Raw genomic sequence first — 72,089 nt, 5'->3', positions numbered from 1 at the left:
GCCTCTGGAGGACAATTTCACTCAAATCACCGCACTCCAGTCCCTCAGCTGTTCCTGCCTCCAAGCCTTCCCTGAACCATCATCGGCTCAACTACTGTGAAACTGTAAGCCCATTAAACAGCTTCTTTTATAAGTTCCCTTGGTGATAGGGATTTACCATAGCAATGGAAAAATAACTAAGACAGATGGTGAGTGCTGCTGAATCTCACCGCGAGATCTGCGGCTTTTTTTTTTTTTAACTTTTATTTGAAAACGACGTAAGTTTTTAGACAAGTGATTTTAGTATAGGAATTTGGTTTTGCTTTTATACAGAATATAAAGATTTCCCTCATTAACTGTTCATGTGAAGGGGATACAGGGCCAGAAGGAAGACACGTTCTGCACGCAAAGTTCACCTCGTATGTGTGGCACTGGAGGCAAATGGTGTCGTGCTCCTGCACGTAAATTAGGACCAAGTGGTGACAACACACATTTGGGGTGGAGGGGACAGCCTAGTTAATCATATTCAAGAAGCAGATGTGACACAGAAACTGCAAATAAGACCAGATCGCCAACTTTAGTCAGGACACTGCAGGGTCTACAGGACTTGTGACGCTATAGTGTGCACATGGACACAGCAGGGAAAAGCTACTTAGAGGCTGGAGCGAGGGAGCTTTCACTAAAGCAAATTAACTTCTTGTCAACTGCCAAAACAAAATAAAAGAAAAGAGGGCATTGAGTGTTAGTATGCCCAGGCGTGTTACTCCCGTGTCCGTGCAGCATGCTAAGTTCATTACAACTTCTTTATTGGTGCAGATGAGTCATTAATGGTCTCGGTTTTTTTGCCTCTTCCTGCCAAACTCAGGCATGTCTTGCTTTAGATGGAGTGTGGCTTTTATCTATTATTTCATCCTGTAAAAACATGTGAAGACCTGTTTATCAACTGTTCTGTGGCTTTTAATAGCCTGCCGGCTTGATGGAACGTCAGTGCTCTGACCCTACTCAAGACCTGTTGAATCAGGACACATGGTGTGACCCAGAAATCCTTCTTTATCACGGTGAACAGGTGCTGGTGGTGCAGCTTAAGATGCACTAGCCTGACGTGAAATGCACATCAACTAGAAAACCAACAACCTGCAAAGAGCTGAAAACCTAGGGCGGGAGTTGAGGAAATAGACCAGAGCCCAGAAATTTGACAGACTAATGAAAGCGCATGCCCAGAATCATACGAGGAAGTGATTAACATCCTTTAAATCACAGTGCCTCCCCTATCTCCAGGAGAATCCACTCCAGTCATGAAAATAAGACAAATGGCATAAAGATAAGAAAAGACTCGGCAAACGCTCTATGAGAGCAACATAATAAATAATTTACTGGGAACATTGCCCGGGCATGAAAGAGGAAGTTTAGAATTTGGAAAATAGATAGTGAATTCTGGGACATAAATATGGAAAGGAAATACATGGATGGGTTGGTAGGAGTGCCTTTTTTTTTTTTTTTTTTAACACAAATATGGGATAACAATTACAGGTTCTTTCTCTGGACAGTCTCAGAATGCTGATCAAAGATTTGACACAGCTGCAAACTACAAGCAAATAAAGCTGTGTGGAGATTTATATTATAGCTAAGGAACACTTTTTGTGAATTTGGATTGTAGGATAGAAGATAAAAGTTTGCTGAGAGAGAGAGAGAGAGAGAGAGAGAGAGAGAGATACACATTTGAAAAATGCCAAACAAGTGTGCTACAGGTGTTGCTCAATGGAACACATGAATCTGGCTGGGTACAAGTTAAAGTGTTTTAAAGAAAACATGTACAGGGAAGAGGAGAGCCCTGTCTACAAAGACGTTCCCATGGAAATCATGAAGAGAAGGAAATATGGAAGATGTAGGGACATCCACTGCGTCCGCACCCAGCTCATGGTGCATGAAACCAGCCAGGCCAGGCCTGCGTTAGAAAAGTAGAAAACAAGCTTTGTTCAAGGAGTTAAAAATAGAATAATATTTCCAATACTTAAAAAACACCCGGATCCTTTCCATTTCTTGAGATAGCCTATATACGGCTAACTTGCATGTGACTTTGAAGCTGCCCTTGCCTCCTCATCTTCCTCATCCTTCTTTGCTTCCTTTTTCTTACTCACCATGCCTTGAATGTTAACAAGGTAGAAGCTAGTGAATTCAAGCAGGGAAACTAGACATTATTAATTTAGAATTAGTGTTTTCTCAAGTCGACTTACATATGGACCACAACAGTTGATAATTCTCACCAGCAGTGTATAAAGATCCTCTTTTCCTGCACCCTTGGCAACATTTGCCGTGTGTGTGTGTGTGTGTGTGTGTGTGTGTGTGTGTGTGTGTGTGTGTGTGTGGTTTTGTTGTTGTTGTTTTTGTTTTTTTTTGTTTTATGCTAGCCCTTCTGCCTGGTATGAGACTGAATCTTAAAAGAGTTTTAATTAGCATTTTTCTGATGGTTAAGGATAGTGAACATTTTTTCAAGCAATTACTAGCCAATTACATTTCTTTTGAGATTTTCACTAAAATGTTTATTGATTCAGTGAATTTTTAAAGTTTAAAATTTGCAGTTCTCAGAATAGTCCAGATGGGGCTGGAGAGATGCCTTAGAGGCTAAGAGCACTGGCTGCTCTTCCAGAGGTCCTGAGTTCAATTCCCAGCCACCAGATGATGGCACACAACGATCTATAATGAGATCTGATGCCCCCTTCTGGTGTGCAGGCATATATGAAGGAATACTGTATACATAATAAATACATCTTTAAAACACTAAAAGCCTAGATGTGAATTCTCTGTCTCATGGACACTTGACATCTTTATATCCTCTACCTTCCATTTTTGCTGATATCCAACACATTTCCCACTCCTTGTGCACTCGCGTGCGTGCGCGCCCCCGCGCGCGCGCGCACACACACACACACACACACACACACACACACACAGTCCAGCAGTTGTGTGATTGCTGGAGACTGGAGACAACTAAGGTGACTGTACATCTGGTTCCTCTCATAATGACCACCTAGGACTAGCATCCCATTGGAAAAGTAGAGAAGGAAAGGCCACAGGTATAATGTTCCTTTTTGTTTACCAAACAGAGAAATAGAAGCTTCTTGAAATTGTAGCTAAGAGGTGGGATCACTAGGAAGCACATAATGAAATCAGCAAAAACCTAGCTGTGAAAATCAACCTGCTGATTGATTGTTTTGGAGGCTGAGACTCTCATAAGTAAGACTGGATATAATCTATCTACGACATAAAACTGACAGATGACATGTAAGAATCACAGTCAGCTATGAGACAAGCTTATCACATTTCAAATGGGTGGTTACTTTTCTCCAAGACAGGTGAAGTCAGGCTAACTGGGATAGGGGTGTACTTAAGACCTGTGGCTATGGTGCTTTCAGAGACATTATGAAGTTTCACATTTGAAAGAAAAACATTACTAGTCTAAGAGCATGAAGGTGGGTGCTACAGACTAACCACTTTTAAGTGTGTTCATGTCTTTATAAACGAGACTCTTATAATATAGAATTTTTAGAAATTTTGACTTTAAAAGACTTATCTTACTATAGAAAGACAATAGACAGTATTTTCCCATAGTTTAGCCTTTTTCTAAACATTATTTTATTTTACCTGGGTGCATAATTTATAAAATTTGTATGATACTTCTCTTACTAAATATTATAACATGAGGAAATTTTCGTTGTTCCAATAATTAGCATACTTAAAGCCAATATATACATCCTTAGAGTGATAGACCCACAAGTTATTTGAATTTTATTTTTATTGGTCAATATCATTTCCTCCTTTCCCTTCTATTCTATATAATAAAACAATGACATCTTTGTATATAAAATCTTTCCATATGTAAGATGATTTTCTTTGGATAAATTCCCAGACTAGAATTATCTGTCTCAGACTTGGAAATTTGAAAGACCCTTTCTTCATATTGTCAGATTATTTCCCAACGAATCTATAACTTTTTTTTTTCTTCTGGGAGTAATTCACTCTCTCCAATATCATGTATTTTAACATTTTCATCTTTGTCAATTTGATAAGCAAAATTTTGTAACCTGATTTGTTCTGATGTTTCTCTATCAATGTACTAATGAGAATTATTTTTATCACATTTGTATTTTCTTAAATGTATATTTATTGAATAATTTATTTTTTAATTTTCAATTCAGACATCTACATTCATTTACAAATACACGAGGAAGAGTTTTTTGAGAATTAAATGAAATAAAATAAATTCTGAACACATAAAACATTTATTTGTTATAAGAGAACCAAGTGTTAAATGTAGAATAACTTACAGGTTCAAATATTCACCTTTGGACACCAACATCAATCAGAATTATGTTTGAAAAAATAATAATGTCAAAATAAACAATCAGCCATTTATTTTACTAAATATTATCCAGCAATAACATAACATTACATATATGAAAATTAGACCATCACATTCAACTAGAAGAAATATGCTCACTGAGAAACATCCTAAACACCCCTCCCATCATTCTCAACTATTTACTGGCCATTAGAGTGAACACATCTGCCCGTTCATTGCTTAGTGAACATTAACAGGAAGAAAGCAAGTTTAGTGATCTTTGTAGACTTTCAAACTTCCTTTGCCTGAAGAAAGGCAACTGATAAAGTATAAAAAGGCCAGTACAACCCTTGGATATGAATAATGGTTGGAAACCTCTTTTCTCAAAGTTCACTCAGTTAAGGAAATACTTGGTCTTGGTCAAGAGGGCAGTTGATCTCCTGGGCTATTGACAAAGACCATAAATGTATGCTCATTATTCTTGTTCTGTCAACAGCCTATCTGTCAACAGTTCTATTTGACTGATCATAGACCAATCATGGAAAAATACAAGGTAAGTGACTCCTTTCCCTAAAGTTCAGAGACCCAAAGTGTCTCAGAAATTGAATTATTTGCAATTTACTGTTTTTTCTATACTTCTAGAACATGTAAGAGTTGATACTATACATATAAATTTGTATTTGGTGTTTCTGTGTATGCTTAATAGAGTATCATGTTATGCTCGCCATGGCATGCTCTCAGCAACATACACTGGGGAATCAGATCTTTTAGAGGAATGCAAATTAAAACAACAAATCATGTCCAACTTTAGGGTCCTTGTTTCTGAAATCTATTCGTGTTTCACTACTTTCCGCCTATTAATTTGCATCAATAGTATAGTTTTGCTTAGAAATGGGAGAGCTGTGCCTTCAAAGAGAAAACAATTATTTCATTAAAGAAAAAGAAAAAAGAAAAAAGAAAAAAAAACCCACAAGGCAGAACTCTGTTAACATTAAGAGACACTCAACATTGGAATATTTATTTATGGTTAACCTAACAGTTCTATCTCATTTTTCTGTATGTCAAATAGCAGATATATTTATAATTCAACCACTGGCCCAAGTCTTGTTAGGCCAGTTCTCTGTCCAAGTCACCTGTTCAAAACTTTCTGTTCTCTCCAGGTGATGGTGGTGCAAGCCTTTAATCCCAGCCCTCGGCAGGCAAAGACAGGCAGATCGCTGTGAGTTCGAGCCCGGCCTGGTCTACAAAGTGAGTCCAGGACAGCCAAGGCTAACACAGAGAAACCCTGTCTCAAAAATATAAAACAAAACACAACACCAACAATAACAACAACAAACAAACAAAAACCCTACAAAGCTTTCTGTTCTCTGAAAGCTCATGCCCTAAAAAGGAAAGGTTCTTCTCAAACAGAAAGCTGTCTTAGGGTATTTATAAGCTCTGAAGACAATTTTCTGTGGTCACAATCAAAGTGTGACTGTTACCAAGGTAGAGGCCAGAGATGCACCCTACACTGCACACAACAGCCCAGAATAAAATATCTTGACTTAGGCTTGAGTAGTAAATAATTAAAACTGGAAGGCAGAAAGGACTAAAATCACAGAGCTGATCACCACCACCTTCAGTCACAAGACTAACCATTATTGCTTTGCCAGAGTCTGGACCAGGCTTATTAAGCCTCAATTCTTTCCCCCCCAGGTAATTTTTATACACCCCTGATAGATACATATACATTTAAGCACATATATAAACCAAGCATAAATCATAAAATTATTTTAAAACAATTCTTTGGTATATGTATAAATTTACCACATGTTAAAGACAAAAGCAATTTGGTTGAACATATGAATCTATTTCAACTAATTCGTCTAAGGCCACTTCTTACTCGCCTCTCATCACATTGATTTAAAACATGCATTGCTACATGTCCACAGGCACTGTTTTGATTCTCTTATCCCATAACTTCTATTGCCAAAAGTATATTATAATTTTAGTTTGGATAAAAATTCCTGGTGACAATTATGTAAGACAATGCAGAAGAAGTTAAATAAGGCTTATTAAGGGTAAACTATCTGGCCAAAAAGCATCACAAATATTGAATTGTGTTAAATAGGCCTTGGTGTAAAAGAAAATCATCTAGTATAGTATTATAGTTCTAATGTGCTTTGTTTAGATTGATTTTTAAAATTAGGGAATAAGGGATTATTTAGCATCTTTCATAGATGTCTATGTTAACTGAAGCCAGTATTAACATTCTAGGGTATCACGGGTCTATTGATTTGTGTCTGCACCCACAAACTCAGGACACTTATCCAACTATTCATTAAAAAATTCTGAACACTATTATCAAAGGAAAAAGACACGTGTTGGCAGAGGACACATCACCACCTGCCACCAGCCCAGCAACAATACAGCGTTTGTGTCCCCATGCCAAGGCAGAGAAGCAGTTCCCATGGGACATCAACTACATAATCTACTGTGGGTGCAAGCTGCTCCCTGGACTGAGAGTGGATATCTTCCCTACCCCCCCCCCTTTTTTTCAATAACCGTCTGTTCAAATCATGTGGCATCTTTTTATCTCACTGGAGACTAGATGTTACTAAGAGACCCCCAAATGAGATGTGTCCTTTCCCTAATGAGCCCAACTGTTTATTAGACTGTCCTTGTTACTTCATTCATATTCCCCAAAGTTGTGGATTTGGGGATAACCAACTTTCATTTTCTTTCAACAAACCTATATGGGGACTGGGTATCTGTATTAGACACTGATCTATTGGTATGAAGAGACGCCACAAAGGAAAGCATATAACTGGGGCCTTTGTTTACATTTTCAGAGGATTAGTTCACAGTAACTGTGGCGGGAAGCGGGCAGGCAGAGTGCTGGAGTAGTAGCTGGGGGCTCTACATTCTTATTCGCCGGCAAAAAACAGAGTTCAAGCCTGGCATGGGCTTTTGAACGCCCACCTCCAGTGATGCCTCCTCCAACAAGGACACGCCTTCTAATCCTTCCTAATTGATTCCAACTTGAGAGCAAGCAGTTAAGCACATGAGCCTGTGGGAGCTACACTCAGTCAAACCACCACGCTCCCCATGGCCAGTGCACCATCAGTTAGAGATGATTCTTATTTACATTGGTAACACCCCACTTTCGTCTTACAGCCCTAGAGAACACTTCGCAATTAAGTCAATAAAACAACTCCCTGCACATAAAGACAGTTCTCAGAGTCCACAAACAAGTTAACCAGAGCTCAAAACTAAATAACATTTCTAACTGATAAGTCAATTGCCCTCCATTCATCATATTTTTCTCCCGACCCAGTCTGGAATGACCAAAAATGATATGCTCTGTCTTTTTCTTAGAAGTTTTGGCTTTATTCTGGGATTTTTATCTTTGGCTCATCGAAGAGACATTATTTCTCATCATCATAGAACTTATCTAGTGACTTTTACCTTTACTGAAATTTGCTGACTACTTGGCAATCACCGCTATTCTACAAAAATGTTACTGCAGAGTGTCATTCATGGAGAAGAGAAATCGATAAAGATCTTTTGAATTTTTTTTGTTGTGTATATGCACTCATATATTAAGAAGACAACCTTATGGAGTTGGTTCTCTCCTTCCACTCACTAAGGCTGGTTGACAGGCTTGTATGGCAAGCACCTACATGTTCTAAGCCATCTTGCAGCCCAGAAATATCATACCTAGAAACTCAGGTGAGGTAGGAACATCACAGATGTCTTCATATTTCTGAAAACATATTAGGCAGGATACAGACATTATCTTTTTCCTACAAAGGTAATACCAGGAGAAAAATAGAAAAATACTTCAGGAAGGAAGAATGGTACTTGAAACTCTTTATTGTTGTCATGATATAATGGAAGGCATACAGGATTTAATATAACATGCACATTAATTAGAATAGGTGATACATAAATAATAGCTATTTGGTATTGGATGGCACACTTACTTCATATTTCTCTTGTAAAACTGAAGAGTGTGGTAGAAGGTTTTGTGTGGCTTAAATGAGATAAGCGGTTAACGCAAGTGTGTAACTAGCAAGCAACAAAATCTCAGTATTGTAGTTTTCTGTCCCGCATGCTTCTGTTTGGGTCTATTGAAATATCTCTCTGAACTTCTGACTGAGTTGTTGGCAATCGCCTGAATCTGATCACAGCCCCAGGCCTGCAAAATACCAGTGTTTGAGATGGGAAGACACTTGCGGAATTCTGCAGCTGTGTGAACAAGAGTCTCTAACTCTACCGGGGGTAAGGCTATGTGGGTTGTGTTGTGTAGGAATGTCACCCACAGGCCACTTTCCTCTGTGTACTCATACCTTGTACACATGCTCGCACTGTCCACCTTGCCAAGCAGCTGCTTCTCCACCTGACTCAAAGCTCCATTTCTAAAAGCTCACCTTCCATGTTAATATCCTTCTCTGTCTTCAGCTTCCAGTTATCCATTTAATTACCCCCAAAATAATTGTGTGATGGTTTAACCCTTATAGAAATAAGCTTCACATGTGGACTGAAAATGTATAGAGAAAATATCTTTATAAAAGCAAATATGCTATATTTTTGTTAGGTATAGATGACTGTAAAACTTAAACATGACTTTTCAAGGTATCATCTGCTAATTACAAACTCATGTTTATTGGTTCTCTCTCTCTTCTCTCTCTCTCTCTCTGATACCAATCACATGAATGGCCATAGCTAATATAACTTCCCAGTGATTACACCCTTCACCTCTGTCAGACATGCTACAATGACCTCATCTCACCATTCAGGGACCCAAGGAAGATAACCTCTCAGACATGCTATGATGATCTCATCACACCAATCAGGAGGAAGACTTGTTTCACTGATGAGGAGACAGAAACCTAAAGCGATTACATAACTTGCTCCAGATGGTAATCCTTAGGTCTATAATAAAAGCACATCCCATGTAAATAAACAATGGACACTTGACAATGAAATAGTAATCAACAGGAAAAAAAACTATCAGTGAAAGACTGGATGACTTTCAGCTACCTTTCAATGTATTCAAGAATTCTCCAGGTTTCTATAATGAATAGTATCAGGCTTATTTTCACACCGCTGAAAACACTTCTCTGACTTATAAAGTCTTTGCAGTAAAATTATTATTTCCATGTATCTGGAGTCTAGTCATGGAAACAAGCGAGTGGTGTCCAGCTGAGATGAAAAGCTTTCCATACCTACATACTTCCTATGACGTTATGGAAAAAGTGATACTAAATTTTATTACCAGGCCAGACATCTATTTGTTCTGTAGGATTTCGTTATATATTGGCTTGGAGACACAGGGTTAAATGACATAATTCCTGGTTGTTCTTTGGGTTGGCTACTTATAACAGAAACTACAAATCATTCTGACTGAGAGAAGCCAGAAGCTTATCACTTTCTCACACTGAAAAGCTGGATGAAGAAAGGTCAAGGCTGTGAAGGAGCCTTCACAGTCATTTGGCAGCTTAACCAAGTTCCCTTTCCCCCTACCTTTCCCATGAGGCTTTTTTTTTTTTTTTTTTTTTTTTTTTTTTTTTTTTTGTAGAGCTACTGTGACAAATGCCACAAAAGTGCTGGGTTGAAGCAACAGTGATTTATTTTTCATACTTCAAAAGACTAGAAATCTGCCATCAGTTTCACTGGACCTGAGGTATGGACACTACCCTTCCCCAGAGCTTCTGGAGGGAAACTGGCTTCATAACCCTTGTAATTGTGATGCTATGAGCCATGTTTACCATGTGTACACAGTCTCTATTGCTGCCTTGCTTTTTTCTCTCTGGGCTAAGGCTCCCTCTTATAAGAACACATGTAGCTATATTTAGGATCTTCTGTGGTTTGGATGTCCTTTCCAAACTCATGGCGAAATTTAAATGTCATTGAGACAGCACCAAGACCAGGAAATGATGTAAGAAAACAGTTCAGTTACAGAGGCACCACCCTCATGAAGGGGTAACATTCATTATCTTGAAAGGTTACTTATGTTAGAGTGGGCATATGCTTAGAATCTTTGCCTTCTAGCACGGACTGATTTCTCATGAAAAACCTAGCCAGTTCCCATAGAATTTACATGAACTTCTACTGTTATAACTTACCTACTGTGGTATTCTATTATAGTAGTAGAAAATAGGCAAGGATAGGCCCTTTGAATAGTGCAATATAATCCCTTTTCTTTTTTTTTTTAAGATTTATTTATTTTATTTATGAGTGCTTTATCTGCAGAAGAGGGTATCAGATTACATTACAGATGGTTGTGAGCCACCATGTGGTTGCTGGGAATTGAACTCAGGACCCCTGGAAGAGCAGGTGGTGCTCTTAACCACTGAGCCATCTTGCCAGCCCCTAATCCCTTTTCTTAATATGCTTTATTTAATCCCACCTACAAAGTCCCTGTGTTTCATAAAACATGACACTCACAAGTTCCAAGACTAGCACATGAATATTGGGGGAGGATGGACACAGAAAGGCTATTTTCAGTCTACTGTAATGGATAAGTTAGCCAGTATAAACCCTGTTTACCGTCCACCAGTCAGAGGTCAGTTGCATGGCCATATTTAGTTGAGAGTTATGCTAGGAACTAAAGTCTTTGCTTTTATTTATCATAATCTCAGGTTTGCTTAGAAGAAAGAGAGAGAAGGCATTTTAGGGCCACTAGCAATATCTGTTTACAGTCTATTATTTTGGCTACATAATTTATGTTCTTTCATAAACCCCCACTTCTCTGTTCTGCCTCAAAAAGCAAGATAGCTAAAACATAAAGTCTCAGATTTTTTAGTTGTTGGGTCATCACCTCTAATTCATATGATGCTTTGTGTTCAGTTATTTGTCCCCCAACACCAAAGAGCAAGATGATGCAAAACATAGCTTCCCATTTGGCAAAATCGAAGTGGACAATGGGACTGCCTTGAAAGCTGAGCCTTGTTGGACGGGAATAGCAACAACCCCCTTATCCTGGGCAGAGAGAGAACGCTTAGGTTCCCCAACCTTGGAGTGCTTCCAAAGATCCTTCCTGTTCCTTCTCCTTCACAGAGCCTTGGAAGCATTTCAGGCCATGCTATGTGCTTTTTAGACCTGCCTAATCCAAATAGCCTGCCTTTTGCTAGCAATGATTTGAAGTCATCAGGATGATTTGTGTATTCAATAGAATTGAGTTTTGTAGAAACATGTCCCTTCAAAGACCTGGTGGGCTTTCCCTTTCTTTGTTTCTCAGCAGTCCTATGTCTATGTGACCAGAGACACAAGTCTTGTAGAACCACATGTTTTAAAACTGGGGTCTTTTAGTGTCCCCTCCAGCAGGACCAGTAATTATGGGTCGCGAGGGGAGCCATACCTGAGAGATGGGACGGGAAAGAAAGAGGGGAGACCAAGTAGCGTTCCTATCAAGGTCCGTTTATTGAATCCAAAACAGAAGCTTATATGGGGTAGAGGCAGGAACTAAGCAGTGGAGGTGGGGGGGGGGGGTGGGCACGAGAATGTCTCCAGATAATACCATCAGGGGAACATCCTGTGGTTTTTCTCGGAGCAATTTCTATCTTAGCTAACTATTCCTCAGAAAGTCCCGAGCTAACCTGCTAAAAAACATCTGCAGGGGGTGAAGGGAGGAAGTTATGCAGAGGCTGAAAGAAGGAAGTTATGCAGAGGCTGAAAGGAGGAAGTTAGCTTTGGAACGGGGCATCAGTATCTTTCCATAGCCAGTAGATTCTTTTAGCCTTGAATGACCCCGGGCTGGCTCCGAACATTTTAGTTTCACCTCTGGGCTCTGCCTTCTCCCCTCCTTCTTGCTTTATATCGGCCTTCTCTACGCCAGTTGAAGCATACAGCTGGCATGGGAATACAGTCTTCTCATCCTTACCACAGCTGGCTCATGAGTTACAGCAAACAACACTAATACTACAGGTATTTGGGATAGGTGCTTATCATCCATGAGTTCTGACCCTTTGCATTTTAAAAATGTTTATTTAATTTATTCAGATTACAACTCAATTGTTATCCTATCACTTGTATCCTCCCATTCCTCCCTCCCTCCCATTTTCACCCCATTCCCCTCCTTTAGGTCTATAACCGAGAGGGACCTCCTCCCCTTCTTTATGGCCATAGGCTATCAAGTCTCATCTTGGTAGCCTGCTTATTCTTTGTTTGAGGGCCACCAGGCTTCCCTACCAAGGGGAGGTCATCAAATATGGGGCACCCGAGTTCATGTCAGAATTAGTCCCCGCTCTCCACATAACTGCGGTGAATGTCCTGTCCATTGGGTAAATCAGGGTAGGGGTTCGATGTTTTCCACTTGTATTGTCCTTAGTTAGTGCAATAGTTTGAGCAAACCTCCTTGTGCCCTGATCCACCCGTTATGACATTCTTCTTGTAGGTTTCTAAGTGCATTCTTACTTACAGTTGCTTCTCTTGAGATGAAGTTCCTTGAGACCCAAACTACTTACTCATTAGGAGTACAGACTTTTAGAACCAGACTGTCCAGCTCAAGCCAGGCATGCCATGGACTAGCTGTGTAATTGACAGCTTCCTTCACTGTTCTGCTCTCCAATCCAAGTGGAATTAAAATAGTATTTACTTCGTTGATTTGTCTTAGAACTGAGATTCTTTAAACACACAAAATACTAGGTGCACGGTACATTCTGTGCACTGTGTAGGTGGGAATCGGCAGTATACAACGTAATTGCTCTAAGATTGCCAACTTTTGTTGCAAGCACACTCAGGTACCAACTTAACTGCCTGAATTTATTCCTTTTGTAGGTTCATCATCTAAAATACCAAGTAACCAACATAAGACAATATACTGCCTCATTCCTGAAACTTCGTAATCAGTAGTCAGAGTATGTATTTTGCTATGACATCACGGTAACAGTGTAACCAGACATTTTATCACAGCACACCAAGGAGCTTTACATCTGGGCCTTATATAACCCAAATCATCAGGACCAATGCTTTAGGGTTTGTCGCAGCCCCGTTTCTAGGCATCAAATTCCTTATTCACAGAGCTCTGTTTTGTCTCCTCAAAATGCATACCCTATGTACCTAAATTATAGACACAATGAAGGTAGTTATGGAACAGCATACTGATCATCCAGCCAGCCCGAGACATGGACTGCCTGTGTGTTCCTGTGCTACCATCAGCAAAACGCTTTTTTACTCACACAGTCTAGGGGGCTAGGCAGCCACCATACTTACCTCTGAGCTGCAGAAAGGAGGGAGGAGAAACAGTGTGTGCGCTGGAAGCTCAGTACACATGTGTAGAACTTGTAGCAAGACCACACCTTGCAAGGGGGTTTGGGAAATGTGGTCTTGAGCTGGTGGCACTGAGCCAAACCCCAAATCAAACTCTCTGTTATCATAGAAGAAAATGAAAACAAGCCCTACAGAGACAACCAGAAGCCTTTGGTGCATTCACTGAAAATGATTCTTTCTCTAATGGAACACAATGTCTGTTAAAAATAATGCAGCGTATGTAACCTATTCAATCTCTACCTCTTTCCCTACCGCAAGAAAAAGTAAAACCAGTGGGTCCATATGCATTCAATAAAGACTAAAATAAAACCCAATAGCATAGATCAAATGACAACTCTGTCTCAGCATAGCTCACAGTTTTTCCTTAAGATATAATTATATTTCCTAAAATTGGAATCAATTTGCATGAGCAGTTTTTTTTAATAAAGGCCAAAATAGTTGCATATTTGTGTAACATGCGGTTGACACAGACTCACTATTTTCCTAGAGATACCTATTTTTAACCCTTCCATGCTTCTTCAACTTGTATATAGGAAAGCAGCTCTTTAAACACTAAATATCTAGTTTGAAGTAAATCCATTTTTTATTATTTTTGAACATGTAGAAAAAGTATGAAAACTGAATATCTGTTTTTCTTTCCATTTATTAGTTTTTCTTTGTAAGGCAGAGAAGGAGCTGAAGAAACAAAACCTCAATAAATCAGGGCTTTACAGATGTCACAAAATTTTAAACTTGAAAGTTCTATAAAGTGTTTAAGAAGGAAAAAAAAGCAATATATAAATGGCTTGCTTTGTTTCTTCATAAAACAACTTTGCTTCCTTTGCGCCTAAGTTTTTTGGGAATTTGGGAGGGCGGGTTGGTTGCTTTTGTTTGTTTTGTTTTGGGTGATGTTCAGCATTTTGTGTCCTGATAGGAATTTTAATGAATGAAAAACAAAAGCACTGGTACCAAGCTGAGCCCAGCAGATGAATTGGGTAGGCGTGTGTATTCACTTTACCAACTGCGGACAAGTTCCTTGAGCAACTATGGGCCAAGTGTCAGTCAACCAGACATATCATCCGAGAGGTAAGTTTTTAAAAGATACTAGACACTTTTCAAATGTATTTCTTTACAAGACTAGAAATAAAGATAACTCCGCAGACAAATGTTTTACATAGTCCCTTGGGGACACAGTAGAGATGGGAGCAAGGCCAGGCCAAGCCGGACAAGGCAGCTCCTCTGGGTAGTGCCTCCCAGATATGTCAGTTGTGATCAAGAGCTTTGCTGCAGCTATGAGGAACTAGCCATGTACTTTTGCAGTCATCCCAGTTCATAAATACAGCACCTCATCTATTTTTCCCTTTATTTGCAGCATATTAATGTGGGCAAGATGCATTTGGAGCCTTTCAATATATATTTGACCCACAGTGGGGGGTTCCTGTTGGTCAGATAGCGCCCTATTTATTTTGTATGACTACTAATTATTTCTGTCCCTACATCCTTCTGCTTAACCACGTCCTGGAAGGACCCAGCCTTATTTGCTGGCACTTCTTGTCGAACTCTCGGTGCTTCCTCCGTCAAAGATGACTTCATTACACCTGGAAATCTCCAAGGCTTAAAACTAGGGTGAGCCCCTTCCCACCACTGCTCAGCTTCACCACCATGCTGCTACCTCTCTCTATGTAGCCCCACGGGTTCCCATCCACCCTAGCAGCATATGACTTGGCCAGAAACAATCTAGTCCAATAAATGAATGTCAAAATAATTTTAAGCAAGGGAAGTCAGGCCCACATGAAACAGTGGTATTAGCAGTAAACACATAGGTTGGCTGAGGTGTCCTCGGTGATGCAGTTGACACTCTTGACTCAGTGCGGGTGTTTTGTTTATACTTATAACCACGGTTACTCTTTAATCCAAGCTTTGTTTTCAGTGTATTATTCGCTGCCAGCTAGCCAAAGCTTGAAGGAAATGTCTACTAAATGGCTGTGTAAATTAATTATAGGAAGTTATACAAGACATGACTTCATTCTATGAAAAAAAAAATCAATAGTATGTGGGAATACTACAGTCACAATATTACACATGGTTACATGTTTTTAATAATTCAAAGAGATACATGATATATTCCGTGAGATGTTAACAGCGTTTATCTTTGAGTGGAAATGGCCATGCTGCTCGATGTATGTTCTTCTTTTTTCCTGCAGTAATTTCTTGCTCATTGTTCAAAATAAGAAAAACAGGAAAAGGTAACACATTTTAACGAGTGGGTGCTCAGTGTGTGCTGTTTTCTGTAGCAGGTTTAAATTTTAATCCTCGATAACTCTGTGAGGTGGATAGCAGATGACATTTTATTGACATATAAATGGCAGAAACTTAGAGACATATAGTAGTGGCCAAGAGCTATCGAGTGTACCTTGATTTGAACATACACACAGGGTGGGCCCTGAAGGAATTGTTCGGTGTTCCCACTGCTGCTGCTGAATATTTAGGCAGTGATTCTAACATTACAAGCAACGCAAGCAAGAAACAATCACTATGCAAACAAGCAAAAAAATAAAAATAAAAGATAAACAAACCAAAGGAAAATAAAAATCAAAGAGACTTTTTAACAATCAGTAGTGTTTAAACCATCTAGGGGACTATATTTAAATTTTTATTTTTATTTTTTTAATGGCAGGCTTCTGAAATTCTATTTCAGAGTAACTCCCCATCCGGCCCCCCGGAGCTATCTCAATGTTAAAAATGAGTGAATATAGTTGCTCATTTCTTTCAATAATAGAGGGTTATGTTGCCCAGCATTTTCTAAAGTTTGTGACATGATTGCTTTAGTGACAAATGATTTTGCTGTCCTTTGGATATACTCTGCTCTTCCTTCGGATTCCAGGCACTTGGGCTACTACACTATGCACAGCAAACAACAGCTGGCATCTTGACATTGCCTATGCTCTGGAACTGTTTCCACCACATAGTACAGTTCTCACTAATTTCCAAGACTCGCTGCCTCTTTTCTCTTACCAGGTGCCACTACTACCCTGGAGATGATTTAAAGCCAACTTCACTGTTTTTTTTTTATGGTAAGAGGCTGAGAAGCCAAATGTGGCAGGAGCCCTGGCCAATGCAAAAAAAAAAAAAAAGTATGGAGAATGGGTGTGCATAGCAGACTGCTTCCGGCTGGGAAGGAAAACACATTGCTACTCCTCTGCAGTAGGTACCTAAGCAATCTGAAGAACCCGAGGACTTCAGAGGCTGTGGGGTCTGTATTTCTATGCTACTGTACATACTGGCTTTGCTAGATCCAAGTTGGGACAGCATATTCGGCGATGCTCTGCGTTTCTTGGTTTTAGAATGTTCCAGAAACTCCTTACTTATGACAGAATAGCAGATGATGCACCAAACCAGTGATCGGGCTCCAGCTCTCTGTGAGAATGAGCAAGGTCACTGTATAGCAGTAGTGGCCCATATTTGCTAAAGACAGAGAATGGGAGAATCTAGATTTTACAGAAATGTCAAGAGACCTTTAAAAATATAACCGGAAGACATTATGTTTGATGGGCTAGGACAGAGTGTTAAAAAAGAACAACAGATTTGTTGATAGATTTTTTTCTCATGTAATACCCCCTGAATATGGTTCTTCCCCCTATGCCTCCCAGTTCCTTCTCACCTGCCCTATCATCCAGATATTTCCCCTTTCTGTCTATCATCTGAAAAAACAAAACAAAACAACAACAACAAAAGACTTCTAAGGAATAATAATAAAATAAAATACAATGAAACAAAACATAACACACCAGAAAAGGACAAAACAAACAGAAGGAAAAAAACCTCAAAGAGAAAACACAAGAAGCAGGCACTTGTCTGCACACACAAGAATTTCATAAAAACACTTAACTGGAAGTCATGATACATCCTTAAAAGACCTGCAGATAAAAAATATATATATATTTTTAATATAATATATTGTACATAAGTATAATATAAAATATTATATTTAACATAATATAATATATAAGATAAAAATAAAATATAAAAGAGTATATATTCATTTTTTTTACTTTTAACTTTTTAGTTTTAATATACATAAAATAAAAATAAAAATTATTTTCAAAAGAAAAGAAATGGAAAAGCTCTGACCTTAGCAGATAAGGAACCTCCAAAGATGCCATTGATGTGTGTTATACTGTGTATGTTTGTCATCTACTGCTGAGTATGTAGCCTACCCTTAAGAGTAGTTTGTTTACCCAGCAAAACTCACTTGCAGAAAATTAAAATTTCACTTGCAAGTGGTTATCAATTGGAGATTGCTTCTGGGTTAGGGATGGGGGAGCGTGTCGATCTTCTAGGACCCCATCTGGTGCAGACCACTGAAAGTGTTATCCATGCTGCCTCTGCCTCTGTGAGGTCATGTATATAGTGATCTTATTTCTGCAGAAGGTGTTGATTTCTTGATGTTCTCCATCACCTCTGGCTCTTACACTCTTTCTTTCTCTTCTTTTGAGGAGTTTCTGACCCCTGAGGGGAGGGATTTTAATGGAGATATTCCACTTAGGGCTGAATGTTCTAAGGTCTCTATATCTCTGCATAATATCTCTTCTTGGTATTTGCTCCCATCTGCTGCAGGAGGAAGCTGCTCTAATGCTGGCTGAATAAGACGTTGATCTATGAATAAAGCAGAATATTGTTACAAGTCCTTTTATTGTTACTTATTTTTTTAGACCAGTAGTATTTGATTATACTCTAGGTCCCCAGGCTCCCTAGCCTCTGGTTCTTGGTCACACAAGCACTGTTGGGTATGGGTTCCATCTCATGGAGTGGGCCTTAGGTCAAACCAGACAGTGGTTGGTTACTCCTACAAGCTTTGTGCCACTGCTGCCCTAGCATTGTTTTGCAGATAGAACACCATTGTAGAGCAAAGAGTTTGTGGCTGGGTTGGTGTTTACTTTTCTCCTTTCAGAGCCTGTAGAGTACCTTCCTGAACAAAAGCCACTAGCACATAACTCTATGTTGGCACCATTTCCACTTCTCCATGTTTAATAAGTTGTGTAGGTGTTGTCTTTACCAATGGGATTTTTACCACCAGATTGTGGAGAGCAAGCTATAATCTTGGCAACAGCTTGGGGTGTTTGGGGGATTCCCATGGGACCTCTTTGGCAAACAAATTGTTTAGATATAATCCAATCCCAGTACTGGAAGGTTCACTGGTGTCAAGAGATGGCCTTTTGAGCCTCTGTCTCCACCACTATAGGGGAATTTCATTTAGATCACTGTCATATATGTATATATTTTAGGAGACTTCTACTGTATTAGGTTTCCATATTACTCCTTAAATGCCCCCTTAATTTTATTTGCCTCTCCTCGTATTCCTCCCTTCCTCATTTTCCTCTCCCCTACCCCTTCTACTTGATCCTCCCATTCCAATCCCTCCACCTTCATTTTTCCATAACTATCTATTCTGTTTTCCTTCTCTAGGGAGACCTATCTTCCTCCTTTATTCCCATGCCTTATACCTACGCTCTGTGGTTCTATAGACTGTAGCTTGGTTATCATTTGCCTGACAAATAAAATCTACATAGAAAGGAATACAAACTGTATTTGATTTCCCAAACCTGGGATACCTCACATAGAATGATTTTTTTTTCTTGTTTCATCCATTCATCTGTGAATTTCATGCTTACATTTTAAAGGCTAAGTAATACTCCATTGTGTAAACATAACACGTTTTCTTTAACCATTCATCTATCCACGGGATGTTTGGGTTGTTTCCAATCTCTAACTATCAGGAATAGAGCAGTAATGAACATGATTTAGCAAGTGTGTCTGTGGTAAGATAAACCATCCTTTGGCTATACGTGTAAGAGTGGTATAGCTAGATCTTGAGGTAAATCAATTCCCATCTTCCTGATGACTAAGGATACTGAACATGTCTTTAAGTGTTTCTCAGCTATTTGGATTTTCTCTTGTGAGAATTCTCTGTTTAGAACTGAACCCCATTTAAAATTTTTGGTTTATTAGTTTTCTTTATATCTAGTTTTTGAGTTCTTATATATTTTGAATATTAGCCCTCTATCAAATGTGGAGTTGGTAAACAAAACAAAAAAAATTAAAAAACCAAAAACCTTTTCCTAGGCTGCCACTTTGTCTGAATGACAGTGTCTTTTGCCTTGCAGAAGCTCCTCAGTTTCATGAGGTGCCAATTACTAATTATTAATTATCAATCTTAGTGCCTGTGCTAATAGTTCAGAAAGTCTTTTTCTGAGCTAACACATCCAAGGCTATTCTCCACTTTCTCTTCTACCAGGCTCAGTGTACCTGGTTTTATATTGAGATCTTTGATCCGTTTGTGTTTGAGTTTTGTAGAGAGAGGTAAGTATGGATCTACTTGGATGCTTGGCGTGAGGAGAGGCCATAACAGGTAACCTGCTACAAAACAGTGAGTGAGATTGAGGTGAAAATCCACAGTTAAGCTACTTGCTTCCTTCCCAGGCTGGAGTGGCTTGAGTTGAGGAGTGGGATGGATAAAGAGACAACGGGGAAAAGGCAGATTGTAGGGGAAGATCTGTATGATCCACTGGAGGTGTGGTCAGAGAGAGGGGGATGCCAGTCCTGCTACAGAACTAAACACGAAACTGGAGGACTGGACTTGGAGAAATGGAGGGAGGGGTGGAAATCTGTAATTAGCCCACTTGTCTCCCTGGTCAGAGAGTACTGTTAAATACTGAAGTAGTTTCTCAAGAAAAGTTTTTTAATTGAACGTGATGGTGAAGTAAGAGATCCAGGTAGAATCTATGTTCTTTCTTTTTTTTTTGGGGGGGGGGGGGAACAGGGGTGGGGGAAATACATAACAGAAACACAGTTCACTGAGCTCCAGAGACTGAAAGGTCTACTACATTTATTACTGTGGAAGTTCTCCTTGTAAGTTGTTGTTGCTGTTTTCATTTTGTTTTGTTTTGTTTTTCTATTTGTGAGGCAGGGTCTTTTCTAGGTAGCCCTGGCTAGCCTAATGCTTGCTATGTAGTCCAACTTGGCCTTGAGCCGCAGGCAATCCTCCTGCGTTAACTTCTTGTGTGCTGGGAATACAGACATGTGCTATCACACGTACACGCGCGTGGTTCTGTTCTTATTATCCAGACTTTGTTCTTGTATACTAATTTATTTTTTTGTTTGTTTGTTTTTATTTTTTTGACATTGTAACAAAACACTTGGCAGGAACAAGTTAAGACAAAAGGACTTACTCTGCCTAAGAGTTTCTCAAGATTCCATCCATGATGGTGGAAGAGACCAAGCAGAAGTGTCCGAGTATGTGAGGTCTTAGTCTGTGATGATATACCTGGCAGATGGTCACTCTAACAAGGAGCTAGAATGGGTCAAGTGGTATGTAGAGCGAGCTGCTTCGGTTTGCAAGGCCACACCTTCCCGCCGTCCACAGCCTCCCAAAGCAGCGCCACCAGCTGGTGAGTTTTCAAATACATTTCCAGGGATTTAATAATCTGGGAACAATCTTGCTGACACCTTCTCATTCTTATCTTTGTCCAGCTGAACTGGAAGGGTCCTTAGCGAAGGAGGGAGCTAGATTGCTAAATACAGTCCTGTTATCCTACTGTCGACCAATAAATGTCCACTTGTCCTGAGGTACTGTTTCTGGATTAAGAAAATGCCCACCAGAACATCTACAGACAGAAATATACAGGACTCAACTCATGGTTCTAGGAGGTATTTTTATAATAATACTCTTTTCATTCAGAATATTTATTTATTGTCTTTCTGTGCCACATTGCTGAACTCAAGCAATAAAATTGCTGTTTTAAATTACTTTACATAAAAAACTTTATTCAGCTCAAAAACATGCAAGTAAAATTATCTGATTTCAAATTAGCTTTTCTCTCCCATCTGCCTAATTTCAATTTTTTCAAGTAGCTCCATGAGACTTGATAGTAAGAAAAGCCATGGTTGGGAAGCTCAGTATGAGGTTTGGATCCAGGTCTGCTTTATTCTAAAAGCAGCTCGCATTTGCCTGGCTGTGTCTATCTCATAGGAATGTGGTGAAGAAGAACTTCAAGCAATATGACTGTTACCAGTGGTATTAAAACCTTTAAGTTAATTAACTGAGAAGAAGGTACTAGGAAATGTTTTTTTAATGAAGGCTAAAGTTATTTTCCTACCTTTTTGAACATTATTTTTATCTTATGAAATTATAATATGGTTATATCATTCCCCCCTTTCCTTTGCTCTCTTCAAACCCATGTTTACTCCATGTCCCTACCTTGTTCTCTTTCAAATTCATGGCCCATGGTCTGTTGTTGTTGTTGCGGCAGCAGCGGTGGTGTGTGTGTGGTGGTGTGTGTGTGTGTGTGTGTGTGTGTGTAAGAGAGAAAGAGAGAGAGAGAGAGAGAGAGAGAGAGAGAGAGAGAGAGAGAGAGAGAGAGAGAGAGAAATACACACACTGTAAATTCGGTATACTGTTACTTGTATTTGGTATTGGGTGGCCAAATGGTGCGCTCTGCCTGTAGAAGACTGTCTTGCCCTCTTTTAGCATTCCTTGGTTGCCAGTAGTTCTTTGGTAGGATTGAACCCTTATGAGCTTCCCATTATCCACAGTAGCATGGCTAGTGCAGCCTTCCTTGCCCAGCCCATGTTCCGGCAGCCATGCTTGTGAGACTTCACAGGTGTTGTTGTGACATTTCTAAGGGACACAGTCTCACAGCAAACTCCCTTATCCTCTGGGTCTTACAATTTTTCTGCCTGTCTTCTAAAATGATTTGTTATGGGTTTCTGACTGTCCCTTCCAATTGGTAGTGGCTTTCTGATGGTCCATGCCCATTGGTTGTGGTTTTCTGATGGCCCCTGCCCATTGGTTGTGGTTTTCTGATGTTCCTTGCCTATTGGTTGTAAGAGAAGCATCCTTGATGAAAAATGAAGACTATAGGTATATCTGAAGATTGGGAGCTAGGAAACTCAGGTGAGAGAACATGTGTTTGACTTTCTGGGTCTGCATTACCTCCCTCAACATGATCTTTTCTAGTCCCTTCATTTATGCTGCTAGACATTAGAGATGGATCTCTTTTTCTACCTTAAAAAATGACTTTTCTACATTTATGAATAAATATGTTGCCTTAATTCAATCAAAACCAATATGATTATCTAGTAGTTGGCTTTGGTGAATTTCTTTTAATAGATTACAAATTAACATACTAAAATGTCTGTATGAAATGAATGATAGTTCATAATTCATAGTCTTTAAAGTGTTCAGCTGGGGATGTAGCTCAATTGAGGGTTTTGCCTAGCATGTGTGAAGCTCTGGCTTCAAGTCCTAAAATCATGCAGAAAGGGGACCTAGGTTGCAGACACAACTCATTTGGTAGAATGCTTGCCCGGCATGCACAAAGCCCTTGGTTCAATCTTGTTGGTTCCATGCCCCAACCCACATAGAATAGGGGTGTTGGTTCCAACATTCATGAGGAGGAAGCAAGAGGATCGTCACCAGGAGGTCAAGACCATGGCAAGTGTGATCCTAGACTACATGAGAGACTGACTCAACGAGAATGGAAATTTAAAGAAAAAAAAATACTACGTTGATTCATTACCGTCTGCTTTTTATGTCAGTAGAGCCCATTAACATATTTGTCTAACAGATTTGGTTGAGGTTAGCCCGGGATAGCTTAGGAATATACAGAATAAGGGGTCACCACTCTTTGCCTTCTGCTCCATTTCAAAGGGTGAGGGAAATATAAGGACAGAGGCAGCTGGAGATCACACAGTGGATTACCATAGAGTGTGGGTGGGCAACAATCATCATGAGTCAAAAGGGAGCTACAACTACATGCCTCTGGAGGGAAGGTAAAGGCCTCAGAGGAAGGTGAGGGTGCAGATGAGAAGAGAGAGAGGGCATCTTGTTGCATCAGTGGCAGCACCTCACTCTGGTCATGAGAAGTCTCAAGCCTTATGTCTCCCAAGCCATGTAATTTCGCTAAGCCTTAGTGTCTTTTGCCCTTCACAGAGGCCATTAATAGTAACTCCTTGCATGTTTCATATCAGGAGATGTGAGTTGCTGCCAGGGACAATTAACCATCTTTTAAAAACCATCTTTTAAAAACACGGCCAGTATAGAACTTTCAGTAGGAGAAGAGGCTCAGGAAGGAGGAAGGGAGAAAGCTCCAGGAAAGACATTGTGGGTTCTTTTGTTTTTGTTTTTGTTTTGTCTAGGTGACATACTCTTGAATAGCAAGGCTGCATATCCCAAGTCTCATGGAGATTTGATACTGAGAGAGCAGGGGTGCTGTGTCCATACGAATGCTAAAGTGAACATCAGGGATGACAGTGACCTGAGGAATCTCCAGGACACTCTGGAGCCCCAGGCAGAAATCATATAGTCAAGGGAAACTCAAGAGAGGATTCAGGAGCCTGATGGGGGGGCACCTCATGGACCATCCCTTAACCAGCAGCAGGGTAATCTGAGAACTGTCGGTAAGTGGATATTCAGTCTACAGTGTCCTCAATTTGGTCTGGGAATCTGACTCCCTTTGTGGGATGACAAAGAGAACAAACCACAAGCATCACAAGAGACTGTAGGAAAAATAAATGTGTGAAATGAAACAGCGCTATCTGTAAGACAGGCAGGCAGTACCGGGTGTAAGTGGAGCTCAGCAGGCTTGCTGAGCTCGGCCCAGCCTAGGACAGAAGCAACTTGCAAGAATACTGCTTCTGGGTTAACTCACTCATTATGATCATTTCTAGCTCAATACGACTTTCTCACGTACTCTGGTGCCTCACATTTGACCATGTCCCCTGGAGGGGGAGACCTGGTGGCACTCAGAGGAAGGACAGCAAGTAGCCAAGAAGAGACTTGATACCCTATGAGAATATATAGGGGGACGTAATCCCCCTCAGGAACAGTCATAGGGGAGGGGAATAATGGGAAAATGGGGCGGGGGAGGAATGGGAGGATACAAGGGATGGGATAACCATTGAGATGTAACAAGAATAAATTAAAAAAAAAAAAAAAAAAAAAGAATACTGGCCAGACTCTGCCTGATAAATTTACCAGGAGACCAATAGAGGGAAGACAGATGATTATAAGTCTGTTTTGTAAAGTATTCTTCTCTGTTCTATGATCTATAAATAAGGTTTAAAATACATTGGGGGCGATACACTACTGAGATGGCTCAGAAGTTAAAAGCACTTGCTACTCTTCTAATAAACCCTTGTTTGGTTCCTAGCACCCATGTCTGGCTTCCCACAACCACCTGTAACTATAGCTCCAGGCCATATGGGGATCTCTTCTGGCCTCTGAGAGCCTTTGTATTCATATGCACTTCCCCATGCAAACACACACACACACACAAACACACACACACACACACACACACACACACACACACACACACCCTTCTAAAAATAGCCCAGTGTGGTGATGCTGTTTAGTCCCAGCACTCAGAGAGGCAGAAGTAGACAGATTTCTGTGAATTCGAGGCCAGCCTGGTCTACAAAGCAAGTCCAGGACATCCAAGGCTACAAAGAGAAACCCTGTCTAGGAAAAACAGCAACAACAACAGCCACAACAAAAACCTTCTTTAAAAAATCTTATTTGTTGTACAAGTCACGATAATCACACTTTCTTACTAGTATATCATTTTACAGAGCATGTCAGTACCCTCCTCAAACCTTATAACACACAGGAAGATAGCGCTTGTTTTGTCCCTGATTTTGCAAATGAGGACAAAGTCTCAAAGGACTTTAAGTTGCATGCCCAGGGTGGCTCTGCTGTTCCTGAAACCAGCTGCCTCGATATTCATTCATATTCAGCAAACATGTAGTGGGCTCCTCTCCTCTGCCAGGCGCTTGGCTAGCGGCTGAAAATACAAAGACAGTGCTCCAGTGAATTCACAGAAAGCTGGGGGGAAATACATCCAAAAACAGGATTCAAATATAATGGGGTGAAAAACGCTACAAGGTTGCATATGCCATTGTTCCTGAGACTGTGCACAGAGGGGGACTAGGAACCGGAGCTGCTGAGAGCAGGTGTCACTTGAATCCCTTCTAGAAGGAATGAGTAGGTGCTTAGGGGGATGGGCGACAGAAAAGCTATTCTCGGCATGGGCACTGCACAAGCCAAGCCACGGAAGCTCAAGAGCACATTATGTGATGCCAAGCTGAGAAATTAGCAGAGGATGGCCTTGAGAGCTGCAGGTGGAAGGTGCAGAAACCAAATTCAAACCCGCCTTTGTAGGCTGAGCTCAGGAGCCCGAGTTTCCATGCTGTAAGTGGCTGAGATCCACTAGAGGATTTTAATTGTGTGAATGACAAGATCAGATTTGCTATTCAGAAAGCACACCCTGGCACAGCTCAGTGGGTGGAATAGAAAGTGGTTACCCTGGAGACAGGCAGACCCATTAGGAAGCTCTGACAAAGATCCAGGAGAGAGAAAATGAGGATAGTGGTTGGAGGAGTGAGCAGATTCAAAGACACTTTAGAGGTGGAATGGATGGTCAGAAAACGTTCACTGAGTATTAACATCGGAGGAAAGGAAGACTCAAGAGGAACGGTGTGGTTTCTAGCTTGGGTTTCTATATGGATAGTGAATAATTAATGAAGATGTGCAGGGTGTGGCACTGGGCCAGTGAAGAAGGGGATATGATCAATATACATTTGTTTCAATGTATGGAACTTTTAAAGAGTAAAAGAAAGTATTGTATCAATAGATCAAGGTATGAAATACCAAAAGAATATCAGTTTTGAATGGGAAGCGAATGAATTCATATTCGACCTGTTGAATTTGATGTGTCTTTAGGACTTTTAGGAGAAGATGTCACGTGGTGTATATATTATCACCAGAATTCAGAACAATGAAGTGTAAACAAACGGGAGTGAATGCTAAATCATACTTAGCCATCTCCAACTATAGCATCTGGGTGCCATAGCTTTTACACAATCCTTTTGCACCACTTCTGCAGTAAGTCCTAGCTCAAGCCTTGCTCCAAAGTACAAATTAGCATAGCAGCTCAGTAAACAATGCCTCTGAGCTTCTGGAAAGAAAGATGTTCAGTCACCATAGGCCCAGAATTAATGAAAAGTCACAGAAATAATAGCTCCATTCTCTAGTTCCTTTTGAAGCTCAAATCGCTGGTTGGCAACAAGGTAAGGATTTACAGAAACTGCTGAAAAGAGTTTCTGGTAAATAGAGGACCAAAAAGAGTTTGCTTTTGATATCCGTTCTAACTAGACCATATATGTGCTTGTGCTGCAAATCCACTAGTTCACATACTTGACCTGAATTCCTTTTCTAGTTGAGGAGTCTATTTTGATTTTGATTACAGGATATAATGTCTTGAGAAAAATCTTCTGTGGGAATTTCTTGTTTCTCTTTCTACTTTTTTTTTTAATCAGATCAAATTACAGGAATTGGATGATACATAATTATATATCAAATATAATTTGCCTATATTTCAATTAGAAGATAATTCTGGGAGGTAAAAACATATTTTTTTGCTTAGTTGTGAGCAAATGTCAACAACATAAATTGCAGAACTCTCAAACGAAAATTGGTCTTACTTTAAGTACAAATGAATGGAGTGTAAGACGAGAGAATTATCACTATCGACACTTGTTTAAACCACTTGGAAGGCCATTATTTGTTTCTAAATTGTGGTATATATGAAACAATCAATATCATAACTTTCTCCTTTTCATACCCCACATAAAAGGAGCTGGGGGGCTCTTTGGCCTTAAGGCTGCCCTCTTGACAACATGAACGTCACACTGAACTCTCATCGCCAAAGCAAAACATGAAGACTGGAAGGATTATTTTATAGATTTTTGAAGTTTCCAAAATGTTTTGATAATGTTCCTGTTCTAGGTATTTGATGAGCTAATCAATATAAAAATTTTAGAGTGGTACAAAAACCTTCAAAACAGTACCTGTCATGTGACAAGTGCTCATAAATTGCGCGAGAATTGACTAGGTAGACAAGATTACTGAGTTCCTCAAGGATTCCTAGCAAATAAATTATAAAATCCCAAGAACACCAACTTTAATTTCTAGTGCAAGTTCTTCTTCACTGTACCAAGGTGCACATTTATGTTAATGATGCCTGATGTGTGTAATAATTCTAAGATTGTTGCTTTGCTTTTGGACAGGGACCTACCTGAGGGAAATATGTAGGTGTGCTGTGTGAATCAACCATCAGCAAGTGTGACTTTAACTCAGCAAAGCCCACCCTGCCTGTAACTGAGCTGGCCTAAGGAGAGGAGTCACAAGTAGCACCTTCCTCTTGACTTGATTGGCACTGACGAGACGCCAAGCACCTGCATGACCAACCAAAAGGCTTCAGTGTGTTGGCAACCCACCTGGAGAACATGGAGTTTGATTTTAAGCCTCTATGAAGAATACATGAGGGTTCAGAAATTACTTGCAATATCACCACACACTGTAGAGATGTCACTTACCTGTTATGGCAGCATGCATTGTACAGATGTCACTCAATATTCAAACTGGAGGGAAAATCACAAAACCTCTCGTTTCTCAAACACAGAGCCTCAAGCTGTCAAAGCTGTGGAGTCCTTGGAGACCACCTCAACTTAATTACCTTATTTCCCAAATGAAAAAAAAGTCCCACTATTCATGTAAACAGAAGAAAAAAAAGCATGAATGTGGAATTCTTACTGGCTATATCTTGTTTTAGGGGCATATAGGCGTTGTTAGACACTGGAGGAACATCATCTGTGTGAGAGGCACAATGCGCTGACTAAATGCATGCTGAAATTCTCCTGTATAAACCCAAAGTCTTCCTGCTCCACTTCACATCCAGATGTTGGGAAGAAGCAGAGAGGTACTGAAAGGCAGCAGCCAGCCCCTCCTCGCTGTTCTTGCTCTAACCACATCCTGGTCAGGTGCCATTATTCACCGGCTCCCCTGACTCATTCTTCACACTGTCATCACTGACTGTGACCTTCCTAAAGCACTGTTTCCCTTCCAAAAACACTCTAACAAGGCAATTTATAGCTGGCCTGTGTTTTTCTAATAATGTTTTCTCTCCCCTCTCCATCCTGGTAATCTATGTATGTCAGTTGCTCTCAATCAATGCCACCAGCTTGATGCTCAGCTTGGCTAGGGGCAGGAATTCAAGGGCTTTGAAGTAATTGATCTGCCCTCTGCAGGATCTCTTTTAAATAGATGCTAGAACAGAAATAATTGATGTTTTGATTGAAACAGCGACGGCTGCTATGCCACGCCTCTCCCCGCCAGCCTCCCCTTCTTTACGTGCCTTTTCCAACTAAGCAAACCTGATGAGTCCTGAGTGCATACTAATCCCCCACCCCCACCCCAATCCTTCCTTTTTCACAGCTCCAAACGGATGGAAGATGATGAGAAGAAAATAGCTGGGACACAGAGCCAAACTTCTAGAATTTATGAGACAGTAACTCTGGTTTTAGTCCCTGAGGAAGGACCTAAAGCTGCTCGGGGTGGCTGGAGCGTTTGGTTTTCCCGTGGGAGCTGTTACATAAGCCCACGCCTCAGGACTTCCGACTAACACAGCAAGAACATATATCTTGCCCTTCTCCAAGACAAGCTGCTAGGATAGCCCGCTTCTGCTGCCCCTTCACACTGAAAGATGCTTGTGTTGTTTTCTCTTTCACAGGAGCCATTGATGTTCGTTCAGCACAGTTTAGATTCACCTGAGTTAAAAAAAAAAAAAAAAACAATGGGTTGGGAAACACACTTAGGACCTCAAAGAGAGGAGACAGACTGTGAAACTTAATGAAAAGAAGAGCCGTTTAAGATAATTTAATAAACCAATGTTACAACAGTGAAGACAGAAAGAAAAACCATGAGCACATTACTTCGTAGTCGGTTCATAAAACATCTGCAGCAGAGGCCTTATCTTCCAGTTAACGACTTAGATGAATGATTTCATTATCATGTCAGGTGTGTGTGTGTGTGTGTGTGTGTGTGTGTGTGTGTGTGTCTATCAGAGGTCAGAGGGAAACTTGTAGGAGTTGATCTTCTCATTCCTTGTGTGTTCGGGGAATTGAACACGGAGCATCCGGCTTGGTGGCAACGAAACAGTCATAAACAGACCCACACCCAAGTGACCACATTGTAACTCATCGGCTTGGGCAAAGTGACTACACCATCTGTGGTTGACCCACTCCCCAAACTACTACTGAAGTGGTGCAAAGAATATCCACTGAGGGAGAAATGATGCGCCACCCCATGAATGGCAGCCAGGGTGTGTTCAACATCAAGAAAAGGTCTGCTGTCTAAGAAGTAAGAAGCATTTTTAAAAGTATGGCTCAATATGGCAGACGTGCCCAAGCATCCATATTCCTACTATACCACATGTAGTTCTGTGGCACTCACAGCAGTCAAAACAGAATTAGCCAACTGTCTGTCGGCATATGAATCCCTTAAAAAATATAGTAGAAGTACACAGTGGAGTTTTATGCAGCTATAAGGAAATGTAAACTTGTATCATTTTTAGGAAATAAATTAACTAGAGACTATTATATTTGGTGAGATAAGATAGACTCAGAAAGACAATGAATTAATTGACTATAATGTTCCTCAAACAGCCACATGTGTAAAACAGTTGTAGTAAAGATGTCATCACTGACAGCGGAAACAGTATTTTTCTTTTTCTTCCTCCTCCACAACCCTATGAGTCCATGTGAACTACCTATTTATTAAAAAAAAAAAAAAAAAAACATAATAAATGAACATTGAATTACACCTCGCTACTTCATTTAAAGGAAGCTATGCAGTTGATTCTGGTCCCTTCCAAGGTTTAGAAGTTAGAAGTGAAGGTTTTGTATAAAGTATTGAACTTTACAAATGAAGTTGCTGGGAGACATGGGTGTGGATCTGTGATAGAGCACTTGAGCACTTGTTGACGAGCATACGGCCTTGAGTTCAATCACACATGCACACACACATATGCAGAGAAAGAGAGAGAGAGAGAGAGAGAGAGAGAGAGAGAGAGAGAGAGAGAATCATACTACTTCAACTTTCAAAAATAATTGTATAGGCAAAACAATCACAGCTAATTATCAGAAAACGTAAGAGCTAAAAATTTTAAAATACTAGCCTTTGAGCAACACAGAATCCCTCCACAGGCATGCAAGAAACAGTTACTCAGTTGTAATTGATAATCCAGTATTGATGAATTAGGGGGCAAAGATTTTTGTCTGTTTCTCAGAAACAGTCTTATGATATGAAAAATGGCTTAAAAGGGGAAAGCCAGCCATAGTCTGGGAGCGGCTAGCTTCACTCTGTGCAGCCAGGCTTTTGTGAGGCACACTGGGATAGAACTAACTCAATGAGACACAGCCTAAAGGAGAAATCCAGCAAAACACAAGTGTCAAGAGCATCCTCGAATCCTTGACTGAAGTGAGACTAGAGCTCTAACTGGTATTGGTGTCTACAATTAGCATCATTACCTGAATGTGTGTGACTGAGTATCAGTTCTGTAAACAAAACAGACAGGTAGGCATGGTAGTGCATGCCTGTCATTCAGGTACCAGGGAGGCTGGGATGGAGGCTGACAGTGGCCTAAAGGCCAGCCTGATTTGGACAGTTAGTGCCAGACTAACCCAGGCTACACAGTGAAAACTTATCTCGACTCAAACAATAAAGAGGAGGCATTAAAAACAACCTTGCTACCGAAGAGCACGAGATATTCAATTCTACAATCAAAGTAAGTGTACTCCCCAAACAAGACTGCTATTTAAAACAAAACAAGAAAAGGCAGAAGGTGGGCACAGGAAGGGTCATGCCATTACTAGCAAAAGGCCTAGGCTGCAAAGCGACTAGGATCAGCAGGCAGGATTGGTGGCAGTTTATGGAAAGCGAAAATGCAGGGTCTCAGCGTCCTTGCTCAAAAGTGCTTTTGAGTTTCAATGGTCAGAGAGGGCAGAGAATTAAACCAAGAGCAAAGGCCTCTGGCCCCAGAGTGACTGAGCTGTCACCAGGCAAAGACTGAACACAAAAAACAGGCTTTGCATTTACACTTGCTGACAGTGAAAATCACACTGTAAGCTATGCTGTCTGTGAGCACAGGGAAGAACCACGCGAAGTCTTTAGGGTGTGATATGCTTTTCATATGAGACTAAGTAGGAGAGTGTATCTGTGTACTGAATCTAACTGTGCCTTTGTGCCTGAAAATGACAGCCTGCTGCTGCAAGGCTGTGATTTTCTGAGTATATTTCCATTTCTGTTGCCAGCCTTGTGTTCCCTAGGCTGTTCAGAAAGAAAGCATTGTGGATGTCATTTTTTTTTATTATGCTCCAATAAGCTTTTAAACTTGGCCAATCAGAAATAATGAATTTGCACGCGCGCGCACACACACACACACACACACACACACACACACACACATGTCTTGCCTGCTTCAATTTTATCAGTTCATAAAGAGACTGGAACTATTCAGAATATTTAATACAAAGAACAGAAGAATGGATCCACATGAAAAATGTAAGAACTGGTTTCAACTCTGTTACCCCATCCTGTCTTGTCGAAGCACTTTATCTGTGTGAATATTTTCCAGGAGACAAATCTTTCAATCAGAATATTTGTGAGTTGAAGCCTGTGTCCTGTCAAATTGGGTATCAAAATGGCAAGTCCTGTAAAAGGACTTGCAAAGGCAAAATCCTAGATATTATATTCATTCCAAGAATGGGGAAAGGGGGCGGGGAAGGGTTGAAAATAGTTTTGTTTTTTTTTTTGTTGTTTGTTTGTTTTTTGTTTGTTTGTTTGTTTGTTTTGCTTCTAAATACAGAGTGTTTTTCTGTTAGGTACCCTCAGCACTGACGAAGCACATATTTTTGTTTTTTTTGTGAATGAACAAAATGTAGATTTATACATCACATTTCACAGCACTCCTTGCTATTTCTTACTATTCAGGGAACATATTTCCAAAATCAATATCTACTCCTATTTAGGTTTCTTGGAAGAGAAGAATGAAATTGCATATGAGGAAATGTTGCTGGTAATGAACTCCACGAAGAGATTTTTATACTTTCTCTTTGGCAGTCCATCCTGTGAAATAATAATGATGCTGGAGGATGCTTGCTAGCTGACGATCCCTTGCTTTTCTGTGCCAGGGAACCACCATCTCAGATGGAAGATGGAAGAAACCACCAAGAAGGGGCAACTGCTGCAAGCAGAAGCAGAGCAACCTCGTGAATAATTTAGTGACAGGATGCTACAGGAGGGACTTCGTCCAAGTGGATGCAGAGTAAAGGGGAGGAGTGGCATATTGTAGGGTTAATAGCTGACCTATTTGGAGTTGTAGGGAAAGTGATGAGGAAGAGGCATCCACAACATCTGTATACTTTCATTTGCTCTACATCTTATTATCACCTTTTCCACTACAGAGTGCCCTCTATTTAAAATATCTGGACTTAGGATTTGTTGGTTTTACAATAATGCAAAAGCAATCTGCATTCAATAGAAACGAGACATTGGTTTTTGTATTTTGACCTTGTACAGTGTGACCGGTTTGTGAGACTACACTCTCTTGCAATAGTAAGCAGCAACAGTGAGCTGTATCTTCCAGGAGGAGCATGACAGGTGACAGTGTAGGGGAGTTAAGCTCTGTGTTCAGTCAGCTAGGCATACTAATATCCAGCAATTTCCTCTTAATGATATTTCAAGTTGGGATCACATTATAGTTTCAATGGTAAAGTGTTTCAAGTGTCGCCTGCTCAAGTGTTGCCTGCTAGTGACACTGTTTTGGGAAGCCTGGCTGGTGAAGGTTACAGTCAGATCCCTATCTCCTGCTTGTCTGCCCTCACAAGGTAAGGGTTCCCAATGCCAGGACTGGAGCTGCTCCTGTCACCATAATAGACTGTATCCACCTAAACTGTGAGCCAGTAAAAACTTTCTCCATTTGTTATTCTGCCAGGTATTTGCTTACAACAACAAGGATAAGTAATGCAGATGAGTTGACCAGGATGTTATTCCAATCAAAGTCAAAAAGGTTTTATGCTTTAAAATATTTTCAGTCTTGGATATCTGTCTTAGTGCCTGACTTTATGCATTTCTTATGTTTCTTCAGTGCCAATAAGAAGGTCAGAAAATAAAATTTCTCTGAACTTACTTGACCATCTTCCATCACATTCTGAGAGTCATTTTTATATTTCTATTCTTTTAACCAGGTTTCTCTCCGAGTGCTGATCTTCCTGGCTTGTCCCCATAATATTGTAATGGCCTTGATGGTCACGATTGTAATCTTTCCCTCTTCTGATGTGACACTTGGATGACTTCTATATTACTTTTTGGTAATATCACTCTTGTGGCTTACAGGATTAGGCCACATCTCTGAGGCATCCTTTATGCCAGCAGAGCTAAAGTGTCCACTGGAAAGAAGTGAGGGCTTCACCAAGCAGTGTCCATTCATTCTTCACCCTACTCCTAGCACAACAAAAGCTAACCCCAGTACTCATCAATACAGACATTGTGTTTAATCATTTCACTTAGATTCAGATGCTCCTGGCTATAGGTGCAGAACTTTAGAGGTTGCTAGAGTTTAAGGCTCATAGCTTGTTCACCTTCAACTCTGTCCTAGTTGAAGAGAAACATTTCCTAGGTTTGTGGGGAGAAGGTGTGTTGAGACTAATCAAGGACACAGGTGAAGCCTTACCTAAGACCTGGCACCCAGGAAATAGAGATAGGACAAGCTGCTTGGATTTGTACCAATGTTAGGTGGAGGGCAAGAAGAACATTAGATAGAAAGCTTAAGGTTCACACATGACCCATCCGGGTCAACAAATTCAGCATTTCCTTGGTATTCAGAATAAAAGCCTTTGCCAAGCAAACATGTCTTTTTGACACCACAGAGGGATCCAATGCAGATTCCTCTTAATGAATTTGGGGATTCAGAATCTGGACAAATTCCTTTCCATCAAAGGCCAGTACAAAAACAGTACCATGGAAGCCCCAAGCAGGCACTTGAGTCATTTCCCCCCAGTAACATCAAGAGAATTCAGTGACAAAGAAGAGTGTGACACAAAATGAGAAATCGCATGACTTTTAGGAGGAGCTCTGCTTCTCTAAAGCCCCTGTTGATACAGTACCAACAGAAGGATGAGTAAAAGGATGCTGACATTCTGAGTGATCTTGACAAACTATGTAACCATCGTGTTATTCACAGTATATAGCAAAATATCTCCCATCAGTAACTAGGTTCTCTGCCGGATTCCCATAGTGTCTTAGTCAGTGCTCTACTGCTGTTAAGAGACACCATGACCACAGCAACTCATAAAATAAAGCATTTAATTGCAGCTTGCTTGTAGCTTCAGGGGGTTTAGTCCATGGCTATCATGGCAGGGAGCATGTTGACATGCAAGTAGACACGGTGCTGGAGAAGTAGAGAGAATTCTACAAACAGATCCTCAGGCAGCAGGAAGAGAGAGAGAGAGAGAGAGAGAGAGAGAGAGAGAGATATGCTGGGACTAGCTTGGATTTTTGAGACTCCAAAATCCACTCCCCCGCCCCAGGTGGCACACTTCCTCCAACAAGGCCACACCTCCTAATTCTGTCAGCTGCAAGACTGACAGAAAGGCTTCATAACTGTGGTGGTGCTTGTTTTGACATGAAGACACTCCTTCAGAACAGAACTCTGATCCAACTCATGCACCGATATGGATCTCCATGATGGTTTTCGGGGGGACATCACAAGGAATTTGTTTTCAACACCTCTGTCTCTTAAAAATGAACAAAAAAGCTCATGAAAATGAGGCAGTCCAACTTCCAGGCCTGACAAATGGGTGAAATAATCCTCTGCTAGGTTTTTAAGGCTGTCTTAAAGCACTGCTGACATCCTTCTCTGTGTGCGTGTGTGCACTACCTACAGGCGCTCCAGCTCCGGCGTCTTGTGTCTGTGGCTCCTCTAATCTTCTCCTCCCTCCTCTGGTACTGGCATATGTCCCAGGGCTGTGGTGAGTGAGCTCTCTCAGAAGGTGCTGACACCTGCATTTGGTTCATACTCATTTACGCGATGGCTCCAAGGAAAGCAAAACGGTCAAACTGCCTGAGCACAAAACTCACAAGATGAGCCAAGCATAGTGTCTTTGATCCCAGCACTTGGAAGGCAGAGGCAAGAGGATCTCTGTGAGTTCAAGGCCAGCCTGGCCTACAGAGCTAGTTCCAGAACAGCCAGGACTACACAGTGAGACCCTGTCTCAAAAACAACAACAAAAAAGAAATCACAAGATGCGCCTAGGGTTTTTTATTGTGTTTGTCCTTTGCTGTGTGGGATACTTTTAAATCTAATTCGCTTGGTGTTGATGATTGTACACAAGGCCTGGCGCGTGCTAAGCTTGTCCCCTATTGTTGAGCTATGTTTATAGCCCGAAAAAACTTTTGAAAAATTTAATCAATCAATTAATTAGTGTGTGTGTGTGTGTGTGTGTGTGTGTGTGTGTGTGTGTGTGTGTGTGTTGAATGGACATGTACCTGCAGGCATGCAAGCCAAAGCCAGAGAAGGATGGTCGGTGTCTTACTTAATCACTTTCTACTCTAATCCCTTTTTAAATAATTGGATAGAGCTCCAAGCCCACGTTGCACTGTGTAGGGATGAAAGAGCTCCCATCTTTTTCAGAGTTCTAAGAGAAAATGGACCTAAAGCATCTCCTTGTGGTTGATGTTTGCCTGGGTTTCTGGGGAGACCTTTTGTGTGTGTGTGTGTGTGTGTGTGTGTGTGTGTGTGTGTGTGTTGGTGGGTTCAAATGTGGCAAGCAAGCCACTGAGCAAAATGCCTTCATTTTTACCACAGGCAGAATTCTACCTAAAAAGGAGCAAGCTTGGATGCAGGCAGAGTCAACAGCCAAATTCTGCCAAGACAGGGTAAGAAAGTCCTCAATAGTTCCTGCCTCATAAATATGTCTGTCAGATATACTGGACCAGAAGGCTGAAGATGATGCTCCAACATTATAGAGTTTGGGTGACTGTTCAGGCAGCAAACTGTCTCTGTCATTTTTTCATTTTGGAAGCTGTTAACCTGCATTTCCAGTTTACTCAGATAATTAAGTTTTATTTCTTCTCAAATCTATGATAGGGTTGAAGACCAGATAGTTTAGTCTCACAATTAAGCTTAGTTGTTTAGGGGTTAAGATGTTTTAAGTCTAGATAGATGTTTTAAGTTGATAGGGATGAGATCTAATCACTTTTTTATTGTCTTCAGAAAGGGTCTCTCACTAAAAGAGAGATTTGCTGCTTTAGTGGCTAGGGAGCTCCTGGAATCTGAGTCTAACCACATTCCCAGCACCAAAGGCGCATGGGGCCATCCCTGGCACTCTATGTGGGAGCTTGGGATTTGAACTCAAGTCCTCATGCTTGCCCAGCAAATGCTACTGCCTACTGAGCCATCTCCCAGCCTTATATCTTAACTTATTTTTTAGCTGACACAAAAACTATGAAAATGATACACATTTATAGGTTATCGTATGATATTTTGGCATGAATTTAAGTTTTGAATATCTGACCAAAACTAATTTTAGGTAGTGAGATTTTGCTCATATCAAGCCCTTTGAAGCATGGGTCCTGTAATCTTAGTCTCTCTTAGTTAACGTTATTACCCTGGAGAACAACAGCAACAATGAAGAATAAAATGCACAATGTTTTAATGGCTGTGTTTTGAACAGCCATTTCTATAGAATTTAAGGGTCAGTAGCCACAGAAGGTGCAAGAATGGACCTCCAGATTATGCCAATATGAAAATAAAATATGACTGAAAGTTATCCAGGAACTCTAGCTAATGGGTAAAACTGTTGTGGCTCAGGTATTAGAAGGACCAGACTTGAGATTCTCCAAACCCAAACCAAAGTTGGGCTGGCCTGGCAACCTGCCAGTATTCCCAGTGTACAGGAAGCACAGAGGGAAGTTACTGGAGCAAGCCAGGATAAATGAAATGGCAAGCTCTGGGTATAGTGACAGATCCTACCTCAATATTTAAGGTGGATAGGGGTCAAGAAGAAACCCAACATCAGTCTCAATACTCTACACACACAAGCACACATGTGTACCTGCACATACATGCACACTCATACATATGTGAATGGATACACACACACACACACACACACACACACTGACTGGCATCTTGGCATATTCTGGGCACCACTTTTGACCAGATTGAGGTATCCTTGGACACATTTCCTTGAGGGTCCAACAGTAAGCATATAGCTTGGACAGAGGTGGTGGAGGTTTTCCAAATGCCTGCCTGGCTGACCCTCCAGCTCCCACCGCAATCTACTTCCTCTGTTGCCTCAAATCCTGGGCAGGCAGTCTGCTCAGTAGCTGGAGGCCAAGATAGTTTGCCTAGATCTAGAGATCTGTTTGTTCTGAGAAATGTTTATGTGGTAAAAGTTTAATCATTAGACACTAAATGTATGGGCTATTTCTCAAAGGAAGAAAAGGACTCCAAGAGTTTCTGGAAAGTATGATAAAGAGAATTCATGGAATTATGATCACTGAGGTACCTAAGAATATGAAGCCCATGGACACGAAGATTGCTGAGCAGAAAGGGGAGGGTAAAGTCCACTCAGTAGCACGTGCTTCACTTGGAAGAACACACCATGGCTTCAACCCTCAGCATGATGGGGTAGCAGTGTAAATATCCTAATACAAGCTCAGGTCGGTTTGCCCTAAAAGGTATAGATGACAAGTTACAACTTGAAATAAATGGATGTTTTGGGTAGTGGTAGTATGGAAGGTAATAAAAGACTTACAAAAGCTATGTTTACTTTATAATACCATCATGTATACAGAATATTGGAATGAGCAGAGCAGCAGAAAAAAAAAAACCCTCAATGTTTCTGTAGCTCTAGCATTCCTGGGCTTTACCAACAATGTATAAATCATTCAACAAGGCTGTTGAAGGGAACTCTTGTGTGTAGGCAAAGAGAGCCTTACAGAACAATGTTCTAAGGGTCATCAGAGGGAGACAAGAAGGTAATGTGGGACTGAATACACTCAGAGTACATTGTATTTAAGTACGGAATATAATGGAACCCACTATTTTATACAGTTAGCATGAGCTAATTTTAAAAAAGAAAAGAAAAAAAAAGAGGTCAGCATCCAATGGGCCCGTGGAGACAAGAGCAGCTTTGGGAAAGGTTTTGCATGAGGAGCAGACACATAATCACATCAGTGCTAAGAGGAGCCATGCCGGGGCTTACATGGCATGAGTAGCTTTTTGTATCCCACTTCAGAGCCAACACAGTGAGGTTAGGCAAGAAAGAATGATGAGAGGAAATATTTAGCACCCTAAGACCACATAATTGAAAGTTTTAAAATGTGGTCTCCCCAGAAAATTTAATAAACACAAAAGTGTAGCTTTCCCTAGCTATAATGACGACTTGCACTAATTCTCGGTTGTATTTTTATAAAAAAAAAATCAGTGTTGATTTCAAGGACTATTTTCAATGAAGGCTTCCACTTAATTTTTTTAAAAATCTATTTGGCAGATCCAATAATTGAGGCATCAAACAATTGAACCTTTGACCTACATGTGCCCTTAAATAATTACCTTAAACCTCTCAAGTCTGTGACTGAGTTTGCCAACTTCCCACCAAGGCTATGCTACTTCTCTGGCCACTCTCAGTTCCTACCTAGTGGCTTTTAAGGATTTCCCTTCTTGATCCTGGGATCTATAGAAATACATCGTTGTGTGCCTTTAGACAAGTCACCAAATCATTCTGTGCTTTATTTTGTTACGTAATATGAGGACACCAGTTATTTCCCTACATGGTAAAGATTAAAGGAATTATTTTGGATATACAGAATGTTGGGTAAGTGTGAATATTATTCACTTACAAAGCATTCGTTTATTCATTTCCATACTCATCCATTCACTCACTCTATGAGGAATTCATGCCTGAGTGCTTCCAGAGGTGCAAGAACCAATCACTTTGACCACATTCCTGTTACTATGGCAACTTTTACAACAAGCTAATTATCAGGATCTTTTTTTTTTTTTTTTTTTTGTCAGCTTTGTTGACATTCTTTAGTCCATTCACTTTATCCCATCCCCACTCCTGTGTTAAGACAATGTTTGTCAACACTGACCCTGTTGATGTATGGACTGGCTGGATTCTTCTGACCATGTTTTATACATTGTAGAGTTCCACAGCATTCTGGTTCCTATGCAAACCCACTGCCACCCATTCCCAATTGTGACCAAAAAGGTCCAAGCACTGACTATCTTGTCATGCAAGAATTTAAGCTGGCTCTACTCTGTTCTAGGACACCACCATTTTAGACCATCACCACGTCACCAATGAACTACTGAAGTAAACCTCAACACACTGTCTTTACTTCCTCGTTTCTCTCCAATTCACCCTATATTTTATGGACACCTCCACATTCCAGGTTACTTCTAAGCACACCTTCTAACTCCACCTTGTCCTAGCATCCTGTTGAGAGCTGCATTTCCCAATTTGTTGAACAGACAAGACATTGCAGCCCACCAGAGTGATCTGTCTACTGTTGTACATTAGGTGAAGCAAAGATTCAAATCCAAGGTCCTATTCAATTTTAAAACCAACTGTTTGAAACCACTAAGCAACAGGAACAGAGAGTATCTTATATTAAACATTAAGTTTTTCTCTAATGAATTCCCACCCACTGGTTGGTATACTTGAATGGTAGTCACTTCCATTCCTCAACTCCATCATCACTTCTCAGTATACATTTTTACATTTCCCATGAGCCTGCCTCCTTTCTCTTTATTCTTTTACTTGTACGTGTGGGTCATGTATGTGTGTGTATTCACATGGGTGTATGAACACATGTATATAGAGACCAGAGATTGACAATGGATGTCTTCCTCCATCTCTCTTCATCATTGCTTTGGAGGGACAGGATCTCTAACTGAACCTATAGCTCAGTGATCTGAGTAGAGTGAATGGCCAATAAGGCCCAAGGGTCCATCTGTCCCACCAGCCCCTGAACCAGAAGCACAGAAGTTATAGAGGTACATTTTTCACACCCAGTTTTGAGTGGGTTCTGGGGATTCAAACTGAAGGCCTCATGCTTGTACAGCATGCACTTTACCAACCGGACCATTTCCTAAGCCCCACATCTGGGTCCCTTCTGGGATTTACCTTATGTTTCTTCCCTGCCTGGGAACTTACTCTTATCTAAATGTTCTCTATTCTCGCAAAAACTCTTTTAGGATACTTCATTCTTTGTTATGCGCCCTTCCTGTTCTTTCTGTTACTATCTACCCCATCACACCTCAACTACTGTGTTATGTTTCTCCCTTTTTGGTCCAATGTGATAATGGATCTACCATTTAACAAGTTGTGTGACATTGGTGAAGTCATGGAATCATTCTATGCTTCAACTTCTTTAATTTGTAAAATGGAGACAGTAACATAGATACTTGCTTATATTTCCCCAGCTTAGCATGACAATCCCTATGGCAGAGCAGAGATTGCTGTGGTACCCAAAAAATGCCTTGGTTCCATAGTCATGGCAATAAAATAGCAGACAAAAAATAATGCAAGTAGAGTTACTAGGAGAGCTTTATCTATGGTAATAGCAGTGAAGTTATTCATATTCCCTTATAGAGGGCATGGGGAAGCTGTCAGTGTACCTTTATCTGAGATTCCTTTGCAGCTGCTTTCTGTCTCTCAGCTACACTTGGTCTTTGGAAATATTAAAGTTTGAAAAGGCAAAGGGTTGACTGAGCATGAGTCTCCAGTGACCAAACTTTCATGAGTCATCACCCTGGTGGGGTGGGAACTTGGTGGTGCAGCTGCCTTTGAATCACATTTTCTAAGTAATTGTTCCCCCCGATAGACTCACTGCTTTCTCATGCTGGACTAGGGTGGAATCATTGTTTATTGGTGTGTTATGGTTAACAGATTGTTCCCTCACATCTCCAAATGAAAAGCTGATCAACAAGTACACAATGGAATGTTGGGCAGAGGTGAATGCTAGGCACGTTGTAGGTACTTTTGACTGACTTTCAAAAACTTTGAATATTCCTGATGCATAGTACATTCAAATATCATGGATTGCATAGCTAAACATTTCACTGTAGCTTCCAGAGTAAATTCTCAATAAAAGTTTACATATTCTGAGATTAGCTAAGACACCTGGTAAGGGGTATCCTAGAGACTGAAGATGCCACCTCCTAGCCGGGCAGTGGAGGAAGGAGGGACAGCAACCCAACCAAAAAAATTTGACCCAAAATTGACCCTGCCTACAAGATGTGCAAGGATAAAGATGGAACAGAGACTGAGGGACTATCTAATGCCTGGCCCAACCTGAGACCCACCCCTTGGGAAAGGGCCAACCCCTGACACTATTTTTTCCCCCTGACACTATTAACAAAGACTCTGCTATACTTGCAGACCAGAACCTAGCATAGATGGCCTCTGAGAGGTTCCACCCAGCAATGGTTTGAAAAAAAGATACTGAGACTCACAGCCAAACATTAGGAGGAATGCAGGGAGCCTTGTGGAAGAGATGAAGAAAGATAGAAGGATCCGGAAGGGACAAGAACTCTACAAGAAGACCAACAGAGTCAAATTACCTGTTTCCACGGGGACTTAGGAGACTGAAGCATGAACCATGGATCATGCACAAACTGGACCTAGGCCCTCTACACATATGTAGCAGATGGGCAGCTTAATCTTCTTATGGATCCCTTAGTAGGGGGAGTAGGGGCTATCACTGACATGGGCTCTATGACCTGCTTTTCCATCATTACCCCCTAGTAGGGCTTCCTTGTCTGGCCTCAGTGGAAGAGGATGCACTCAGTCCTGATGCAACTTGATGTGCTAGAGTGGGTTAGTAGGGGGGTTCCCCTTTTCTGAGGAATAGGGAAAGGGGGATAGAGGAAAGAGGGAGGGTGGGACCAGGAGAAGAGGAGGGAGGTGGCTATGATCAGAAAGTAAAGTGAATAAATAAAAATATAAATAAATACATACATACATACATAAATACATAATGTGCTGAGGTTTAACGCATGTTCTCATTGATGAGACTAAGCTAGTTAGCTCAGCCAAGAATCACTGTTAGATAAGACCTGCAAGTAAAGATTGCCATTCCTTGAGTGCTAGTGAATCAGGGCTAGTGAGTCAGGATCTTTCAATGCTGCCTGTGATCTCGGGGGCTGTTCCCACGGAGGGTCATCAAACACAGGTCTAGGCAACCTTTTCCTCCACTGATCAAGAGCACAACTCTGTTTCTCCTTTGGATCCTTATACTTTTTTTTTTCATCCTTCCTCCTTATTTCCTAGGAACTACTTTTCTCTTTTTGATTTCTTTGCCCCTCTTCTTTCATAAGCTGATTTTCTTGTGAGCCCCTTTCAACAAGCTGGAGTCACTAAGTATTAGAACAACATATTAAAGAAACAAATAACTTGCAGTTCTAGTTTTTTTTTTTTTTTAATGTGAGGATATGACAATAAACAACATCAAACTAGATAGCAAAGCACTTGGAGGAGTAATTGGCTTGATGGCAAAATAGGCTTAGTCCATCAGACAAAAATGTTTTCTATTTTTCTTAAAATTGAAGATTTCTAAATTTTACCTTGAAGACCACTTGTACACATATCCTTAGTCAGCATTATTTTTAACAGATATTAAACTCTCCATTGAAACAGCATAGACAATTTCTAAGAAATAGCAATGTTTAAATGTAAACCACAACATTTAAGTGTTACATGGACCCATCCCTTAAAGATTGACTCCATCCTCTGAATACAAGAGCAAAAGATTGCACTGTTTCGTGTTACAAGATCTTGTTATGAACATTACAGAGCTAGAGGACAGGGGAATTTATTACAACTTTCTTGGAAATGATAAATTTTAAGTTTTAGACCCTAATGTAATTGAAATCTTATTCTGGTACTAATGGAACTTAGAATTTTAAATATATACCTACTTATTTATTATACATTCTTTGAAGAATTTCTGTAACAAAATTATTTTTTAAGGAAATGTTTGTGAATATAAGGACAAAATTGTTATGCCCTTTTTCAGTTATAAAAGCTCATAGTCAGAGACAGGGTCACAAAAAGAAAACCTAACTAATGTATTTGGTCAAAATTTTATGTAAGATGAGGGTTTGGGGCTGGAGAGATGGTTCAGCACTGACTGTTCTTCCATATGATCTGGGTTCAATTCCCAGCACCCACATGGCAGCTCACAACTGTCTGTAACTCCAAGATCTGACACTTTCACACAGAGATACATGCAGGTAAAACACCAATGCACATAAAATAAGAATAAACACATCTTTTTAAAATGATGAGAGTTTGCGGAAATGAAAGTTCAAGGACCTTTGGGGAAGTGTCTATTCTATTACTTAGGCTTGATGAAAAATGGAATACAGAAATGTGACACAATGAGAGAAAACACAACATTTGAGAGTAACGGATGGCAGAAGGACAGCCACTGAGACTTGTCAATACAGATTTCCTTGACTCCTCTGTGTGACACTCTTAGAGACTTTTTCATTGCTGTGATAAAATACTCTGACAAAGGCAACTTGAGGGAAAAGGGACTAACTTGGACTTACAGTTTTATTGGGATACTGCACATCAAAGTGGATAAAGCACAGTGGAGGGAGCAGGAAGCTCATTGGTCACATCACAACCTCACTCAGAAAGCAAACAATAAGTGGAGGCAACTCATGTGGCCATCCCCAGTGACCCACCTCCTCCAGTGAGGCTTCATCTCCTAAAAATTCTACAACAAATATCCCCCACAGCTGGGGGCCAAGTGTCTGAACATAACAGCCTACAGGGCACACTTTTACATCCACAGTTTCTACATGCATTCCTTCCTTCTTAAGTGTGGGGCAGAATTTCCCCAGAACATGGCTCTCACAGCTTACTATCAGAAAAGATGGGCCCAAGGGCATCTTTACCACCTTCTACCAGGATGTCAGGGGAGGTTAAAATAATATTTCTTGGTTTTATGACTTGCTTTGGGCAAGAAAGAGTTTTCTTTCTATGAGTTAATGTAGGGTAATAGTGAGTAGATAAGGTCTGAGGAGAGCTTCGCTCTGAAGCATTCCAGTCCCCTTTAATTCTGAGTACGTCAAAGTGCCACCACTCTGGGTATAATTTTGTGAGCCACAAAATATACTTTAGTCCTCATAATTAGGCATGGGCTTCCTTCTAGTTAGAGGAATGCAAAGCATATAGTCCATTATAATTTCAAAAATAAGTTTTTTTTCTAATGATTTAAGGGAGTTCTAGATTAGGTCTCATTTCACTTAAAAGTTATTTGTGTTTAGCTTGTAGTTTGATGATCATAACACACACACACACACACACACACACACACACACACACACACACACACCCCACAGAATCAACTAACCTGGGTTCATAGGGGCTCACAGAGACTGAACTGACAATCTGGGAGCCTACATGGGTCTGACCTAGGTCCCTGCTTGGATATTATGGGTTGTCCACCTTGTGGAACTTCTAACAATGGGAGTGGATGCTGTCCCTGGCTCCTTTGTCTCCTTTTGCGGTCCATTTCCTCCTACTAGGTTGCCTCATCCAGCCTTAATTCAAGGGGAGGTGCCTAGTCTTTGGCAACCTGATATGCAGTTATTGGTTGGTGTCCCTGGGAGTTCTGCCCTTTTCTGAAGGGAAACGAGGAGGATGGGGTGTGGACTAGGGAAGGGGAAAGGGTGAGAAAAGTGAAACTGTAGTTAGGGTGTGATATATGAGAGAAGAATAAATCAATAAAAACCATGTAGATGATATGCTCTAGTGTGAGAGTATTTGAGAAGTATTTTAACTGGCTATTCTGCTTTTATTAAAGGGATCTGTGTCCCTATATAGGGTGTGTGCCTTCAGTGCGCTTCTGCCTTCCATATGAAGACAAGACATTTGCCTCTCCAACAGGTGAAGACACAACATGTGTCTGCCTTGAAAGAAGGTAGCAGCCCTCACCAGACATGAAGTGTGCTAGCACTGAGATCTTGAGGCATAAATTTCCATTCTTTATAATGCATCCAGTCTCAGGTGTTTTGTGTTATAGCACAAAAAGTGACTGGGGGATACATGTCTATAAACGTTTATACACATTTATTTCATTTCACTTTTTTGTTTTTTCCTTTGTTTGTTTGTTTGTTTGTTTTTGAAACAAGGTTTCTCTGTGTAGCCTTGGCTGCCCTGGATTCGCTTTGTAGACCAGGCTGGCCTCAAAGTCACAGAGATCCACCTGCCTCTGCCTCCCAAGTGTTGGGATTACAGGTGCGTGCCACCGTGCCCAGCTGTATATGCACATTTTTTACCCATATTGAGTAGTGGTTTTAATAGTGCTATAGCTATGTTACTCAGATAACTTCCTATATTCCTAAAAGTCACTGATCTTTGTGATTGAGAACCATGCCACACCAGCAGATAATATTGTATTAATACTAATTTTAATCAATTTAGAAATTATAAATGAAAGTGGGAAACTGACTTCAAGGATGAGAGAGTATCAATGTCTTGGATTTTACTTAGTTTCGTAAGCCTTAAATACACAGAATTGAGGATCTTTCAACAAATACTTGTTTTTCATCAAACATTTGCTCGGCAACAAAATGTGCCAGGCCCTATCACTGAGCACAAAAATACAATAGACTTTTTCTTGTGTTACAAAACCTATAGGGTCTCAGGAAAGACCAATAATTACACAAAGCAACTGCGACTTGAGGCCTGTGTTCTTGTGGACTATGAGGCAAGTTTCCCATAAGGAAAGGCATTTGGGTTAAACACAGAAAGACAAGTATGACCTCTCAGGTGGAGGTGAGGGGAGAGGGAAAAGGAGCCATGTGAGGAGACTGGGACTAATGAAAGTCAGGAAAAATCACAAAGACAGCCCCAAAATGCAAAGGAAGGGAAAAGGACTCGGTACATAGCAATATTGTTTGGTGTGAGAAGCCTGGAGATGATGCAGGAGGCACTCAAGATAGGCCATTCCTGCTGTGACAGTGGCCACAGACAGTGGTTTGGCGTATGACAATGTGCTGTCTGACATGACCAAAAGGTCCTGGGCCACCCTATAGTTCTGAAGGTTGGAGGTCTGAGTTGGGGGTCATTGTCATAGTCTCCATGAGGCTCCATTCTCAGTGGGTTGGAGGGCAGCTCTCTTTTGACTACTCAGTCTTTTTCATCTTAAGGGAATGATTGTCAACCCTGCTTCTACTATCACATTTCCTTGGACATAGTGGCAAGGCAAGCGTTCTAGAGAGTGCTACCAACTTTCTGTTTGCTAGATTGGTCCAACCACAAAGAAAAGGAAGCAAGGGAAAGAGTTTGGGTTGGAGAATGCTCAGTGATATCAAAGGCGTCCTTACCCAACTCTGTATTTTGCTCTTGGAGCCATGGGGACAGGGCTTGCTCACATGGGCCCCACAGTCCATGATTCAGCCCTGCCATAAAAGGATACTCTTAGAAACAACTATAACTCATGTATTGTTTAATGTACTCTGTAAACCAAGATAAACTTGTGCCTCCCTTGCCCTTCAGGAGCTAACAACTGTGTGCATATTGCTGTTTGAAGTCATATCATAGATTGAATCATTTAGTGTAAACTCCTACTCAGTAGGAACAAAGTGCAAGTGAATTAGTAGTACCTTTGAGTGGTGATAAAGAGGAAAAAGTATTAAGAAACAGCCTACCGAAGTATTGGCATTTGTTTTCTTCCAATCCCAGCAAGTAAAATACCTACTTACAGATCACCTGCAATGCTTTAATTAGAGAAAAGCCTATAGAAGACCTACACATGGTGTCGGTGAGGTTGCTAACAGTCTGCTTTGGAACACATAGAGCACATTCATAAACCAGTATCTTCTCAGCTGTGAAAGCCCCTTCAAATGGTTAATGGCTCTTATAGGAAAGAGAGGCCCAGCTTGCTCAAAGATGGATGATAAATACAGCTCTTGTTCTTGTCTGGTCCTGGTCCCTATGGGTAGCACAACGTGTGTCCAGAAAAACTCCACTGTGTTGTCTACAGAGACTTCTGGGCCAGACATGGGTTATTATCTGCTGGAAAACAATCCATCTCCTAGCGATGGTTACCCTGAAGCAGATTTAGAAGGCATTGCCGAATTTCCAAAGGGAGACTGATGGAAGGAGAGCCACCGGCCTACTAAGCGTGAGCCGTGCCCAGAGCTACTGTCTCAGCTTAGCGTCATTCTACACGGTTCTCTGCTTCTGTGAAGCAGTGAAATGTGGCATATTCATGTTTGGTACATGTTGAGCAATCATTAATTAAATGTTTTTTAACTAGGATGAAACTCAGTAGTGTATTATCCAGAAATTCAGTGGTGAACATGGAAACCCAACAGAATAGATGTTGAACATAGCTTCTATATCAGGAGGAAGCGCCTGAAACACATCAGTGTATATTTTGGTGAATAAAAAAGTCCACATGTAAATCAGCATTGGGACAACCCACAGCAAAGTAAAGACAGGAGATAGGGCCAAAGCTCATCGGTGGAGTAGTCTTTGCTGTTGTTTGGGGTGCTAGTGTTTTAGTCTCCTCATTAAGTTCCATTGTATGCCATAGTAACTAAAGAAGACCCAGCTGGTTAAAAGTGGGCTTTATTGTTCTATCTCATTGCACAAACATTCTGTGCTTGCTTAGGCTATTTTTGAAATTGCAAATTAGTCATTGGCCTTGGGTGGAGACTCAGGCCCGCAGTGAGCAACTGTTTATTAGAAGGGCTAGTCAAGGCAGAGTCATGTTCCTCCATGAACCCTCTGCTGTCTCACCAGCAGAATCAACATCTGATGCTTTTACTTTATAGAACAAAGGGATAAATAGACATATCAGACAATAAGAACAAAAATGTCCCTACATGATACAGGATACTGGTTTTAAGAAAGTCCAAAGTTCTCACTGCTAAACAGCAGAAACCAAATCTAATGGGGTTCCACAGACTTTTATGGGCATGTGACTATTTTAAGGCCATAATCCAATTTCTACTTTTCTGTCCAGAGAGTGTACAAGAGGCTGAGAAATGACCACTCTGTTGAGAACAAATAATACCAGAACTGTCTCCATCTCAGATAATTCTGGAATTGTTCTTTGACTCAGAGGATTGAGACCACAAGGCACACTGCTTCCCGTCACCCTCCCACAAGTTGGAGAGAAAGGAAGACACACACAGAGTCCTGACTTGCCATGCGCAGAAATCGCCACAGAATCAGGATGAGGTTATGAAAACTTGAGCAGCGACTGAAGACAAACTAGCGGCTGAGTGTTGACGAGTCTAAGAGATAACACACAGGGATCCTTGCTATGGGGACCTTCACAGCTCTGAGCACTCTGGCCCCAAAGGCTCTGCCATGTCCTCACAGTGAAGATCAGAGAAGATCTCTTTGACCTGCCACCAAGAGGAGCGGAAGTGACCATTTTGAATCCTTCTTGAATCTATTGTTCCTAATCGTCTGGCCTGGAGAGAAACTATCTTTCCACAGGCTGATTTGGTGGGGCTTTCCAAGGCACAACATTGGAAGAAGGGAAATATACAGCTCCAGGAGACTAGAGCCTTCCATGTGAAATAGAGAAAATACCCAACTCTAGCCCATCCAGCCATTCCTTCTCATCTCAGAGTGAGGGAGGCAGAGATTCGGGACGCAGCTGACAGCAGCACGAGCAGATTGATACTGTGACCAACCACAGGACCAGCCCGTGAGTCACTGAGATGCTGAAGCCTATTAATGTGGAAGCAGGGGTGGTTGGAGCTTGAAGTGACTGAGCACAGAAGAACAGGTAAGACCATGACGGAAATCCCAGGCTGAACAGTGAAAAGGAGTTGTCAGAAATCAAACCTGCAACCGAAAACGAGGACTGTTTTACTAAGCTTAGAAGTTGATCTGACAGAGCTGAGGGAAGAATCTCTAAGCTTGATGACTTATTAATAGAAATGTCTAAAATTAAAAAGAGAAAATAAAGTTTTAAAATATTAGGAAGATCCCTGCAATATCCAACAACTGCATCACAATGAAAATACCAGAAGGAGAGGAAAAAGAGCAAGAGACAAACGAAACCTCTCCTCCTTAGATGCATTGTTCATGGGACTATCTGACCTGAAAAGCCATACTTTGTCAGAGGTCAAACTTTAAATCCTCCTTGTAGTTAGGTCTTACTCAGACATAGCTTCTCTTAACAAAGGAAAAGCAACTTAGCCGACCTCTGAGAGATGACATAGGCACTGCCAGAGGCTGCAGTGGGCTCACGGCATGTCATGTTTTTTTTGGAGTAAGTCTCTTGAGGGACAATGGCACCTCTCCGACCCTCCTAGGACTGTCTGTATCTAGAATGGCATCCAAAGTAGACAAAGTTTCTGGGTTTGGAAGGCAAGCATTTGTAACAAGGATATTTCCTGTGTGCTACACTGCTTATCAGCTTTTGATTTATAATTTGTTTTTTGAATTTTGTATTACAATTGTTTATCCATTTATGTGTGTGTGCGCGCACATATGACAAACATGCGGTGTTTATAAGAGTCCATTTTCCTCTTCCACCATGTGGGAACCAGTGTAGAACTCGATAGGTAGGCAGCCTTCACAGCAAGCTCCGTTGTGTGCTGAGCTATCTTCCAGCTCTATAATTTATCTTTTTTAACCAAATACTTTAGTTAAGAGTTAACTATCTGTTAGGAAAGTTCCAAATTGTTGCCTCCATTTGCCCCCTTTGTTCATAATCTTATGTGGGTTTTTTCCCTTGTAAGTTATCAACTGCAATGAAGAAATCACTTCAATTTTTTGTTAGAAATGAGATTAATATATTATCTTACAGAAGATGGGGTTATCTGTTAGCATTGGTGTATACAAAATTTACTACAGTGTGAGTCCTGTAATGCAGGACCTTTTCAGACTTGCCACGACTGCTCCCATCAAGAGGAGGACTCGGTCAGAATTGAGTGGAAAGGCTTGATTTTTCTGAATTCTGTTGTTAATACTTAAGTGTCAAGTGTAAAAGAATTAGGGATGAAGCAAATTGTCATGAGTATTCAAAGAAGCTCTATAAGATCACAGTGCTAGACACAGTTTCTTCCCAAAGAAGGTCATTATTCCACTGTTCCTGCAGCTGGTACAACCACTGTACACACGCCTTTAATCCCTGCACTCGGGAGGCAGAGGCAGGCGGATGCCTGTGAGTTCAAGGCTAGCCTGGTCTATAAAGCAAGTCCAGGACACCAAGGCTACACAGAGAAACCCTGTCTCAAAAAAGAAAGAAAGAAAGAAAGAAAGAAAGAAAGAAAGAAAGAAAGAAAAGAGAACACAATTGGGCTGTACGGAGTGTTTTATTTTCTGACATATGTTATCATTCCTGCGGTTCCTTAATTTTTACACTTTTGTTTTGTGTATGTGTGTGCATTTCCATGTGTGTGCACACAAACATGCACATGAGCACCTCTGGGGTCCAGCATGGGTGTTATTCCTTGGGTACTCTCCATCTTTGGTTTTTTGAGACTCTCGATGGCCTGGCCTAGAACTCTGAAGGCAAGGTAGACTGGCCAGCTAGTGAGCTCCTGTCTCCGTAGCACTGGGATGTCAAGCCTTGCCCACTCCTGCTGGCTTCTTTAGACGGGTTCGGGAGACCAAACTCTTCGTGCCGGCAGGCAAGCACTTTACCAACTGACCTATCTCTCTAGCCCATGCCCCATTTCATAAACATTAGGAGCATAAAATACTGTGGGAGCACTTGTTAAAGGAAAGCTGTAGACTTGTTTTTCAGACCTTTATAGTTTTGGTTATTGGTGTTATACATATCATTGTAATTTCCTTTCATTTTAGTTCTAAACATGGCGGTTATGTTACATATGTATCTGAGTTTTTAAATAGAGGCTTTTAAAACTTGTCCTTTAGTCTTAATTTTTTTATTCACATGTCATCTTTAAGAAAATATTTTAAATGGTCATATTTTATGATGGATTTAGGCAGCTGGTGCCTTCATTAAGCAGTCTCAACTATTCAAGCATTTGTCTGGTTTGAAACGGAAACGAAGTTTTGAGCCTCCCTCTATGCTGTTTTCCACTTCGTTTTAAGAAATATAACGTTAGCAAAACTCTTACATTGGTGTGAAACCACAGTAGGATTAAGAAGCTGCCTAGAGCGGCAGGTTCCCAGGACTCCAGACTGAAAGGTCAATAAATAAATCCTGCTGGAATAAATCAGAAATATGGTGCCAGTTAATTTAGGCTTCCTAGTTCAACTCCCTAAATAACTAGAGAAAGAGTAAGTGCCCTGGGTGGAAGTGAGGTTGCTTTAAGCCCTTGCCGTATGCTCCTCTCCAGGAGTGCCATGCTGTGTGGTAAGATTGAAGGGGAAGTTGGCAGCCTCGGCAGAGCTTCTGAACCCAAGCAAGTGCCCCGCGCTACGAAGGTGCATCAGTAACTTTCCTCATATCGGCGACAAATACGTGACAAAAGCAGTTTCCAGAAGAAAAGCTTGCCTTGGCTCACAGTTTGAGGGTACCATGTACAATGGCTGGGAGGCTTTGACACAGGAAAGGGCAACCGCTAGTACACTGCACCCTTCAATCAGGAAGCAGAAAGCGATAAATGCTGCTGCCAGCTCCATGTCCCTTTTTAATTCAATATGGAACCCTAGCCATGGAAGAGGGCTAATCACATTCTGGGAAGATCTTCCTATGTCATTTATGTCTCTCTGGAGGTATAGCTCCTAGATATATCTCTATGCAGTATTAAATTTAAGAAGTTAATAATGATTATGTAAATTTCAAAGGTAATAATGCCTGAAAGTTGAATCACATGGGAAATGACACAACAAACCTAGTGATTGGCGCATTGTTAGTGAGATTAATGTAACAGAAAGGCTGAATGAAACAGACAGAAAGATGTTATCGAGTATACAATGACAAATATCCTTTTGTCTCTGTGCCCTAGACACTGCTCTGCTCCACAAATGCAGTCACCTTTAGTGGGAGAGCATGCATCTCAAAATGTACCTACCCCCTACATTGTGACATGCTATATACAGTATTCAATAGTGTATTTGTCTTCCAAAGGCTTGGAAGCCTTTTATACCATAAGCATAGAATTTCATATTGTTAGATGGGTCATATGGTAATACATTGTGTGGTTGGACTATAATTCACATGTAAATTTCCCCTGGTGAACATTTTAGCTGTTTACATACTTTGACATTAAAATCAATATTCCAGTTAGTGTTACTATATGGCTAAAAGATATTTATATATATTCCGGAAGATCAGCAAGTAAATTCCCTGTATGTATAATTTTCATTCTATGTACACTGTATCAGTTTGAAAAAAGGATCTGAGATGCTGAGGAGGTCTGCATATGCCTGGTCCTGCCTTGGGGTGGGTTAGTGTCCTTGCCAAGATATCCCCATTTTCTGAAGCACAAGTAAAATACGAAATCAGAAACAAATTGCACCAAAATGGACTTACAGCTTCATGCATACAAAAGTTGTAGAACAATGTAGACTTTAAATCATACTTACACGTTGTGTAGTGAACAGGGGTTGGGACGGTAACAACAATGTTTAAAATACTGTCTGTGGTCATTGTGGCATACACAACAGTGACCACGTCAAAGCCGATGTACTGTTCATTTTAAATGTATAATAATGTAGTTTGAGAATTGCTTCTTCAAGCTTTTTTTTTTAAGTCATCCACCTTACCAAAAAAAAAAAAAAAAAAGGGGGGGGGGGAAGCCTGCACTTGTTACATAATGCTGCCTCTTGTGCTTATTTAAAGAATCTCTGGTTTCTGGGATAATTAGCGGTTTTGTAATAAGACAAGGGGCAGTTTTACCAAGAAGGAAATAATCACAGTGGTCTTGTTAACCTCCTGTATAATCAAGCACCATTGAACATTCAGCAGCTACTGGCAGAGGCAGCTCCTGCCAGAACATCCTAGTCTTTATGAGGAACCAGTTACCCTGATTTCAGAATTGTCAGAGTGAGAAAGGCACAGCTGCTTTCAAAGGACAGAAAATCAGATTGAAGAGAGACAGGGCCAAGAGATATTCGTATTGTTTGGAATAGCTTCTTTCTTTCCAGGTTCCCTCAGTCCATGGGCATCAGGAGATAAAATTTGTAACCTGTTATTTTTCCTTACTTATCTACAGCTATGTTTGCTTGTACACAGAGAAAAAAATCACAAGCAAAATTGCCTGTTGACTGTGTATTCAGCTCATAAAACAGAGAAAGATGGTTTTAGGAAGGAAATTTTTTTTTAAATGGATGCAACTCCTTGTCGCTAAGAGAACATGACAAATGTTTCATTTGGTCCAGTATTTTCAAAATCCAGTATTTTAAATTTGGGTGTATTTCAGGAAATGAGCTGTACATATATCCTTTCATTTTATTTTGCATCAAGGGGCTGGTAAAGCAATGCAGTATGTAAAGGCCTTTGCCATCAAACCTGGTGACGTGAGTTCAATCTGTCCATATGGTAGACAGAGTCCACACGACCTCTGACCTCTGGCATGCATGTTGTGACATACATCCTCAGCATATTCTATGCCTCTTATTCTCTGTCTCTTTCTCTCAGATGTGTACACATATTACCCCAAATTAACAAGTAAAAGTAAAAAAAAAAAAAAACTTACATCAATATTATACCAAGTGTGTTAATATGGACCTTAGTACCTGCACAAAATTTTAAACAAAATAGTATGTGAAATACACCTGGATTCAATCAGACAACAAGACCAATAGTGCAACAGATACAGTTTTAGAAAGGCTTTGAATTTCTATGGTTTGGGTTTCAAAACAGAATGAAGTACTGGCAGCATAACCTTTTGCAAACAAAATACAGAATTCAAAGCTAAGAGCTCCTTTACAGGATCTCAGAACCCAGGGAGTTGGATCAAAAATAAAACAGTAAATTAGGAAAACCCACTGAAAAGCAAGAAGAACTACAAAGTGACAGCTCTACTTTACAGTTCGTGGTTTCCACAAAACACTGAGAAGAAAGCCTTCCAGGATCTGTACCATAGGTCAGCTTTCAAATAGGCATAAGATTCATATATGTGTGTTTTACGTAGTCTGAGAAGCCCTAAGAGGAGAAAGAAATGCGTAGCTTAATTTAAGAGTGCCTGGCCAGGAAAGAACAGGTTCTCCACTTAAGCCTCCCCGCATCCACAGAAACAGAACCCAGAGAGGACTGCTTACTTCATAGCAACACAACACAAGCCCAACCAAGTCCATCTGAGAGGAGAGGTGGGGACACCAAAATCTGAGTTAGACCTCACGGCTTAGGATATTAGGTATTTAAATTATCAGTCAGAGGAAGAATAGGGTGAGAGCAAGAGACAAGCAGAGTTATTCCTTACCTATAGTGAGAAGGAAAAGTCTGACTCATTGACAAATGGATGAAGTTTAACATTTAAAATACATGAAAAATGTAAAGTTGATCTAATCGATGTATAGAGAAGTCTGAATCTAAAAAAAAGAAAATTCCAGAACACATAGATTGTTTCTGAAAATTGAACATGTGTCAAGACATAAAGGAAATGCCAATATTCCTCTAAAACCATCTGCCATGACAATTTTTCTCAGCTGGGTGTGGTGGTGCATGTCTCAATTCTAGCACTCAGGAGGGAGAGGTAGCAGATCTGTATAGGCCAGCCTGGTCTATATAGCAATTTTCAGGCCAACCCAACCAGGTCTATGCACTAAGACCCTGTCTCAAACAAGAACAAACAAACAAACAAACAAGCAAACAAACAAAACATAAAATAAAAACAAAAACCTGTTCTTTAACAATAATACACAAGTTCAAGACAAAATATAATAAAATTTTGAAATAGCTTTGTGAAATTATAAAAGTGTGTTCATCAAATACTTATTATAAATATAACAATGCTAAGAACATTGCCTTTTCTTGTTTTGTTTTGGTGGGCTATGTTTGTATGTGCATGCATGTGTACATGTGAGGGAAAGTGTGTGTGTGTGTATGTGTGTGTGTTTGTGAATGTGTGTGTGTGTGTGAGAGAGAGAGAGAGAGAGAGAGAGAGAGAGAGAGAGAGAGAGAGTGAGAGAGAGAGTTTCTTTGAGACAGGGTCTTATGTACCATAGATTGGCCTCAAATTTGCTATGTAGCCTTAGCTGGTCTTCCTGCCTCTACCTTCTGAGCCCTGGGATTATATCATGTGTTGCCAAAACAGAGGAATGTTCTTATGTGTGTTTCTTTGGGGTTCTGTGCAGGTTTCCACAAGCTCTATACATATAAATTGGGATTTCTAGGATAAAGACCATCTTCCTACGCCATGTTAAAGAGAATACTGAATTTCAATTTCCTAAAGTGATTGGACTAATTTATACCTGACAAGGAATTCTTTTTTTTTTTTTAATTTAAATTATTTATTCAGATTACATCTCGATTGTTATCTGACGAGGAATTCTAATCCAGAAAAATGGCTGCTCTGTCAAAGAATCACATCCAAAGACCTTCAAGGTCTATGTGATCCAGCTGAAATTCAGGCACATTCTGGATTACAGTATACTCTAGCTAGAATATAGACATGCCCTTAGGACGCATCTGAAACTCCAAACAATGAAGATAAGGTTATTTTATAGAAGGAATCAGCCATGTTTGAGAGTGATGTCTAATTGAGGGGCAGACAAAATGAGGAATAAGAGAAAGGGTTGACAGAATGAGTCAGAGATAGGACATGACAACTCTCATGAAAACAAGACGGGAAAGACAGGCCATCACAGGGAAAGCGAGGAGCTTTTAGCCAAGAGTTTCTTACCAGGACAGTTTGACAGAGACAGGTTTTAGAGAGAACAAGCTAGACACCCATAAAAGGAAACGAGCCAGAGGAATAAAACATATTACCAGAATTAATTTGAAGCCAGGCAGGGCAATTCAGTAAGAGTCAAGAGAAGCCAATATGAATAAGTCAGCTTGGACAGGAGTTTGGGCCAGAACAACTGAGCTGAACAAGCCAATGAGAATTCAGAAAGAACTAAAAAGGCTTGGGAACAGCTCTGATCTCGTCACCTCATCTGAGGAGAAACAACAACAAAAACAACAAAATACAGTATTCATGTTTACTCATTGATAACACTAAATATAGTGTTATCTATAGCAATTATTCCTCAAATAATTGCAAAGTATGACATGAAATGTAAAAAAAAGTAATGAAGTTAAAAAAAAAGAAGTGTTCAAGGGCCTCATCCAAGTAAGAGCAGGTCCTGTAACCAACGTGCTTTCAGCAAAGTAGGAGGGATCGAAAATCAAGTTTAAAATATCAGAAATGACCAGACTCAGCTGTGTTGGCAGAGGGAGAAGGATGCTTTATCTCTTGGTCCACAAAAGGCTTAGGCTAGGCCAATGTGCCCAGAGATGGTCTTGCCCTTCACTGTGGATGCAAATCTTAATTCAGCAACCTCATTTCCACTATTCTACAGAAATTGTGGGTGTAGATTAAGTTACGTTCTTTAGATGTGTGCAATCATTTAGTCTTCCACAATATTTAAGATACCTGCAAAAACAAAAAACCAAAACTCTCCTAAAGCTGTTGTTACACTGTTTCAATGATATTATATTGGTTGTTTGTCAAAACCAATAGCTGAGGTTAATTGACCCATTTTTCTTTTTAAAAACTGACCCAGATTCAGAATTCCTACAGGAAAAAAAATGGCTAACTACTACAGAGAAACAACAGCTAAGGTTCCTTAAAAGTTATTTTTTATGCCTTGAGAATTTTATACACTTTGATCATAGTCATTCTCCCCTGCTGACTCCTCACATACCCTCCCCTGCCTCCTTACTCACCCACTTGCACTGTCTTCCTCACCCCCCTCTCCCCACCACGAACACCAAGCAAAACCTATGGAATCAGGCTGTGTTGGGTGGCTACTTGTGGGAGTCGGCCTGCCCAAAGGATGGCCATTCCATTGAAAAAAAATGCCTGTCTCGCAGCAGCTATGAAATATTGATATCGTCTCAGCTGGAAACAGGATGTCACTCCCACCTCCCATCCTCTGTGCTGGAATTTTGTCTGGCTTGGGTTTGTGCAGTCTCAAGCACACTGTCACAGTCTCTGTGAGTTCATATGTGCATCTGCCCTGCTGTGCCTGGAAACCACTGTTTTTTTGATGCCATCCATCACTTCTGGTTCTTACAGTCTTTCTGTCCCCCCCGACTACAGAGAAATTTGAGCCTTGAAGTGAGAAGTGTGATATAGACACCTCATGTAGGGTTAAGTGTTCCAATGTCTCGTTTGCTCTGTGTGTTGCTGAACTGTGGGCTTCGGTCTTATTTGCCATGTACAAGAGGAAGCTCCTCTGGGGAGGATGAACAATACACTGATCTGAAGTTCTGCTTTAAACTCCGAGTTCAGATCCCAAGTCTTAGATTGTCATGGTAGGTGAGCCAGCTCCAGCTAAGAATTCTAAATCATGGCAGAATGACTCATATACGACATCATGACATACACAAGCAAACAAAAAAGTGACGAACTGTGGTTTACGAGTTTGGAAAGCTATTCCTTCTCTCTCTCTCTCTCTCTCTCTCTTCTCTCTCTCTATCTATCTATCTATCTTTCTGTGTGTATGTGTGCATGTGTGTGCATGTGCTTGGTGGCTACACACAGGCTGAGGGAGATCCATGTGGAGCTGGGTTTGTGTGGGGGTTGTAAGCTGCAGGTTTTACATGCTGGAAACTGCACAGTGATCTTCTTCAAAAGCAGTTTGCGCTGGTACACACTGGGCCAGTTCTCTCACCACCTAGAAGCTATTTTAATGACCACTGGGAACACTAGTGTCAAGACACATATCACTGAGGGAGCTGGGAACTGGGATCTGTTTGTTTCTATCTCTAAAAGTGGATTAGAACAATCCTGCTTTAAGACATTGTGTGTCGAAATATGTCAAGGCATCAAGTAGGATATTAGAGGGGCAAATTTAGAAGATGACAGGAAAGAGGAAGTCCACCAGTTTCTGTCCACACGCCCCCCCCCCCCAGCTGCTGACCATCCTATCTTCCCCAGTATACTGTTTACTTTCTGAGGAGGGGACTCTGAGACAAGTGACAGCTGCCAAAAGTTTCTGAGTTCTTATCTCTTAAAGCAGTCACACATACAAACATCAAGCATTAAGGGAGTTACAATGAAGTCATCAGTAGTATCAAAATCTGTCACCAGAAAAACTGCCTTCCTGTGCAGAGAATGACAGCTACGGATAGTGACATCGTGTGTGTGTGTGTGTGTGTGTGTGTGTGTGTACGCTCAACTGTGCATGCATGTGTGTGTCCAGTCAGGAAGGGAAAAAACACTTGTAAAAGTCTTCAAAACTGAAAAAAGATCCATGAATAGGCCTTTATGTAGGATATTTATGGGGATTTTGGTTTGTTTTCTGATTCTGTTTCAACTTTTAAGGAGTACCGTTAATGTGATTAATTAGCAAGAATTTATTGACTTGAAAAATCTCGACAGCCAAATATATATGATTTTTTTAAATGTATTTTTTCAGGTGAAACTATAAAATAGAGGGCTAATTAAGACCTGCTGTTTCCTGACTTCGTGTGCACTGCCTCAGGAAGGAGTCTCATGCAGTTTTACTTGAAGGGTTACGTGTAATCTTTAGAGAAAACCCCAACATTCTAGTTTGTTCCCTCAAACACAGTCCCTACTTAGGACCCACAGTGGATGTAGACTTAAGTCTACAGTAAACATGAAAGCTGGCTACGGAGCCGGCTTAGGGAAAATTCAGAGCAGTGTGAACGTCATACACTCGAGACTCAGCTGCTGTTAGCCAGTCTTTCCAAACCAGTGGGAACACCATGAAGGATCATTTGATTGCTGTCTTTTGACACCTTCCCTCTGCTTTGCCAAGGGTGGAAGTTACTGCTATGAGAAGGAGCAGGGCCACTTGTAGGAACTAGAACAACAGCACAAAAACAGTGTAAAAAGTTGATTCTTGAGGTGACAATGGGTTAAACGGAGCTGATTTCTCACTAGTGCCCAGTTTATCTGTTTTCACTAGGAGAAAAAAAATCTGTTTGCTTTTCCTAGTGTTACCTTCTCATTAAATAGTTCCAAAGTAGGATTTAACTACAAGAATGAAAAAATGAAGAAGAAAAATAAACCTCCTAACATTTTCTTAGGTTAGTGACATATTCATGTGGCTTATCACCAAATGTGACAATCCTGTGGTGGCAAATCTCCCAGTCAAAATAATAAGTGAGATTTTTTAAACTTCCTTAAAAGAAATTTCAGTGCTTCAAGTAGAAAATATGAACTGCTTATAACTTAAACACAAAAATCAATCTCCAGGCTAACTATTTTGAACTGATGACTATACTAAATAAATTTTTAATTTGTACTTTCTAAAAACTATAACCTACAACGAAACCACCGTCTGGAGAGATGACTTAGTGAGTGAGAGCACAGAGGACCCAGGTTGGATTCCAAGCACACATGTGGGTAGTTCAGAGCCCCTCCAGTCCCAGGGGCTGTGATACTTTCTTCTGACCTCCTTAGGTACCTTATATGAACACAGCACACATATATTCATGAATAAAAAAAGAAAAAAGAAAGAAACCAACCATATACATAAAAGAAAATAAACAAGTCGTTTGTTTGTTTTTAAGAAACTGGTTTGGTGTGTCAATCTTGACCAAGTGCGGCATCTACTTCAGACAGCACACTACCTATCAACCCAGAAAGGACCACCTCGCAGTTTACAGTCCCCTGTGCATCCCTTTGTAGTTTGCTACCTAACAGCCCCAAACTCTGAACTAATAGGAAGCGGCCAACACAAAAGCTCCCTTTTCCAACTCCCGGTCCAGCCTTACTGGGTGCCTACTCAGGCTGCAGGGGAGCACACATTTCTCTTCCCCTTCCTAGTGCCGTGCAGCATATTGGCCTGGTAGCTTATAGCTTCCAGGAATCTTCTATCATGTCCCAGGCATATCCTCTTGCCTTGTCAATCACCCAGAGAGACACACATGCGGTCACCTCTTCTGACAAACAACGTGGCTCCCCTGGCTCCCCTTTGGTACATTCTAGTTTCATCCAAGACCAGCCTGGGCCTTTTCTCCGGAGCTCAAAGCCTCAGGCCACGTAAGGGCAGAGCTGCCACGTCAGAGCTGCTCCTGGCACCAACGAAAATTATTTGCCCCAAGAGGCAAACACAGCTCAGGCAGTGTCCAGGCTATCAATCCCGCTCTTCTCTGTTATAAAAGGTCCTATTGTAGAGACACAAATCATTCCGGGATGGCATAGACAATGTCTAATCAGTTAATAGCCACTGAACACCCACAGAATACCGGCCCCACTGGAGAAAAGCAGGAAAGAGCAGGAATTATATTCCTCTCCTCCTCTAGCGCAGGACACCGGGGCCAACGGGAATTCTTTGAACCAAAGTAGACAACGGCAGCCATGATAGAGATGAGAACGCTTTTATCTCTGGACAGCAAGGTGGCGGATACAGTAAACAGTGTTCCTCACCCTGGTCTGAATTGGTGCCGTGCCCCTGTAACGAAGTGGGGACACCGTTTCACGGAGTTTGCTGAGTATCTCTGAGATTCTTCTTTCTTGATTGTGAAATCAAAGCAACAATATCTACCTCATAAGCTCCGTGAAGCACTGCAGGGTACGGACGTGCTGGATGCTGAATAAGGCAGGCTGATGACACTCGGTGGTGTTCGCTCTTTCCCCATCTCTAGAATTAGAAGCACTTGTCAAAAGTCTCTTACATACAATCTGTCCTCCTCAATCCTCATGCAAGTCCCACTCACATACACTTTAGTTTCATGGACAGCATTTCACGTTTCTGGATTTCCTTTTCTGACACGCAATTGAGAAAATCTGATTGTTTTCTGAATTTACCTTTCCTCCCTGGCAAGTGTTTTTTTGGTTTTTTTGTTTTTTTAATAAATAAATAAATACCTGAAGCTGTGAAAGGGTTAATTTTGTTCCAGTGTTCCAGATGTCTTCAGCCCCTTGACTTTGGTAATATATTAAGAACAGTAAGTCTTTCTAATGAAAGTGAACGGTCTGCATTGTGCTTAACTGGACAGCTTTTCCCTACAGAAATGCTGCCGCCGGGGAACTGCATGCCGCCATGTTCTACGGGGTGAGGTATGTTTTTGCTCAAGCCTATCCTTTTTCAGCACATTTTCAAGCCACTGCAGTTGGTATCCAAGCAGTTAAAACTACATCAGCACTAATAGCTATGAGCTCATCTTGTATAAAGACATTTTTAGTTAAACACCACAATCTTGGGGGGGGGGGGGGGGGGGAGTTAGTGCGCTTAGCCAGGCTGGCTTGGAATAGCTCACAATATGACACATACCACAGGAAACGGAGTGGTATGAGGCACCTACAAAATATTTTTCAAACAAGTCATTGACGCTGTAAGGCCCATGCCTCAGCTTTAGGAAGTCACTTATTAAGAATCAACACCAGCCGTGCCAAGCTAAGCTTCTGCTCTTGGTGATTTTCCAGTTGAGGATTCAGGGCCCCGTCTCAGTCTTGTTTTCGGGGAAGTACATGCCTGGAATGTTAGCAAGCTATTTGCTGGAAAAAAAAATGCCCACAACAGACCCAATGTTGATCACATTAATGCGTTTGAGTGGGTATAGAGTGCAAATGATTGGAAATGCTTCCAGATCCCCGTTACGGGGGACAAAGCAGGCTCTGTTCTCTGATCTGATGGTCATTTCTTTCCAGCAGAGGATGTGGTGCACGAAGGGGGAGAGTGCCAATCTCTGTCTAATGCTTCCAAATAGGGCCTGGGCCTAGCGCTGTGGATGCGGATGAGTGGGAAATGAAACACAGATGGGTCCAGATGGGTAAGGAGAGGGGGGATTACAGGTCAGGCCAAAGAGTTGGAATAAATTAAGTGCTTATGAGGTACAGAATGGCACATTGTGTGAGTGAATGGACAGGGGAAAAAACATTCCGGCATTGTTTGGACCAGTGAGGGAACGCAACATCCCCCTCCTCCTCCCGGACCCACGTAGGCTGCAGAGCTGCATCCTCAGGATGCGTGCGAACAAACACCCAAAATGTAGCCAACGGATGCCCGGAGCACTCTTCCTCACCCTAAAGGACCAATTGTGCTTTATTACACATGAGATGTAATTTATTGGAAGAAACGTTTGGGTTCACGTCAGATCAGAGAGAGTCAGATTTGGGGCTCCCTGGAGATCTTTGAGGAGAAGGTGAGCAACCACAAATTAATACAGCAGGGATATAAAATGACGAAGAAATGCCTGAGTTTGACTCCGCAGTACCGACATAGTAGGTGAGCAATGACTGCTCTGAGGTGTTCTCTAACCTGCACAAGCAAGCCTGCCCAGGGCGTGTGTGTACTCTCCTGCACACAAACAAATAAGCATTGAAGACTGGCTGATGCTTAGTAAATCCTGCTTATTTTTGTTAGATAATTTCTCACCTATAGACTTAAAGCTGTCAGCCTGCTAGCATCTTGTTAGTTGAACTTATATATACATATATGTATGTATGTGTGTATGTATACATACACACACTTGTTTTTCCATTGTATGCACAACGAAAGACAAAGATGTACCATTTTCCTGTTGTGTCTTGAATTATGTAGGAAATGTTTGTGACCGATACAAAAAAAAAAAAAAAAAAAAAGGAAAAAGTTCCTGTGGATGTTTTGTATACTAACTTGGCATCTGTATTGACAGTTCAAAATCCATATCTAAATAAAATCTCCATGATGTTAAAAAAAGAAAAGAAGAAAGAAAGCCATCTGGGGCATGGTGGTGCATGCTTGTAATCTCAGGACTCAGGGAGACAGAGGTAGGTGAATTTCTGTGAGTTCAGGCCAGCCTGGTCTACAAAGAACTCTGTCTCAAAAAAAAATAAAACAAACAAGCAAACAAAAAACAAACAAACAAAAACAAAAAGAAAGAAAAGAAAAGAAGAAAGAAATATAACCCATAAGCCATACAGGTAGCTTTAAAATTTTACAATTAAGCTTAGTTGTTTAGGGGTTAAGTTTTTTTTTAGGTCTAGATAGATGTTTTAAGTTGATAATGATGAGATATAATAGATATTGATTTACATTCATAATTTTAGATGCACCAAGATAGGAAAGATGTTTCTTCAAGGCTGTCGAATACAAATAGCCAAAACACTACACTATGACTGTTTATATATATATATATATATATATATATATATATATATATATATATATATATGTATATGTATATATATATAATTCCTGATTGTTTCATGGTTCTTCTTGCTGTAGGTAGTTTATTGTATATATGTGTAATATTATAAATGTATATGCAAAAATAAATAAATAAAAATTTAAAACATAAAATAACATAATCTTCTATGGGAAAAAAATAAAGTACTGATGATGATAATGGATCTATTCATTCTGTGAGAGAAAAATCATAAAATCATAGTGTATGTACCTGCCTGATTCTTTAATACTAGATAATTTAGGACAAATTGAACATGTCTGTTTGATGGCATAAAGCCAATAAAATGTTAAGGACAGGAAGTATTATATACAGAAAGAAATCTAAAGTGCACTTGCCAACAAAATAGGAAACTTTAACCTTGTGATTGTTAGCTTATTTCTTAGTATGACAGAAGATTACTTTCATATCTCCATCTTATGGACTTGACCATTACCAGAATATTCCACAGGCAAGACTGGAGACAATTGTTGTCTGCACACTAAGGATGCTCACACCTTGGGTACTAAGAACCTCTTGACCTACCTATGCCACTGCATTCTAGTTCCAGAGACCACAGAAAGACCATCACAAGCAAGCAGCAAGACATTCTCAGTGAGGTTTCTCATTAAGAGTCTAGTAATTCTGGGAAGGGGTTTAAAGTTTACCTCCTGTATTGTCCTTGGCTGGTGCCTTAGTTTGAGCGGGACCCCTGGGCCCAAATCTGCCTATCATATTGTTCTACTTGTAGATTTCTAGGACCCTCTGGATCCTTTTATTTTGCTATTCTCCCATGCGTCTCTCATTTAGAGTCCCAATAGGATGCCTTCCCCTCTGTCCCAGTTTCCTGGTAAGTGAAGGCTTTCACAGTTGAGTGGAGAGTGTGATACGACTTTCTCACGTACTCTGGTGCCTCACATTTGACCATGTCCCCTGGAGGGGGAGACCTGGTGGCACTCAGAGGAAGGACAGCAAGTAGCCAAGAAGAGACTTGATACCCTATGAGAATATATAGGGGGACGTAATCCTCCTCAGGAACAGTCATAGGGGAGGGGAATAATGGGAAAAGGGGGGGGGAGGAATGGGAGGATACAAGGGATGGGATAAACATTGAGATGTAACAAGAATAAATTAATAAAAAAAAAAAGAATTGAAAAAACTGCTGAGTGAAAAAAAAAAGAGTCTAGTAATTCTTGCTGTTATTATTTCTTTATTTTCTTTTAGTAAGTAATGGGATTGTATGTTAATGTCATATTTTCTACCACTTAAGTCCATCTTAAAACTGAGCATGTCGAGCTGGGCAGTGGTTGTGCACGCCTTTAATTCCAGCGCTCTGGAGGCAGAGGCAGGCAGATTTCTGAGTTCGAGGCCACCTTGGTCTACAGAGCGAGTCTAGGACAGCCAGGGCTACACTGAGAAACCCTGTCTCGAAAGACAAAAACAAAACAAAAACCCCAAAACTACACTTGCCTGTTCCCCCTGATCTTCTCCTCTTGAAAATTCTATTGTGCTCTTCTCTGAGTCTTAAAAAGGAATCTCAAGAAGAAACAACCAATTTATAAAGCAAGTTTGAAAACTGATCATGAGAAAATATCCACAGGAGGATATGATCAAGGGGGTAACAATCAGGATGTAATATGAATGAAGTATTAAAAATTAAAGAAAAAAGAAAACTGACCATGATACAAGCATTGGTATTAACAGATGGAGAGGGGAAAACAGCTGCAGACACATTTCTCCCTTATGCTGAGCAAAAACATTAAGCTGATACTCATGGAAAGGAAGACATAAACCTGTCAGAAACTAATATCTGTTTGTGGATATTGTTGTTTCCTTTCCAATAAAAGGGATTATGCGTTCAGTCTCTCTTGCATAAAATAATAAATAAAATGGGCAACAGAAAATGTTGGTTGAAGACTCACAGGCAAACTTGCTTCAGGAAGAGTTAAGTGAATATGCCATAACAAGAAATAAAAAGATAATTCTTATCAGAAAAATATAAGTAACAGGACAGGGTTCTCATAAAGCAGCTGTTTTCCCTTGCAGTACTCTTGCAATGGGACAGTTGCAGTGAAGTGAGCTCTCCAACCATCTTGCTGTTGCCAGATGTGGAGGACCAGAGGACGGTGAGTAAAAGAGAGGCACTCATGTACCTTAAGGATTCCCCAGATGTTGTTAGGAGGCTTTAGGTTTGAAATCATCAGTCAGTGGGCACCAGAGTCCATGTCAGAACTAGCCCCTACTCCCTCTATCATAGAACCTACACGGAGACTGTGCTGCCTATGAACTACATCTTAGCAGGGTGTCTAGGTCCTCAGCATTCATGGTCGGTGGTGGGGCCCACTCGCTGATCACTTCCCCCCGAAGGGGCCTTGCCAGGCCACGGAGGGAGGCAGTCCAGATGAGACTTTATAGACTGTCAGAGGATAGGGGTGGAGGGCTCCCCCTTTTTGAGGACTAGGGCAGGGAGGGATGAGGGAAGGAAGGAAGGTGGGACTGGGAGGAGACTAGGGAAAGGCTACAATTGGGATGTAAAGAGAACAAATTAAAAAAATAAATAAATCATCAGTCATGCCTCTCAGATGAAGGTGTGGCATAGTACAGGATACACGAGCTGCGTATGTAAGTAGATACCCATGAGCTGGAAACAAAGGTGAGAATGGTGAGACCCCTCACCCATTAGGCAACAGAACCTCCACGCTGCTGAGGCTGACTGTGCATCGGCAAAACAACTCTCACAAATCTCTTAAATGTAGCAGGTTGGAGAATATACTAGCAAGTGTAACTAGCTAGCGTGGTCTAAGGAAAAGAACACTCACATTATTCTGGAGTTACTCCTCAAGCAACATGGCGGAGCTTTTCTTAAAGTGTTTTATGAGACCAATGAAGGAGGTAGCTCGGCAGGGAAAGGTGCTTGCTGCTGTGCCTGACCCCCTGAGTCCCCTCCCCAAAACCCACATGGTGGGAGGAAATAACCAACTCCTTCAACCTTTCGGCAACCCATGAATGGCATGTGTTCATGCACACATACACACCAAATAATTTTTTTTTCGAGACAGGGTTTCTCTGTGTAGCCTTGACTGTCCTGGACTCACTTTGTTGACCAGACTAGCCTCGAACACATAGCGCTCCGCCTACCTCTGCCTCCCAAGTGCTGGCATTAAAGGCGTACGCCACCACCGCCCAGTATAAGTAAATATTTTTTAAAAGCGTGTTATATTTTATATGTTTCTTACCCTACAAAAACCTGAATGCCCTGCTGGGATTTTCACTTATGAGGCAGATGTATAGAAATTTGGGGGGGCAGGGGGTGGCGGGAGAGCTATGTGTTGGTAACCAAATATGTGCATGATCCACAAGATATGACTGAAAACTAATTTCTTTTGATTCTAATATGCTGCTGTTGCTCTGGTTTCTAACTATGAACAGAGGTCAGATATTGAGATATTGTGCCCAACCAAGGCAGACTCCTCAAAGTGACCCAATTATTTTCAAGTCATTATTATTTCACTTTTTTTCCTTAAAAATTGAAATGTAAACAAAAATTTCAGAATCTTCTTTTCCGCCAGTGACTTTAGAAGTAAAGCAGTATTAACTGGTTATCTGCAAACACATTTTTTTTAATGCCCTCCTGTGGAGGGATTTAGGCTCCACCATCAAACTCTGCTTTGGCTTACTTATAAACACAAGCAAGTATTTACAAGGGCTGCATTGTGAAGAGAATAGCCACCGACAATCCAAGTGGGACTAAAGGTGTAACAGTCCAGAGATCATTGAAGGAAGACCTTATTTCTGCAGAAACAGCCAGCCTGCAAGATGGCGGCAACCGTGAGGGGAGCTTGAAGGCTCATTTTAAAGCCAGAAAGAGGAATTCCAGCTAAGAGATACTAGCACAGATTTGATTGGTTTAGAGCCTAGGCATGGAAGGGTTACCTCCTAGAGACTTTGCTCATATCTGATTTCAGCCTCCAGCCAGATGTTAAGACTTTTTTGTTGACTGGTTGTCCTTCCGTGGTCTCTCTGAGAAGCCTGGCTGTTGCTTCAAGGAAACGAAAGAGTAGGCCTAACGTGGAGGCCCAATTTAAAATGGAGTCAGTCTGAACCTCTCACTCTCCTTTGAGTCAGGATCCATCTCAAATCGTTGAGAGGGGCAGAGGGGTTGATGCTGGGATTTCAGCACCACAAGCTGAACAGTGGAGATCTTTGACAAATGACACAAGGGCGTTCATCAAAATAGGTTGCATTCTGAGTGGAGAATGTGATACGACTTTCTCACGTACTCTGGTGCCTCACATTTGACCATGTCCCCTGGAGGGGGAGACCTGGTGGCACTCAGAGGAAGGACAGCAAGTAGCCAAGAAGAGACTTGATACCCTATGAGAATATACAGGGGGAGGTAATCCCCCTCAGGAACAGTCATAGGGGAGGGGAATAATGGGAAAATGGGGGTGGGGGGGGAGGAATGGGAGGATACAAGGGATGGGATAAACATTGAGATGTAACAAGAATAAATTAATAAAAATAAATAAATAAATAAAAACAAAACAAACAAACAAAAAAAAATAGGTTGCATATCTGCCCGCGGGGCTTACTCTGGCCCTTCAGAGGGAGGATTCATCGCTGCTCTCCGAAGGAAGTATCTGTCAGTGCGTTCTTTTTTTTTTTTTTTTTTTTTTTTTTTTTTTGGTCAGTGTGTTCTTATAAGAATTCTTTTAATTGCTCATTAGTAGCAGAGATATGGAAAATGCATCACCCTGAAAATAAAAACAAGGTCACATGAGGTTTAGGGCAGAGGGTAAATGTGCCTTTGGGATATATAATGTTGGGCTTCATAAAGATAATTTTCTTTAAAATATATCATATTTTGTGATCATGTATTCTATATCTACTCCCCTCTCTGCTCTTCCAGTATGTCACCTTCTTTCTTTCAGATTTCCTTTTCTTCTGGTCACATGGAGAGTGAGAGTGAGGAGGAATTGTTTCACGTTTTCTTTTCAAATCTCAGATCCACAAGTGAGACACAACATGCAATTTTTTTTCAAGTCTTGCTGACTTTCTTAATGTACCATTGAATCTGTTTTCCAGAAAAATGCATCATTTAAATGTTCCTTACAGATGAATAAAAACTCCTTGCAGATGAATAAAAGTGTGTTCCTGTGCCACATGATCTTGTTTCATTCATCTGTCAACTGGCATCTAGGCTGATTCTGTAGATTCCATAAACATGATGTGCAAGTACTTCTGTGCCACATTGGTTGAGAGTCAGTTGAGTAGAGTCTAGACCCAGAATAGTATAGTACATGTGCTATAGTATATACAGTATATATATACAGTATAGTACAGTCCCAGACAGTACAGTACAGTCCCAGAAATGGTCTAGCTTGGTCATATGTTAGCTCTAATTTTCTTTTTTCTTTCTTTCTTTCTTTTTTTTTTTTTTTTTTTTTTTTGAGGCACCTCTTTGTTAATTTCCACAATGACTGGACTAATGTACACACCCCCATCACCAGGATAGAAGGTTCCCCTTTCCCTACGTGATTACCAGCATTTGTTTCTATTTGTTTTATTTGTGTCAGGAAATCTGGGGTAAGATAGCATCTCAATGTAGTTTCAGTTTTCAGTTCCCTAACGGAAATTGGTGCCCACTCTTATTTTCCTGTTTATTGGCCATTTGTACTTGATCTCTTGAGCAGTGTCTGCGCATTTCATTAGCTCGTTTGTTGTTTGATTTTCTAGTAGGTTGGGAGCTCTTTCTGCATTCTGGATCTGAAGTCTCTGTCCGATGATTTTTCTCCTGTTGTTGGAGCTGTCCTTTTACTCAATGAATTGTCCCCTACCCTATCCAAAAGCTTTTGAATGTCATAAAACCTCATTTGTCAGTTCTTAGTATTATTTCCTGAACTGGAGATTGACCTTAAATGAAAGATTTCTGCACCCCTGTCAACCAGGCCAGGAACAGACCCACAGAGCAGTTCACCACTGTGGAGTCACTTTACAGCACTTGGGTGTTTGCTGTAAGCTCCATTAAAGGAATTGCTCTGGTGGGAAAGCCCAGATTTCCAAACGGTGACTTTATTGATTCAATAAAATTTAAGAAATTCTGCTTATGGAAAAACTCATTAACCAAAACTAATAAATAAGAGTTTACCCTGCAGTCTGGTTCCCCTTTATTTGACAGAATTAAAAATCACCCTGGAACAAGTTAGTTCATTTTTTCACGTGCTAATTGAGCTTAGTCTCCTGGAACTCCCTTCTGTCCCGAGCTTGTGAACTTCTCATTCTTTCTGGCCACACTTGCCTTCTCTCGCTCTTGACCTTACAAAGTGTATATTTACGAAGAAGCTAAACAGAACTAAAGAGTGCAGAGAAGGGGGAGGAAATAAGAACATTTTACTTAAGCTGATGAGATGACTTATGGTGTAGCCCAGCCTTTGAGGATGGGTGTCAGGTTACACCACACAGTTAGAAGGCATAGCCTCAAGTGCAATGCCTCTGTGAAGGACAATTTTATTATTGAGTGCGTGTCACAGCAGATTTCCACCTCTGTTCAGAATTTAGAGAAAAACTGCAAAGAGCCAAAATTGTGCATATAGGGAACTAAACTTCTGGTAAATTTCACCCACAGTACAAACATTTTTTCTTTGGAAGGTTATTATTGTAAGAATGCTTGCTTGTTGATTCTTAGCATAAAAGTTAGTATGTTGGTTCCAGAAATAAAGAAGTGAGCATTGGTCAGCCAAAGGCAGGAAATGCTGTTCAAAGATTATGTAATTGCAGGTAGATATGAAGAATGAATTCAAGAGCTCTATTGTGTAACTGGGTCACTATAGTCTATAATAGTAAAATATTATATTCATTAAAATGAAAAGGGAGCTCTCATTACAAAAAACAATAATTATTTAAAGTAAGACACTGGTTAATTATCTAGATTCCACAATGACTATTATTTCAAAATATCATGTTATATACAATTGTATATGCATGTGACATATACATGTCACACTATGTGTGAATAAAATGATATACTATCTGCGTCAAACTCTATTTATAGAACTACAAAATAGGGCTAGAGAGAACACACTGGTTGTAAGCACTTGCTGCTCTTACAAGAGACTGGGGTTCAGTTTTCAGTACCCACATGGTATCTCACAACCATCTGTAAGTTCAGTTCTGTAGGATCCTATGCCTTTTTCTGATGCCCCTTTGGCAACAGGTATGCATGTAGTATACATAAATACATAAATACATAAAGGCAAAAATCACATATGTATGTAAATAAATAAATCCTTCTTCAAACAAATGAATAATAACAGTTAACATAGACGCTAGAGCTATGACTCGGGTACCTGAATGAAAAGCTGGGCATAAAAATGTGCTCTCAGAATCCCAGCACAGGCAAAGTCAGGGATCCCCGAAACTCAGTGGAGGAGCTTCAGGTTCAATGAGAGATGATGCCATGAAAGATAACCTGAACAGTTAAGGAATCACCCAATGTTTACCTCTGACCTCCACATGCACCTTCATACATATGCACATATATATGAGCATGTAATGCACAGTGAATAGATAAACCAAAGTGAAAATAGCTGTGAAATAACATGGATGTGTTATGATCTTTGGCATGTAGTACAAAGCTTGAAGGACAAGACAAGGTTTGTTGAAACAGTTTTGTCACTCTTCATCTTCCTTTCAACTACCAGAGAGACACTGCAGCTCTGTTCACTGCCCAATACAGAATAGGCAACCAGTTGACTCAAAACCAACATCTCAACCAGAGTCTCAAAAGCTAGTAGCCTGCATTGTTTAAAGGGTTTGAAACATCATCTGATTTTTTTTTTTTTTTTTTTTTTTACTGCTCTATGACGTCTTTCTTTCTTTCTTCTTTCCTTTCTTGGTATGTCCATGAAAGAATAATTAAGGGAAAATAGGATTTTTATGAGGAAGGTAAGAATATACAAAGTAAGTCAATGGCATTATACATATATACATATATATGTATGTATATATAACTGGGAATGAAAATTTTAAGGGGGAAAAAGAGATGACACAGCCTTGACTCAATTAGAAAATGTCAAATTGCTTTCTAAATGTTTATACCTTGGGAGGCAGAGGCAAGCAGATGTCTGTGAGTTCAAGGCCAGCCTGGTCTACAAAGTTAGTCCAGGACAGCTAAGGCTACACAGAGAAACCCTGTCTCAAAAAAAAAAAAAAAAAAAAAGAAACAACCAAATGGTTATACCAACTTGGGCTTCATTCAGCCGTACTCTGGATTGTTCAGTTTTCTTTCTAATTTGGATTTGAAATAATTCATAGCTTTAGAAAGAAAATAGCATTAAAATATGCTAAAGTAAGGAGTTTGGATTTCTGTATTGAATTGTCAAAATTAGGTCAAAGGGG

Source organism: Acomys russatus, chromosome 18, assembly GCF_903995435.1.
Source record: "Acomys russatus chromosome 18, mAcoRus1.1, whole genome shotgun sequence".
NCBI lineage: Eukaryota > Metazoa > Chordata > Mammalia > Rodentia > Muridae > Acomys > Acomys russatus.
Note: the sequence above shows the minus strand (reverse complement) of the source record.